Source organism: Lycium barbarum, chromosome 6, assembly GCF_019175385.1.
Source record: "Lycium barbarum isolate Lr01 chromosome 6, ASM1917538v2, whole genome shotgun sequence".
Lineage (NCBI taxonomy): Eukaryota > Viridiplantae > Streptophyta > Magnoliopsida > Solanales > Solanaceae > Lycium > Lycium barbarum.
The window spans coordinates 1362566-1434654 of record NC_083342.1 but is presented as its reverse complement, the minus strand read 5'-3'; the positions used below and the strand labels follow the sequence as shown (position 1 = coordinate 1434654).

The window sequence follows — 72089 nt, the reverse complement described above, 5'->3', positions numbered from 1 at the left end:
AATTGTGAATTTCATATAGTAGAAGAATAAACTCGGTATATTCCAAAGATTGCAGTGAACAGCACAGATAAACTGCACTTGACTTGATTCTTTAAAAAAACTCAAACACCTTAATTGAATTAAAAAATTGGACTGAGCAGAAATGGGAGTCAGCAGTCAGGGTCGTAATCATTGTAGAAATACATTTTTCCATTAAAAACACATAAAACGTGTTGGCTTTTACCACTTGAAAACTTGGCTGGAGCTTAAGCCATCTCTTCTTTATGGTGTGGTCATCTTTATCTTATCCACTCTTGCCATACGTACACTAACACGTATATTTGTACTCTTTGCTAAACATAACATCCTCTTTTGATAGAATCTTATGCTGCATGAATTTAAATTAGTCAGGCAAGTAAGTTTTTATTACTGAATCATTATAAAAAAAAATAAAAAAAATTAGGAATTCTCTGCTCGTTACTTTACCATATATACGAGCATACAATGGATAACTATGTTATTCATTCTCTTTAATTAAAAATATTGTTAGGTGTAATGAATGCATTTTTAGAGTATGAAACATAAGTGCTACGAAGTATAATATTCTTGGAAGGTCCGACCACATATATATATATATATATATATATATATATAAAGCTATGATATATTTTAAAAGGATCCTCAAACATAATTGTAAGAGTAGTTCAGTTGGTAGGAGTGTCCCTGAGTGCTCACTGGTCACCACCCGAGATCAAATCTAGGCTCCAACACAATTTTTTTCCACCTATATATTTGTATTTTCGCCACTGCTAGCTACGCTATTAGTGACCGGTCCGACACGTTATTATTCCTCAGTCGTCATTAAAAATTTTGTTGCCGTATATGTTAAGATAATGGTGCCCCCGCCGTCTTAAAATCCTGGATCCGCCTCCGCCGACATAGAAGGGCAGATCAAGAGTGTCTGCTATGAGTTCGGTCAAATCTAACATTTTTGGTTCAAACTCTGTATTTGTCTTAAAAATCAATTGAATATATAAATTATTAAACTTAAAATCTAATCATTTAAAAAGATTAACATCTAAAATTCATAAACTTAAAATTTTGATTTTGCCGCGGACATAGTTATTAGGGATGTTTGATCATTTGCTGGTCTTTTGGTCACCCCATCTCGTTGGTGTAAGTGAAAGAAGCCAAATTAGTGGCGGCTTTAATTTATACTAAGTTCTTTATAGTGGAATTGGGTACGATTGCCACTTAATTCCATAGTCATCAATCCCCTGCCAATTATTACTCAGTTGTAGACATAAAAGCATGGGATAAAGTAATGATTCCATTAATTAGTGTGCTTCTCTTGCCTGATAAGGAGAGTACAATGCCTCACTGACTAAATCAAATCATGTTCCTCACAAGGGTAGGTCCATAATATAGTCAATGAACACAACATATAAAACAAAGATATAGTAATAATTAGTGTTACTCAATTTATATTAGAGATGTATGATAGAATGTTTTATCTCTTTCTGGGTGTAAAAAGTACTTATGTTAATAGTAACTGGAAGTCGTTAAGACTTGCTTCAAAATAGAAGTTATAAAGATCTTTTCTTCTATCTTAAATCAAATGCAACATCGCCGCATAAATTGAGACACAGGAAATAGTTTCTATATGACTTGTGAAAAATACATGCACCAAGCGACATATAGTGTTCAATAATCCAGCTTGTAGGGGCCATTAATTTTGCAAATATGCTAGATAGCATGAATAAATTCCCTGGATTTTCTAAGGAGGCCCCCATGTTTTATGAATCATTCTATTTTTGTAGGCTCAGGTTGTATGATGTGAAAAAAAAAGAGAATTATAACAATTTGTTTTTGTGTGGTTATTTATGATGAGCTGGTTAAGAAAGAATTGGCCACTTGGTGTACTTACAATCTTTTTGTTCTTTCCTCAATTATATTTTTCACTTTTAGTCAACAACAAAAAAGAACACTGTCAGTTCGGTGCAAGAAGTATTTCGTGTTTATGCAGAGTCTTAAGAATATAAATCGCACTCCAAGAAAGTCTGATATAAATAGATTACTCTGATGCAAGTATCAACGGTTAATTTCATGGCTCAAACACGTAGCTATAAATAATACTATTAAGAGAACATTACCGTTACTTGGATTCCTCGTAGCTCCCTTCAAAAGCAAAAAAAAAAAAAAAAAAAAAAGATAGAAAGGATAAGACTAACACAAAATAACAAACTCGTCATGTGCACATTATTTTTCTATTTTTAGTTTAACTTCTTTAAAGTGTGGAAGGATTCTTTATGATAGAGGAGGAAATAACTTTTTAGAGAAGGTACAAGGAGAACCATTACCTTATAACGACCTTTAATTTTCTCACATTTATTACATTTGACAAACATGGTTCCTTCTATTTAATTTTTTTGTCTCTTTACTTTATTAGTGCTCAAATATGTCATTTAGTAGTGCGTCAAACACTATCCATTTAGAATTCAATTATATCTTATTTTTTCATAGTTATTTTAACTTAAAGAAATTGTTACTTTTGTTGCAAATGATTTAAGAAGATAACAGGTATGGCTTGTTGTTAAGGACGACAAATGTTGGAGAAGTATCACAATTGATGCGTAAGCAATTCAATGGAAAAAGAAAAAAAGAACTAAATCGGATTTTTAATTAAATTAGTCATTAATGCACCCTTAGACTCAAGTACTTTTTGTCTGGTCTGTTAAATAAATATCTTTTTTTTTTTTCTTGTTTGTGCAAAATATTAAATGCTCCATAGGAGTAAAATATTCAATTAGTTTCGTTACAAGTCAACATGCTAGACAAGTTTTAGATCTTACTAAGTAATGTAATTTACAGCTTATCAAATCGGTTTGTATAAAAGTTTCTAATGTATAATAATTATCTTGATATACTCTCCTATATATAGGCTTAAGTTTTAGAGTTAGATACTTAATTCTTTTTTTTTGTTTAGTTAGATGTTTAAATATATTCTTTCATACGATATTAAAACCAAATTTTTATATAACTGTTTTCTTAACTGATCAATTCTTGTGATCGTTCCTTTTCCTCTACTTCTGATCCGACTGTAGCTTCTTTTTTCCTTTTTGAACTATGTTTTCTCTCTCAACTTTGTTATGAGACAACGAGAATTTGAGCAACAATAACAAAAAGAAGAACACACAATTGTAACGTGAAAATCTTCAAAAGGAAGAAAACTATGATCTTTACCAACTATTCTTAATCTCAATGAAAGATGTATTTATAGGAATACATAATAATGGGAAAACCATGTACTACAAGCTATTCTCCAAGTAGAAAACAGACCACTTGCCGTGGCCTTCGGCTTCTTGCTTTTGCAGGGGGCTGCCACTCCCTGCAACCCCACTCCCCAAACAAGTGATCAGGCCCACAAACTTAACCCATTAAACACCAACATGTACGGGTTCATCCTATCACAATAGATTTGACTCAAATAGTTCTATGTGTTACAAATTTATTAAATAAGTCCGGATCATAAATTTCGAACCTAGTAAATTTAACAAATTGGGTAGAATTTCTAACTCGAAAATGATAAAGTTCAATTAATAATGAATTTGACTTCACCTGATTGGTTACCTTTCTTTAGTCCTACAACTCTTCCCTCTTCAAATTGAAGTGCAATCGGGGTTGAAACTATAGTCCTACTTAGGTACGACAGAATAAAATAGCTTTGTCAAAAACTTATATCTATGTTAAAATAAATTATTTAATATGTATAAATAATTTATTTAAAATTTAATTAATTCAATCTTGTGAATCTTGCAGTCTTGCTTGACTTAAGTATCAAGAACCCCACATGGACTGTTCCTTACTCCCATCCCGTACGGATATCCCAGTAGTACCAAACACCAACTTATAGCTAAACACAACTTGAAATGTTAAGTTCACTTATGTTTGTTTCTTTGCACCAAAGAGGTTTTTAGTTAAACTTATATGGAGTTCGAAGATCAGAAAAAAAGATCCAATTTATTTATTTATTTATTTTTGTTGTTGTTGCTGATAATGGGGCAAATTGAGCAATGCACTTAAGGGTAGAGGAGGAATAGATACTTGATAGCAATGTGAGTGGATGTGGAGATAAGCGTGTCGAGCTTTGTTTTGCCAACAGTCAATTTGGAAAGGCAAATTGTAGGCGCACGTGAAGAAAAATTTTCAACAATATAATCCTTTACTGAGTACTAGTAGTTGAAGCGTCGTCCCACATCCAAAGGTGAATAAATGGGCGGTCTTTTTATATGGTTTGGCCAAAAGCTACTTTCGAGGTTGAGTTAATAAGTCTAATATTAATTTCTTTAGATGATATTAGAGTAGCGTTAAGTTTGTAGGCCTGACTGGGAGGTTTGCAGCTGCGATGGATGAAGTAAGGGGCCACAGGCCACGGCTAGGAAAATAGCTTGGAGGACATCCTAAATAAACTGGGATTAGGGTTTTTTTCGCAGCATATATATACATGGCTTTTCCACATAATTATGTATCCTCAGAGGCGTAGCCAGGATTTGAAGCTTGTGGGTTCGGGTTCTAATTCTTTAAAGTTATTGGGTTCGAAACTAATAATTTATACATATTTGACAAAATTTTTAATGCAAATATATGATTCAGACGAAAGCTACTGGGTTCAACCGAACCCACACCCGAAGGGCTAGCTCCGCCCCTGTGTATCCTATAATCATCTTTCATTGAGAAATAAAGAGTTGGTGGCTGACCGTGAGTTTTCTTCCCACGTAAAGATATGTGTTGTTATTGCTTTCATATTTTATTGTCTCATAACAAGTAGGACCCATCCCGATTCTTGATTTCTCAATGTTGCACTCCCATATTATATTGTCCACGCTTCAGATATCTAATCGTGACGTTGCGAAAAAATTTATAGAATCCTTTACTAAGTAGTAATATTTGTCAAAGGCGGGTGGTAGTAGGGTATTTAATGTATTTGTCTTAATGGATGTTTGCATACCACCACCTTGGGCCCTACTACCGCTAGTGTGTGGGGTGTAGTGTTGAAGGTTGAGGTTTACTACAAAAAGGGCACCATCACTAACACCAATATATACACAAACAAGCAAGCAGTTAATCAACTAACACATACACACATATACAGAGAGTTAAAATGGAGATGGAGAAGATGGAGATGGAAATGAAGCAATCAAAGTTCAAGAAAATCTGTGTGTTTTGTGGGAGTAGTCCTGGCAAGAAGAGTAGCTATAAAGAGGCTGCAGTTGAGCTTGGGAAAGAACTGGTAAGAAAAAATGCTCTGTTTTTTTACTCTGTCTTCAACACTCTATGAACATAAACTAATTATTATTATTATACCTTCTTTTCTAATTTGGTATCTGTGGTTTAAATTTGCACTCAGAAGAATGGACTAATTGTTGCAGAAATAATTTTATTTCCTTAACCTCCTTTCCTTGTTTCTCTCTCTCACACACATATTGACCATGATGCATGTAATTTAGCTCAAGGGATACTCAATCTGTCCCAATTTATGTGACAATTTTTTTTTTTCTAGATTCATATAATTTAAAGTTTGACCGATATTTTAAAATGTGTCATTTCATCATATTAATATGAGATGATTTGCAACTTACAGTACTTTTTGTATAGTTTTGAATATATAAATTTAATTTTTAAAATATTGAGGCGACTAACCCAATTTAATTTCAAAGATTGATCAAGTTTACTTTCGGAAAGTGAAAAGTGCCACATAAATGGAGATAGGGAGGAGTACTTTCTTGCAAGAAAATAAGAGCCTTGTCGTGATTCACTAGGCTATAAATTCATTTCTGAAGGCTCTATACTTTAAAAAAACATTCTCGAAACTTTTTCAAATTGATGTTCTGTAACAAATGGTCATTAAGTTATTTTTTCAAACATAAGGGGCCAATTTTCTATATCCTCCCCACCGCACCACTAGTTTCTTGGTTAAGTTTCTAAAGACCTATGATGTGCAATTCAGCTTTATGACATACTCTTTTTGCCTGTATACAAGATATCAAGAAATATAGACCTAGTTTATGGAGGTGGAAGTATTGGTTTGATGGGCTTGGTCTCACAAGCAGTTTACAATGGTGGTCGTCATGTCCTTGGGTGAGTTATTTACACTATTAGATTTCTTAAAAGATAAGTATAAATATTCTTTATAAAAAGTTAAATTTGTAACATGAAAAATAAGATATGCTGTCTGCTCAAACTGGTTAAAATATACGATTGATATAGAATTTTTCACCGTCAATATATATTTCCTTTTTCTTTTAAACATGAAAGTACAAATGTGAACCCCTTAAGTTTAGTTTTGACATTGATTTGACTGATCACCTCTTTTAACCATAGTTAGTTATGATCACACCGCTTGACTAAACTTTTATCATGTTTCTTGTATTCAGTGTGATTCCAAGGACTCTCATGCCTAGAGAGGTATGCTTTTTGTCACATTACTAGCATATTAAAGTTTTTTTTTTCTTTCTTTCCGGATATTGTTTACATAAGAGTTATGTTACTCAGATTTTTCAAAAATGTTGCCGAGTCTCTGTCGAATCCTCCAAAAATAGTACATTTTTAGAGGATTTGATACGAGTGCGACAATATTGTTTAAGAGTTCGAACAACATAAAATGGATGGGGAAGGAGAAACATGAGATATTTAGTACTTTTGGTTCTTATTCTTTTTGAAAGGTTGTCTGTTTGATCTTGTGGTAGGCTATTAGTGGAATTTCAACCTCATCTTTATTATCTTTGGACACGGTCCTTGCCCTTGTCGGCATGGGACATACCTAAAGTGCAAGACGGAATTTTTGTTATTTTCTCCGTCTCAATTTATGTGATACATTTTTTTTTTAGTTTGTTCTAAAAAAATGATACATTTTCTTATTTGACAACAATTTAACTTTAAACTTTACCTTTTACGCTTAACAAGATGATCTATAACCACACAAATATCTTCGGCTTATTTTAGACTACAAGATTTAAAAATCTTCTTTTATTTCTTAAACTCCGTACTCAATCAAACTATATCACATAATGCGGGAAAGAGGAAAGTAGTATTTAGTTTGGTTGTTTGTGTAATTTGCTTCCCATCTTTTATCTTTAAAATCCATCTTTTTCTTTGTCCCCTTCCTTTCCCTTTCCTTTTTTGTGGTTCCCCCTTATTGTAAGAAGATGGGTCCTCATTGCTACTTTAGACATCAAAAGAAAGAGAAAAAAAATAGAGGTACTATGTTCTTGTACATGTATTTCTACTTCCTAATAAAAGTACTAAAATATGTTCATAAAGCACAACAACAACAGTAATAATTGCGCCTCAATCCCAAACAGTTGGAGTCAACTAAATATGAATTTTTTTTCTTCTGTTGTTCCCTTATTTAGCTAAGTCAGCAGCATTGATTCCAAGGATTTGTAGGTCTATCAATACAATTTCCTTCCGTGTGATTTTAGGTCTATCCCATCTCCTTTAAACACCTTTCCTTTCCAAGCTATGCACCTGTGCATTTGTAGGTCGACGAGGACATAATCAAACCATCTTAAGCGACCTTCTCTCATTTTTTCCTCATTACATGCTACTTGAACCTTCGAATATGGCCATCTTCAATCCTTAATTGCACCTGAATTCACAAGAAGCAAATAGTAAGTAATTGGAAAAAGGAAAAAATTTACTTCAGACATTGAAATTTTACTAGTTCTACAAAGCTTGACCACTCTGTTAGATACTGTCTTAGGATTTGGACCTTTTAAAAGACCATAAAGAGCATATACAATGTGGATCATGATCCATATTTTAAGTTCTCCAATCAAATGGTTGTTCAAATTAAACACTGTAATGATAGGTAATACAGTTATTGCCTTGCTCTCACATCAGTTCTTCAAGATGAGACCAAAATGAGGAGGCTACTCTACAATTTAGAACCCTCATCATCTCCTTTTGTACTCCTTCCCTTTGTCATGTACTTCGATTTATATTCTTCCAATTTTTGTCCAACTTTTGTCACATATATACAAAATCGCTACGATAATTTAAAGGTATACCCTAATGGTTAATGAACTGAACTGATAATAGTGAGGTCTTTAAAAAAAAACAAAAAAATAGTGAGGTCTAACGTTTAAATACAAAAGGAGGTAATTTCTTCCGATCTATTCAAGTCTTGGTGGATAAAGTTATCCGATACGTATGTTGGTGTGATGTTAGCAGGTGTCCTCTGAAATTAGTCGAGGTGCACGCAAGCTAATTCGTATATCGTGGTTATAAAAAACAAACTACAAATTTGCTATGATAATGTCCTTCCCCTGGTGGAAGGTAGCAGGTATCTTCTGCGATTTGTCTAGCTAGATACTCCCAAGCTAGTCTAAAGACTATAGTTATGAAAAAAAAGAGTACAAATTTGCGTTGCATCTCCCCTTGCTATTGGGGAAGTAATAGGTATCAGGTATCAAGTATCATGTGGAATTAGTTGAGGTGCGCACGAGCTGATTCAAACGACAACACAGTTATACAAAAAACAAGTACAAGTTTTATATGACTTTATTCTTGCTCTAGAAGGAGATAGCAGATATTCCGTGAAATTAATCGAGGAGCGCACAAACTGGTCCGAACCGTATAATTAAAAAAGAAAAGAGCAAATTTGCTATCACTGTGCCCTTGCCCTATCCTCTATGCCAAAGAAAAGACCCCCATCAATTCTTTATCTATTCACTTTATGAGTGGAGCTAAGTTTTTAGTGTTTTGGATTGACTTGGAATGTGGGTATAATTTTGCATTGACTTGATTCTTTCTGTTATGCAAAATGCCAATAATAGTGGTGTACGGCAATTGCAGATAACTGGTGAAACGGTGGGAGAGGTAAAGGCAGTTGCAGATATGCACCAGAGGAAAGCTGAAATGGCCAAACATTCTGATGCTTTTATAGCTTTACCTGGTTTGTTCTCATTATCCTTTCCAAGATTCTTGGTCCATTTTTCACCACATTATCTTTACTTTCTTTCTTTTACTTTAGCCAAGATAAATCCCTTCTTTTTACAGTATATTGTGCTCTATACTGGGAGTGGCAAAAGGAAATTTACTATGTGTTGGGGCGGAGCTTCAGCTTCACTTACGAGATCTGCACAATAGTTTTGGACCAAATTTTATATTTATATTTAAAAATTTACTTAATGTGTATAAATAATTTATCAAGAACCAAATAAGTTATATTTTCTAGAATCTAGAACCCACAAACTCAAACTTTTAGCTTCAACTTTATTCTATGCATAGACGGGGGCGGAGCTACCCTGGCCCGAGGGGTGTCAAGCGACACCCTTCGCCGGAAAAATACATTGTATAGATTGGTGAAATTTTTATTTTATATGAATGTATACTAGCGTTGACATCCTCAACACAAGTTGATGGTTTAGTATAGTGGTTAAGGGGTTGCAAAACTTTCCTAAGGTTGCGTGACCAAACTTGGGTAGCAACATATTTATATTTTTTGACACCCTTTAATATATATCCTGGCTCCGCCAGCATAGACTTGTATGACTAAAGGCAGATCCAAGATTTTTAAGTTTATGGAATTTGGACCATAATTTTTTTTCTTACTGTGTTTCTGATAGATTAAAATGAAAGTTTTAACATAAGTACAATTTGAGGTAAAACTATTGAATTCTGCCAAAGCTAGAATGGTGGCTCCCCTGCTTGTATCCTAATACTAAAGTACACTGGAAAGAGATATTATTCTAAATGGGGGACCATTAACAAATAATTAACCCAAAAGCATTAAGAGAATGTTGGTTTCAAGTTACTTGAAGGGGCCTAAATTGGATCCCATGAAGTGTACTTTCAACTGAATGTTATTTGCAAGGACAACCTGTGGTTTCTTAATTGCAAATTCATGAAACAGAAAGCCAAAAAAAAAAAAAAAATGTAGGTATTTCTTGCTTTTCTTTTGTAGGTTAACAAATACTGTACCGTTTTCTGTCGTTGGAAACATAATTAAGCAAATAAAAGTAATATTATAAACTTTTAGATTAGATGGTCACACAATTAAACACGGGCTAATGTTTATAGGTGGCTATGGAACTTTAGAAGAGCTTCTTGAAGTTATTGCTTGGGCTCAACTCGGAATTCATGACAAACCGGTAGGACTATTGAATGTGGATGGTTACTACAATTCCCTTTTGACATTCATTGACAAAGCAGTTGAGGAAGGTTTCATCTGTCCTAATGCACGCCAGATTTTTGTATCGGCTCCTACTGCCAAGGAGCTTATGAATAAACTCGAGGTAAATGCTCTTTCACTACTACTTTTATTCTCTTTTTCCCTTTCTACGAGAGTATTTAGCTAAGCTTATAAGCTAAGTTTATATAAGACAAAATCAATCAAAAAAGCCAGAAGTTGATCAAGACCAAACCTTTTACGATTTGATCGCTAATATCTTTTGTAATCTTTGAAATACTCTTCCTCAAACATAACTTTTAATTATGTCAAAATCAATCAAAAAAGCCACAAGTTGATCAAGACCAAACCTTTTACGATTTGATTGCTAATATCTTTTGTAATCCTTGAAATATTCTTTCTAAAACATAACTTTTAATATCTCTCTTTTCTACTTACATCCTTCGTTCTTTTTCATGTAAAAATGCTTTTGAAATTTATATTTCTTCAAGGAAATTTCAGTCATTTTAACGGAAAAAAGGAAATACATTATTTAAGCACTTCTATCAAAACATGTAACTGATTATTCATAAAATAAGCTTCTACACTTGAAAATGTTTTTCAGCACTTGATGCTTATCAACAATTTTTAATCGGCTAACATAAATGAGCTCTTTTTTTTTTTTTTTTTTGTTTTTTTTTGTTTTAGCAGGAGTATTCTCCCAGCCATGAAAATGTTGCTTCAAAACTTAATTGGGCAAAAGAGCAGCTAGAGTATATTCCTCTAACTGGTTATAGTCCTCCAACACGAAGTCAAGAAGACCAATTTTAGGAAAAATCAGCAGTTTATAAAGTAATTTAGACTGCAGAAACAAATGCTCAAACAATATTTCTTTCTGTTTGAGAATTGTCGATTGACATGAGATCATTCAGTGTATCGAGAATAGAAATAGAGTCATTTTCTTCCATGCAAATTGTGTTAGTACGTGCCTTTGGGCTATATGCTGGAAATCTTGATTTCGGACCTTTTATTCTCTCGAGCAAACTTTAGTTTGGTCCAGTCGTTCTTGCAGCTCTTATATACCAATTCAATCTTCATACAATTCTACTTATTCTAGTTAAATTCTTGTTAAATTGTAGTGTTGCAGGTAGAACTAGGGGTGTTCACGGTTTGGTTAAAAACCGATCCAATCCGAAATTCGAAACAAATTAATTAAATAAATCGATATTTATTTGGATTTGGTATGATTTGGTTTTAAACTATTTGAAACCGATAATGTTTGATTTGGTTTTGGATTTGGATTTGTTCAAAAAAAAAATCGAAAAAATAATCAAACCGAACCGACAAATTATATATACATAATATATTATTTTTATGAATAATTTTAAATATATTCCATATGTTTTCATCAAAATTTACTTATAATTCATAATATTTAAGTTACGAAATAGTAAAAGACTTTATTTGTTTCAAGTGACTAAGGTCCCTTTAGACCTCACATGTGTTATGGAATGGAAAAACCGAGAGGGAAAATAAAAGAGAGAAATAATGAGAACACTTTGTATTGATTCATTACATTGTTTCTTGCATTGAAAATAAGAGACTACATGACTATTTATAGAGAACTAAAAAAAACATAATAAAAGGAAATGTGCTATTTTCTTTATAGTTACTAAAATAAAAGGAAACTGTATATTATGTAATTAATATAAATCCTAGACTTAGAAGAAAAATAAATATTCTAGAATATTTATAGACTAAAAGTAAATTAAATATTGTACCATAAATGTAAATCATAATATAGAAGGAATGTAAATTTTAATAATATGCTCTTTTAGAGAAATGTATTAATAGTAATATGAAGAAACGGATTGCAATTCTCCAATACCTTAATACAAGTTAACTCTATTGTAACACTTAAACAGGTATAGTGCTCCAATAAAACAAACAAAGGTGATCATCTTGGATAAGGAAGAATACGTTTTTGGACTGCTGCTTTCACTAACCAAGACATGTGAATTGCAATTTAAATATTTTTTGTTAGAAAGAGACAGAGTTGTTGTGTCCTTTGAGCTTATTTTTGTGTATGGTTAATAACCGAACCAAAATAATCAAAACCGATAACAACCAAATCGATAAATGTATATTATATTTGGTTTGGTTTGATTTGATTTGATTTTAATAATTTTAAAACCGACTAAATTGATTTGGTTGTAATTTTAACTAAAATCCGACTCAAACCAACCCGTGAACACCGCGTAGAACTATCAAGAAGATATGCAGAAACAGCTGACAAACATAGGTGATTTTTCGATTACTTCATTCTACGTTTAAAAATTATTTACATAATCAAATTACTTAAATATCAATATTGACCTGCCACTCATTAATCCCTCTAGTGACTACTTGTTCATTGAGGAAAATTTAAGGGACATTTTCTTTCTTCTTTTTCATTTTGAATAGATTGAAAGTGACTTGACTAAGCCATGTTCATGGTATTTCGTTAATTAAAATATTTAACGGGTAGTAGCTTTACACGAAATAAGACAAAAGAGCAAGAATATAAAGTAAGATCAGTGACTAGAAAAGGGAAGCACGCATGTTTCAAATTGGCAAGACAACAAAATAATATGTTTATAAGTTCAATTGAATCAAGTAATTCCAACATATTATATAAATATATAGTGAAAAAAGTACTAAATCTTCAACAATTATTAAAATACGAATTCATATTTTTTATGTAAAATAAATTTAGTGTTAAAAATCTTAAGGATTGAACCTATTAAATTGAAGTTGAGTTAATGGTCAAAAACATATGTGAACTATCACTTTTTCATGAGTTTCACATCCCATATATAAGTTGTTCCCTTTTTCTACATGAACTATCGTCATTTATGTAATAAAACACACCTCAGAACTGACTAAGCCAACTATCAGTTATTCTTTTTTTCTATATGAACTATCACGATCTACTCAACTAGGTGTGTTTTAATATATAGATGGTGATAGTTCAGATAGAAAACGAGAACAAAGGTAGTTAGTGTGAAATTCACAAAAAAAGTGATGGTTATGATGTATTTTTTAACATTAACTCAATTTAAATTTTAAATTCTGACTTTAGCGACAAGTAAACGTTTATATGATGCATTGAAATCATCATAGATTTGCACAAACCTCAAAAAGGATAGAAAACAGAGGCCCCTTTCTTCTATTCGGCCACATGGAACTCTAACTCGAACGAATAATACAAACATAATCTTCATCTAATTATACATCAATAGTCATAGTGCACTATTTAATTTGTCTATATGGTTGTTGATATTTCTATAGACTCTAGATATGATTTGATCAGGTGAATCATGCGTGGATTGGAATTTAGCAATTTGCTATACGAAGAGGACAAGCAGAGTAGCACTAGGCTAGACGTATACTATCTTGTAAAATTTTCACAAATAGCTACCTTTTAGCTGCTTCTAACAAGCTATAACTATAAGTTCATTATTTACAATTCGTAGCTGGTTTTTTCTATATTTAGGTTTTGGACGCGTCACATAAATATAGCCAAAATATAGACTAAATACACGGAACTGTTGAGCAAATAATGTCTCTATTTAAGAAAAAAAAATCTTTTTCAAAACTAAACAGAAATCTGTTTTTAATGTTCCATAAATCACGCAAATCTCATTCTCTTTCATATCTAATCACATATCTCATTCAACATCTAATCATTCACATAAAATTTGAATTCAAAAACTCTCGTTTCACCGTGTAATTGCAACTTTTTTTTTTCCCTGAAATTTTTAGTTGTTTTTCATATATATTTTGGCTATATTTTTAATTGTATTTTGATTATTATGTTCAATATTACTTATTCTGGTTTCTGTTGACTATATTTAAGATATATTTTTCATATATTTTGACTATATTTAGAAAAATTTCAGAAAAAAAAAGTTGCAGTGAAAACGTTGCTACCTCAATTATGAACTCAATTATGACTATATTTTGGCTATATTTTTTAATTATATTTTGATTAATATGTTCAATATTATTTATTCTGGTTTCTGTTGACTATATTTCAGATATATTTTTCATATATTTTGACTATATTTTTCAAAATTTCAGAAAAATAAAAAAAATAAAAAAGTTGCAGTGAAAACGTTGTTACCTCAATTATGAACTCAACTTGAATTCGATATTTCAACAGATGAATTCAAATATATATATTCGTCGTTTAAAACGCAAAAATAACAGATAATCTTACATATTTTAGGAAATAGAGTTGAATTTTGGGGGTAAAAGGTTGAAATTAATGAGCAGTTAATACAGAGTAAAAAAAGGAAGTGAAAGAAATCAGAAACTGATTTGAAAAGCACGAAATTAGGGGAGATGGGGAGTTAGAAACGTGTATATTTAGGAAAAGGAGGGAGAGAGAAAGTGTGCAGCTAAAAACTAGGGGTGTGGGGAGTGGTAAATTAATTGGTAGAAAAGTGGGTAGCTATAAGTTGTAAAAATATAATATTATAGCTACTAAACTTAATTGTTAAAAAGTATAGTTATGTTCCATAAATATGTAACATAGTAAGTTATGCCAAGTAAAAATTACTACTATCTTTTAGGCAGAGGTGTCAAATGGACGGAGTTATTTGAACTAAAATGGATTAAAAAGTGGATCATAATTCAATTCGTCCAAGTCTTAATTTTTTCTTCTTCCTTTTTTTTTCTAATTATTTTTGTAGTATCTAATTAGTTTTGTCTTTATTAGTATTATGATATATGACATATCATGTAACACCCTAAATTTATTATTGGCATTTAAATAATCTTACTCTTGTAGTAAATACTTTTTATTATTTTTCTTGAGTTTAAAATTTTAGTTTTTATTTGAAAAAAATAAAAATTTAGACTTGTCATATTTTATTGGATCTTGAAGCCCATTAGTTGGACCCATTTGATAAAAAGGGGTACTACCTTTCTACCTCAAAGAGAAAAAGACCATTTCTTTAACCCCCACTCTCTACTTGTTCTTCTCCTAAGTCCTAACCCTCCCATTAGAAATCCCAATCCACCTAAGTTACTCTCCAACTATCATCAAGATCTTTGTAGTTGTTTCAATTTGTTTCTTCGACATTTTGTGGTACGCTCGAATACATATGTATTTATTATTTTGTTCTACTCGTGAACATGTTGTCAAATAAATTTTATCCTTAAATTTAGTTATTAGTCTATTTTGCAAAAATACTTTCGGGATGAATATTTAAATTAGTTAGTGTGGATAAATTTTGATTAGTAGCATCCTCCCTAGGGGGTTGCTACAAGTTTTGGCATCAGAGCCTTAGGTTTGTGGTTCTAGGACTTTTGTTGTGTCTTCTTTGTATACTTGCTTTCGTGAAGATTGTTTGAATAATAACATTTAATTGCATACTTATTTAAAATGTTTTGTAGTGTGTATTGTGCATATGCATCATGTACATGTCCCTAATGCAATGTGATCTTCTCTTCTATAGGAATTAAGATATGACCTCCTCTTCGAATAGAGTTATTGAAGATGTTGACGAAAGTTAAGCCCATTATAATGACCCACCTCACTTTTAAGAAGATGAGGAACGTTTGCCTAATATTAATCATCCTCGTGCTAGTGAATCTGAAGTGGGGAATAATCATAGAACAATGGGTCATAACACTCCTATTATGACACCTCCATTTCAGCAGATGGCTGAGTTCTTTTGTCACTTGGCTGGAGCAACGTGCGACCCTAATGAAATGAATTTTGAGAAGATGAGGGAAATGGGTGGAGTTGAGTTTGAAGGTACTACTGATCCCACGGAAGTTGAACAATGGATTGACCGTATGGAGAGAGTCTTTGATCAATTAAAGTGCTCAAATTCTGCCAAATTCAAGTATCTTGTCTCTCTTTTACAAAAAGATGCCTATGATTGGTGGATGACTGTGCCTAATGCAAAAGCAAGACCTCCAGTTCTTACTTGGAATGACTTTGTGGATGCATTCCGTTTGAAATATGTCCCTCCTTTCTATTGTGACGCAAAGAAGAAAGAGTTTCTGGATCTAGAGCAAAGGAGTATGTCTATTATAGAGTATCAACAAAAGTTTCTCAGGCTTTCTCGTTATGCTGGAGGTATGATCTCTGATGAAAAAGTATTTACTACAAGAGCAAGATTATTTAAATGCCAATAATAAATTTAGGGTGTTACATATCATATTAGTAAATCAAAAAATATTTTAACAAGGTTTCTCATGAGTTCTAGTTTTTAGATAGATTGAATTGGGTGGATCAAAATGAGTTGTGTTAATAAAATGACCTGTCCAAAATTTAAAAGTAAGATGGATCATGTTTTTATGGGCTAATTTTGCCACTCCTAATTTTTGGTGAAACAAACATGATTTGGAGATCAACGATTCAAGACGAAAAGGAAAATCACGTGGATAATAATATATGTATTATTTAAATTAATAATGATATTCTGAGATAAAATAGCCAAATGCACTCCTAATGTTTGGCCGAACTCCCAACTGAACACTCAACCTTTGCAGGGGTCCTATTACCTCCCCCCCCCCCCCAGATATTTTTTAACTATAATATTTACCCCCTAAATGCTGAGGTTGATACCTTAACCAATTTTGTCGATGTGTTTGATTACACGCGCTGGGCCCTAGTTTAATTTACTTTTCACGTAATTTTTACTTTTAATTCCCTTCACCCGACCCAAACCCATACCCATCTAAAAGTTACCCTTTTAATTCCTATTATGGTCAAAATCAATTGGACCTAACCCGAATTCAAAAGCTCATGCGATTTCAAACCCCAATCTCGCTCTAATCCAAAACAAATGGCGATTGTTAGTCTTTAAACCTGGTTCTTGGTGGTCTTTGGATTTGAAGGATCATAGTGCGTGGTCTTCTTCGTTGACTGAAGGTACTTTACTGTTTTTTCGTAAAAATGTAGGCTAGGGTTTTTGAAGATGTGATTTTTTTACGAACAATCAGTAAAAATGTGATTTTTGTAGAAGAAAACTGATGAAATCTTGTATGCTAGTATGTTTTGTATACTTGTTAGTCTTTAAACCTAGTTTTAGGGTTTGTTTGTGCATCCATTGCATCTTTAACGCTAGATTAGGGTTCTATTGTGCATATGTTACCATTTTAACCCTTGTTATGTAATGTAATGTATGTTAAATGTCTTGTTTTTGCTGTTTGTTCTCTTTGCATTTAGGTGTACATGGCATTTACACTGGTCACTTTAAGATGGTATCATGGTGGTGAATGAGATTTAAGTAGTGGGGTCCCAAATTATGTTGGTGGTCAAATTACTGAATTTTTGGATATAGATGTGGATATGATGTCATATTTTGAGCTAACAGATTATATAAAAGAATTCAGTACACTCCAACTTGCACTTTTAGTATTAAGCCTCCTGGGAGTGGCATTTTGGTAGATGTTCTGAGTGATATGGATTTTAGACATGTGTAATAATTTGAAAGATGGTGATATTGTGGAGGTTTATGTGCACTACATGGTAAATGAACCAGTTGCGGTCCCCCCTTTATTAGATATTGTTTGTCATGGGGATAGGGAGGAATCTGGTTCAGCTTTTAATATAAGGGATGATGAAATAGATATTGATGAGAGGGTTGGTGAGGAGCCTTTAAGTGGTCCTAATACCCCCTTTGTCTTTGCATCTCAAACTGCTGAAAATACAACCCCTCTCTCTCTTATTACTACTTTCAATACAACACCTTCCTCTCATTTCACTGCTCAAAATACATCACCTCCGTCTACTCAAGCTGCTCAAACTACATCACATCCCTCTACTCAAGCTCACCAAAATACAGTACCTACCTCTACTCAAGTTGATCAAATGCTCTCTCTTCTTCTAAAAAACCAGTTGCTACTAAAGGTGAAGATGAGGAGGATCTAGGTCCAGTTGGTTTTGATTTTGTAGAGGAGAAGGGATCTGATTACTCAATTGCTGATAGTGAAGAATCTTTAGAAGGATTAGTTGGGGATGATGAGGAGGAACCTGAAAGTGATGAACATGAGGAGGTTAGGGAATCGAGGGTTGAAAGAAGGACTTTTAAGAGACAGCAGAGAAGGGAAAACAGAAGAAATGATACTGATGATGTACTAGCAGGTGAAGCTGGTATAGATCTAGGTTTTGATGAAACTAAAACAAGAAAAATAAGTCTTGATGGTAGGTTAAGAGGTGATGAGCCTTATTATCCTAGTTCTGATGATGATAGTTTTGAATTAGATGAGGATGAATATTGGGATGAGGAAGAAGATATTGAATCTAGTAGGGTAAATTCTCCAAGAAAGTTATCAAGGAGTAGGACAAGAAATAAAACTAAAATCATTCATGATCCCACTGCAAAAAAAGTTGTTCGGCAGTTGGGAATGGTCTTTAAGGATGTGGATGAGTTTAGAAGTGGAGTGACAAGATATGCGGTTCAAAAGAGGGTGCAAGTGGACAAGTGGGTGAATGAGCCAAAAAGAGTTAGGGTTAAGTGCATGAATGGTTGTCCATGGCTACTATATGCAAAGCTTGACAACACCACATATGATTTTCAAATAAAAACTTACAACCTAAAGCATACTTGCTGTTGACACCCAATTTTGTCCCCCCTTTATTTAATTTACTCGGGCTTTCTAAATTTACTGACGAGCTAAATACTTTATTTTTACAATATTTTATTGCCATTTCTACTAATATCATTACTTTTATTTTCGACGTTACAAGTATTACTTTACTACAAATTTTAGATGATTCGTCATCATTTCATTTTTTCGGGTTTGGACTCGTTAAATTAATTACTAGACAACACTTTCTAAAAATCCTTATTTTTTCTACATATTAATTATTAATTATCTTGACGTAGTATATGTTGTGCTAGTTATTAAATTAGAAGCCCATAAAATAATTAAAATAGCGGAGGAAGGACCAACAATTTTCAGCCAATTAATGGCCCGAAATACCAATACAATATTATTCCCTATCCAAATAAATAACCTACATTTTAATACTCAACCCACATTTATATCAGCCCATATTTAAAATTAATAGGCCATCCCAAACGGACCAGCCCAATTTAATTTCGACCCGACCCAATTCCTTCAACCTAACCTTCACCCGCCTCCTCCTCTCTCTCTCTTTCTCTTTTACCTCATCTCCGCCGCTCCTCTGTCTCCTTTCTCCCTCGTCTCCGCCGCTCCTCCGCTCTCTTTCTCTCCTCTCATCGCCATCCCCTAGCCGCCTCTCTCTTTCTCCCTCAACCCCTACAGCACCCACGTTTCTCCTCTGACACCACCCCACACCACCTCCTTCTTCGTCTCTCTCCTCACGTTCTCCCCACACCCACGCCTCTGCCATCTTCCCTGACACCTCCACCACGCCTGTTCCCCGCTTACTCTCTCTCATACGCTCTTCTTCCATTTAAAAAATCCCAATTACAATCCTATAAAAAAGGGGGGATTCAGTGTTTAGAGAGGGGGCAGGAAACGAGGGTCAAGAGGGAAAAACAAAATCTTGAATCCCAAAACTCCTCCAACGTTCAAATCTCCCTAAGTCTTGATCAGATTTCTTTTTTATAACCTTGATTTTCCTTTTATTTTTTTTTCAAAAATCCGGTCCGAACCTTACTCACACTTGAAGTTCTGGAGACAAACAGAATTTCCCTTTCCTTTAACGAGTATATTATTTCCGTCGACATCGAAACTGTCGATTCGAAAGGTTTGTCGAATTTGAGTTCGTCGCGTTCGAGTAGATTCGACGACCTCGACATCCCAGTTCATTGCACACAAAAGAGGTAAACTTCGATACCTTATCACTCGTAAGCTTTAATTTCGTTTTTGGTTGAGATTTTAGTTTACTCTGCTGTTGTTCAGTAGTTATGTAATTTCGCTGTCGTCGTATTATTCCTTTGATGTTTGGGAGCCGTTAGGATAGAATTTTAGTCGCAAAAAATGAATTTGAAAGGTGTATACCGTAATTCGGATGTCTGGACTGATTTCCCAAAACTCAAAACCCATTTAGAACTAAATATACATATGGTATACAAGGAACTATTAAGATAAGGCGAAGGTATATACTCGCTATACGTTCGATATACACACTGGGTTGTGTATATCTTAAGTATATCATGTATATAATTAAAGCGGTCAACACTTACCCTCGTTTACTCTATTTGTTAAGGTAATATAACTGGATACAAATGCAATCTGTTCAGGATGAGGTATGATGAAGTGATTACATAACATGGGGATGTTGTTTGCTAGTTAATACTGCCTAGGCCTAGTTTTAACAGAAACACATTATTTCAGACCATAAGGTTGTAAATCTCCCCTCTCACTTGATCAATTAAACCACATAGAAGAAGTAGAATATGGCAATCCTGAAATCTGCCCCTGTTCTTCTCTTGCCTTCACAATCTAGTTCAGTTTCGTTTGTTCAATGGGGGTTGGTCTGATGATTAAGTTGGGATGAGACTAATGAATGTTGTTTTAAGAGGGTACATGGTTTGATATAGTCGCTAGCGGAGTTCAGTTACAGTTTAGGTTAGTTGGCTAATATAGATTGGTTACGAATCATATGCTTGGAATGCTCAAGTCCCCTGAACACATTTCCCCCTCTGTATCCCCTCAACCATGTGCACTGCATCCTTTTGTCTAGAGCTGTTAGTAGCCAGTTGGTTTATACGAAGACGTAATTTATCCCCTGTATTCACGATTGCAAAGAATAACCTGCATTCTGCCTGCTAACTTCGGCGAATAAGCAAACTGAAATACTAATACTATCGATGGCTATGAAATTGGCAGTTGCTTACTACATGAACAGGAAGTACTATGTGTATATTAGGGTGTATGTACGAGGGTGTCTCAGATATATGTATGAGTCATTTATGTTGGAAGTCGGAACTGTTCTTTTTTTTTTTTTTACTTGTTACTTCGATTGTTTGAATACGAGTTTGGGACCCGTGTTCATCTCCTTCTAATGGTTTGTTGGTATGGAGCTTTTTGCCTATTTTGTTTATTCTTGTATGTTTCCAGTTCGCCAGTGAGCTCTATTTGTGATGCCATTATTCACGTGACGTTTTCCTTGTTTCTCCTTCCATCTAAGTGTTACCGTTATATAATTTGAACGCATAAGACTTTGTAAGCTTGTGATCCCTATCATTATTCCCTCTCCCTGCACTTCAAAGTGATAACCATGCCACCTGCTTATTCATTTGTTGTGCTAAATTTCTTGCTCAAAATTGCCCATAATGACACTGTCAAATATGTGAAACATCAATACATGCCATGTTAGAAGCATAATAACATGATATAGTGCATTCTTAGCTCAATTGAAGTATTAAAGTTCAAAATAGAAATATAGTATAGCATCTTCTAAAATTAAGCTTTGGTTTATGTTTTGGCTGTTATATGTGGAGCGCATATCTAAGTATACCAGATGTATACAACCCTTATATATTCCCGATATATAAAGGTTGGTATATCAGGTATAGTTTGGTATATCAGTCCTCTAAATATTTCTTCATGTGCATTATGTAATATCTAATATGGGCCAGCTATGTTTGTCTAATCTCTTTTCTTATTGCTTGTTTGGGAAGTCATTAATACATTCATCTTAGCTTTATTTATGGGTTATATGCTAATCCTTTTCTTTTGTTTTTATGCATGACCATCGCATACGAGTCCGAGAGACTCGTTCTTCTTCCTCCGCACTTGGCGTTGGGCTAAAGCCCGACAAATCTCCCTTGAGTCAGCCTTATACAAACAGAGACAGGCCGCAGCAATAAAAAAAAATATAAAATTTGTTGGGCCGAAGCCCAACAGCCAACAGACCACAGCAGCAATATAAGTAGATTTGTCGGGCTTAAGCCCGATAACGTAAACAGTTTGCAGCGGCTTGAGTCCATTTAAACTATTTACTCTCCTGTTTTATTTTATTTTGTACATTTAATTTGTAATTGCATAACTAACACTTTACTTATTTTATTTGCTTAGATTAGGTGAACCTTAGCGAAATCAGTGGGGTTTGATTTTAGTAAAATAGGTAGGAAGAACCAATAATTAATTTCATAGTTTCATTTTCATATTAAATTAGTTACAATATCTACAATATTTATCTATATTAGAACAATCGGTTTTTTTAAGGACGTGAGGTCGTAAATATATATTTTGAATTAAGATCACGTTTCTAGTCTTACTTTATTAGAAATTTCAAACATCACGGATGCACAAAAAATATAAATTCAAGTACATTTTATGAACACACTTTTAATCATGCATATTTTAGCACAAATAATGTTAAATAAAGAGATAAAAATATAGAAAGAAATTCATGGACTTTTTATCATATTTAAGAACATAAGTCTAAGCGTTTTTATATTATCATATTCATGTAATATCATTTTTTACTTAAAGATCACTTTTGTCAAACTATCCTTTAAAAAGGCTATTATTCATAAGCAAATCATCCCATTTTTTTACAAATCTTATTTTTGAATGACATTATTATTATATTTTTAGCTAATGCCTTAGCAATATCTTACAGTCTCATTTAACATTTAAAATCTTCTTTTACGCAAATTATTATGTTTTTTTTTATATAAGTATTACTTTAAACAACACTATTATACTTTTATTTGAAACTTTAACAATATTTATAAATTGTATTTCAAAACAGTATAAAAAAAAATATTCTTTTATACAAATTATTATTATTTTTATAAGTTCTATTTTAAATAGCATTCTTACATATCTATCTTTGGCCATACTTACAAACTGCTTTCCTTTTCCTATAATACTATATTTACACTTAGCCTAACTAATTATAAGTCCGGTCGGTTAACCATTGTTAATGGATCTTAAAGGGTGCCTAATACCTTCCCTCTAGATTAATTGAACCCTTACCTAGAATCTTAAGTTTCGCAGACCTTAAACAGAGTTAACTTTAAACATAACTTTAATGAACTTTAGGTGTCCTAATTCACCATAAATAATTAGGTGGCGACTCCTTAACAAACCAACAAAAAACATGAATCTCCAATACGTCATACTTCTACTTTAACCTCCCGGGTAAAAAAAGGGGTGTGACACTTGCAACAAGAGCACCAGAAATTACTGTGTAATGCAAAGTTCATAGCTGAGGTGTATAGAAAGAAAATTACTGAGCAGCCAAACATAAGAGTTTTCAAGTTGCAAGAACTCATTAGGAAAAAGGTAACTTTCTGATTTTGAATTTATTCAACTTAATTGATCCTTTCTGATTTTGTATTTATGTGTAATATAGAAAACACCAGTACAAGTTGAGGTTGAGCTTACTGCAAAAAAGGGAAGGGGAAGACCTAGGAGAACACCTAGTTCAACTCCTAGACCTGCTGCCCCTCCATCACCTCCAAGACCTCCAGCACATCCTGAATTCAGTGCAGCATTTTCTGCCCCTAGTACTTCTAAGAGAAGGGGAAGAGGAAATGGTAGCACTGCCCCATATAAAAGGCCAAGAGTGATGGGAATGAGTGTTTTCTAGGCTAAAAGTGGCTTTAAAACTGTTAATGTAAGTATTCTCCCTCTATTTCATTGTCAATCTCAATGTCATTGCCTCTAATCAGTTGAATCTCAAACTAAAGTGTTGTCATTTTTTTGTGTACAGCCTGACATGTCAAGCAGCAAAGGTAAAGGAAAGGTGAATATATCATCTAATATAACTGGTGACATTGGTTACAAGCCTAGTGGCAAGAGTAAGCTCAAACAGAAAGGAAAAGAGGCAATCACACCAAAGAAACTCCAAGAAATCCAACACAAGATAAGGAAAAAGCCATGCAATTCCTAGTCCAAGGAGTTTTGAAGTTATTGACTTTTGTAGTTTATGGTGGTTATGTGTGTACTTAAAGACAATTACATTTGATGCTAGTATGATGTTGTTTGGGTTATGATTTATTGACAAACTTGACATTTTATGGTTTTGTATTAAGTTAATAGGTAGACTAGACCAAATTGATATTTGGTTGTTATGAAATATTCTGCATTATATTGCAACTTTTGTTAGTGTATTGTTCCCTTCGCTTATGCACTGTTTTTCTAGAATTGTCATTTATGCTCTGTCTTTGCAGAATTGGTATGACCATGTTTGTGCAAGAGAGGTATTGCTCCCTCCCTTATTTATGCACTGTTTTTCCAGAAATGGTATGACATCAGGGACTTGTGGTGACACAACCATTTGGTTTAATAATAAGCACTTGAAACAACCATTTGGTTCAATAATAAGCACTTGACACAACCATAAAATCAAATAGGTTCTTCATTCAAACATAAAATTTAAATAGGTCCATAAATTACATAGGGGATATACAAAATTTGCTATACATAAGGCAACAAAACATACCCAACACAGCCGACACACTACCACAATTATGCTACTATGGCAATTTCATTAGTTCAATGTTTGAATTGCCAATATGGAATAGGCTGCTTATGAACACAACAACAACACAAACCACAAAACACAAAATGACATTCCTATTGAACCCACACCCTTTCCTCTTCCTTATATCCTCTTTTGGTCCATCAAGCTCAACCAAATCCATGTCTACACTAACAGAATTGTTGTCGATAGTTGCAAGCTCATCCAATTCTATCTTGAGACTGTCATATTGCACTAAATCCTTCTCCAAATCTCTGATTTTGTTAACCAATATTGGGAGGATAAATTTTGATCTTGGATCAACTTTATCTTTTTCTCTCCACCGAAAAAACTTGCATTTTTTAGGCTGTAAATTATCAAAACAAGGCATAAATGAAGAAATTTAATTTGAAAAATAAAACACCATAGTAGGGGCAAGACCATATACCATAATAGGGGCAAGACCAATATCTTCTTCCAAGATTATTTTTCGACCAAGAAGTATGCATTTGCAACAAATTTCCATGTTTGCATTGCACTACGGCTTTGAGCATTGGATTAGCCTCATCCATACACAATCGACTCAAGTCGATTTTTTCCATTACAAACCCTAACGAGTGATAAACGATCACATATGAGCAAGAATTGGGACAGAAATTTGAGACCCTAAATTTGATATGAACAAAATTATACTAATAAACACTATGTTAAACTAACCTCTTTCCACTACAAGTAAATACGTCGCAAATAGGGGGGATTCCGTCCTTAAAAATGGCTGAAACGAATTTGTGGGAGCTTTTAACTTTTTGGGCAAAAATGGTGATTGGTCGGGTAAGAATAAAGGGAGGAAGAAGAAGTTACCGTTGGGATTTAATATTTTGATTGGGATTTAATTTTTTGCCCATGTGGACTGCCATGTGGCTATTTAATACATGTTGGCGTCGAAGTTTTTGAGTTGCAACGCGCCTCACTGCAGTGTAGTCACGCACTTGTCCAGCTCAGCATTTAGGGGTGTAAATATTATAGTTAAAAAATGTCTAGGGGGGTGATAGGACACCGCAAAGGTTGATTGTACAGTTGGGATTTCGGTCTAACCTCGGGGCTCTTTTGGCTATAATAAATAATAAGGAGATTGTTATACATAAATTACTTGCTTTAAAATGTCATTTTTATTTTCTAAATGGCTTAATCTTCGCATTGGTTAAAGCACCCATTTTTATTTCTTATTCTATCACACACAAAATAATAATTTAATACATATATTTTTTAATACCACCAATGAAACGCCTTTTTTTTTTCTCTCTCTTTTTTTTTTTTTGGGGGCTGGGTATCAAATCAAACGCCTTATTAGTTATGTGATGACTATTTTGTTTTTCTTATGTGATCAATTAAACAATGTATTATTTTATACAAAATTTCATATTGTAATAATCATTTCAAACCCCCTTCGGTATACAAAGTTAAAATTATTTTTTATGTATACATAATCCATGTTGAACTCTCTTGGCTTCTTTATGTGTTTACTTTTTTATATTTTGAACCCCTTAGATTTTTTTTTAGCTTAGTCACTGTCCTTGGGTGTTTATAAGGAATTGAATTTTATTAGAAAAAAAATATATATAAAAAAGGAAGCTACTGGGGAACCTTTTGCTGATGGGAGACAAGTTTTGAGCTGGGAGAGAAAATTTTCTAGCTAGGATATTTTTAATTGTTAAGAGTAAGTAGTAACACTACCAGTACTTCTCCACCCCACCCTGTCAGATAGACTTTTTTTGTTCTTATTTTGCCCGTGCTTTAAGTTTTATCTAGGATTGAAGTTCTATAATGTAAAAAGTTTTAATATTATATTTATAATTTAATTTGTAATAGTAGGTTAGTTGTCATTTTTACTAAGTTATCAATTAGAATTTAAATTATATACATTGACAGTGTCATATTTTAATACCATCAGTGCAATTTAAGTTGTTATTAGAGGCGATTTGATCGAGCTAATTTTGACAAAAATGATCATTTTACTATTTAATTTACAATTTCTGCTAAAATTGGTACGAAGTTTTAATCTTTCGATATATTAACTTTTGTGAAAAAAAATAGAGTACCAACATTAAGATGGTTTGTAAATAACTTACGTGAATGTCAATTTTAGCAATAAAAGAAAAGTAATAATGATTCAATTTGACATCCTTAAAGATGCAGAGATTCTCTAAATCCTATGCAAAAAAAAAAAAAAAAATCACGAAGTTGTACTCATCATGCGTCTGGCAAACTTTTTAGTAACAATATGTTAGTTCATCGTGATTGAAATTGTGGCTGGACATTAAAACGCATCTGTGATTAAGACAATAGAACAAATCATCTGGAGGACAAGATATGTTTGAAACAATCATCATTATTCGAGCACCGTATCACTGTTGTCTCCGACATTGAATCTACATTGAATCTGCATTCATGCATTTTAAAAACAATCTTACTAGGCGTTTGGCCATAGAAACCAAAAAAAAAAATAAAAAAAAAATCACTTTTTTTGGAATTTTGGAGTTGGAGTTGTGTTTGGCCATAGTTTTTGAAATTATATTTTTTGTTGAAATGTAGTTGTTTTGGTTGTGAATAAAGTGAAAAACTTGAAAAACAAGTTTTCGGAATACAACTTCAAGTTGTATTTGAAATTTTCAGGGCCAAACGCTGATTTCGGAAAAAAGTGAAAAACATTTCCGGAAAAAAGTGAATAATTCTTATGGCCAAACGAGCCCTAATATTTCTGCAATTTGAAGAAATAATTCAACAAAATTTATTTTATTATAACATTCATACTCATTCCTCTTTATATTTGAAACTTGAATGTAAAGCAAAATTTTAAAAATTAAATTATTTTTAAATATAGAAATGCTTGAAAAGCAAAGTGCCACATGAATTGGATAGAGGGAGTAATAGACGAGGTGGTTGTGGTACTTATAAGGAGATGGGCGGAGCCAGCCTTAAAGCTTTGGGTTCGGTGGCTCAAATATCGTAATTTATGTTAAAGACTTATATAATATGTATACATAATCTATCCAGAATTCATTAGATTAAAAAAAAATAGGTGATTTAGAATCAATAAACTAAAAATTCTAGTTTCGTCTATTAAGAGACAGAAAGGACAAATACTAGGAGGTAATATCTTTTGGCCTAGCAATAATAAGTAATTAATTTGGGATTTTTTGTGCTATAGCCTATGCTAAAAAAATAAATAAATAGAGGGACTTAAATAGAGCGGGGTGAACATATAGAATTCATATAAATGACTAACTAAAAGATTGAGGCCTAATGATTTGAATCGTAAGTTATTCACTTTAATAGAATTCTCGGTTACATCATTTAGGTATAGACTATAGTATTCAAATCTCACAAGGTGATTGAGCTTATCGACCAGAAAAAATTAAAGGAGTAAAGCAAAGAAGAAACGAATATTTCAACAAAAAAAAAATATGTATATATATATATATATATATATATATATATATATATATATATATATATATATATATATATATATATATATATATATATATATATATATATATAAAAGAAACAAAAAAATGAAATAGAAATGATAAAGTTTTTTTACGCGGATTTCCCTTCATTTGGGATGGTGTTTAATTTTTACCCTTCGAATTGGTGGTCTTTAGTTTTTCCCTTCGCCTAATATCCCGAAGTTGTGGGTTCGAACCCAGCTCAGTTAAAAAAAAATCGCAAGGTAGAATCCTGCCTTAGCGAAGGGCAAAAGTTAAAGACCACCAACCTGAGGGACAAAAATTAAAGAACACCCCAGCAAAGGTCAATCCTGCAAATAAGAAACAAGTTGATATAAGAAATAAAGCAAATAGAAAAATCATCTTTGACAATTGTCTCCCCATATTTTCTCTTTAGTTCTACCTGCAATTAACACTATAATTTAACAAGTTAATTGCTTTTTATCACTAATATACATAGTGAGAATGAGTAGAATTGGATGCAGATTGATGTAAGATCTGAAGTGCACTATATATTGAATGAATTCGGAAGAAAAAAGGAAAATGATAAATATGTTCAAACTATTTTATAGAATATAGTTTCATTCTTTTTATTGACTATCTATATTTGTCCCAAGATACATAATACACTTGTTTCAAGAATCTGGAGAATTTATTTATTTTCTCCTAATGACCTAATGTAATACAGTCAAACCTCTCTATAACAGCACTGAGGTTCAAAAAATTTCAGTTATTATAGAGAATGACTGTTATACACTTATAACAACATTGACATTTAAATAATACTTTGCTGTTATAGGAAAAATAGATGCATAAATAATTTTCATTTATTTAATTGCCAAATTCTAAGCTTAATCATACGTATATAACGAAGGAACACCGTTTAATGATGAAAATATATATATTCATATGATATTTTTTGTCATAAATAGTGTATTAAATTATCAAATATTTGGTCAAAATCTCTACTTTTATTATTGGTAATTATATATATTCTATTTTTATAAAGATGGTTAATTATTATATTACCAAAAAAAGAAGATACCTGTTATATGGGAGGTAATTTTACAAAGAGGTACTGGTATAGATTTGATTGTTGCTGTTATAGGTGAAATGCTATTATAGAGAATTAAAATATAACATAAAAATTGGTTCCGAAAAAACTTGGTTGTTATAGAGAGGTGTTGTTATATGCGAGTGCCGTTATAGAGAGGTCTCACTGTATTGGTAAGGAATCAGCTTAACGATTGCCAACAAAAGACAGTAAATTAAGGGCCCATTTGGCCATAAGAATTATTCACTTTTTTCCGAAATTTTTTTCACTTTTTTTCGGAATCAGCGTTTAGCCATGAGAATTCCAAAAACAACTTGAAGTTGTATTCCGGAATTTGAAAAACAAGAAAAACTTGTTTTTCACTTTTTTCACAACCAAAACAACTACATTTAAACAAAAAATATAATTTCAAAAACTATGGCTAAACACAACTCCAACTCCAAAATTTCAAGAAAATTGAAAAAGTTTTTGGTTTCTATGGTCAAACGCCTGCTAAATCTCCCTAATCACTTATATCTTCATGAGTCAACTTTACAAAAGTTTTCTTTTAAGTCGAAATAAAAGATAGATTCTAGATAATTAATGTTGTCATGAATGACTAGATAGATACTCTAATTATTCTTGTAACCAAATTAGACACCTCTCGAGTGCTTCATGAACACCTCACGCTGTCATGAAAAATTGTGTTTGTTTCACTACTTGAATTTGTGTGTGACCGTCTTAATAATTTAATTTCTCTTTGTTTAAATTAAATCTATTTTTAAGTGGGTCCTACAATTCCACAACCATCCTCCGCTGCCCATCCACCTAAAGGAAATAGAACTCCGGTTACTCATGTGGGTCAATCCGAATCTATGTCCAAATAAGTAGATTAATATATACATAATTTTTCTGGTTTAATAATCTAATAGGATATTGTTTATTTTTGGTTTGTGCTTCTAAAATCAAAAATAAATTCAGAATTTAGAATCAACAGGTTAAGAATTTATACTTAGATTCAAGCGAAAAAGCTGGATGTAGTTAAATCGGTTGAACTTGCTCCAGATCGGAAAAACTATCCATCTATGTATTTTTCCTTTATTTAATTTCTTAAACTTCATTCTCAATTAAATACATTGACGTAAAATGTACTTATTTATATGTGGCCATTAATAATCACTACTTTTATCAGTTAAGCATTCATCTTCCTAAGGCATGTCCAAAAGAGACGATCTTTCTTCTTCTTCATTCTCAAGTGAAATGCATCATAAATTTTTTGGGAGGCACCATTCTTTTAGATAAAATAACTATGCATGGTATAAAGAAATAAAAGCATTTGCAATAAGGATCCAAACAAACTGTTACATGTCGATATATTATTGATGCAATAATAAATAAATCAAAATACCCCCCTTGTGGATTGATATTATTACTCTCAATAATACAATGAACAATTAAATTCATGAAGCTTGGTGAAGGGCATGAGCATTTTGATTATTTTAGATATGTGTGTATATATATATCTATATAACATTAAAAGCAATAACTTCTAAATTTAAAAGTTAAATTACCTAAATATCCTTTTTAATAATCTAATTATCCTATTTATTAAATATTAATTATAAAAAAAAAAAAAAAAAAACTGGCGTACAGAAACAGTCCAAGCCGAACAGATATGTCCCTTTGACATTAATTCTTTTGCTTGTAGGCCTGAGCCAATATCATTCTGTTACAGTATATCTATGATTGTAACAAATAATAAAATAAATTTCGTTGAAATCATTGTGGAAAAGTTAGGCACCGTTTAACATTTGTCAAAACCATATTTGACTTACACATTTATAGTGTATTAATGTTTAAATTACGAGGCTGATTCTGATTTTGTTTGTGGTTAATCCGGCATTTTGTAGTTTCTTGATGATTTTCATCCAGACCAAATGGAAAATCTGAAATTCCATCTTATTGTCTCGCAGGGAGTAATATCTATGGAACATACTCCTGATCCTAACTGTTTTCATCTTCAAAAGAATAATTTAGTACTCCTGATCAAAACCCCTCATGAAACTACGCACGAATATTAAGAGACAACTTAGTAGTCACTAGCAACCCATATAAGGGAAATTCATGAATGGAGGAAAAGTTCACCATCAGTCCATCACGTACAGTCCTTGGGTCTATTTTGCAGCACATGTGATGCACAAAGTTTGGCTAATTTTGTACGGTAATAATGTTTTGAAAGGTGTGATTGAGAATATTAATGATTGGTCGTTGAATTAATTATTTGGGAATAATTTCTCTTTTGGTTAAACTATTTATCTCATATGTAAATAGTTAACACTACTAAAATTAAGAATTTGTTGTTGATAGATGTTGTCACCAAGGTTATCTACAGATGCTACGCATTGTACTTTGATTCCTGTTAAACATAATTTAAATAGCTATTGGCATTAAAACCATATGGACTACAAGCTCTTCGGAAGTTGGTTTCAATTTTTTGCACTTTTCTAATTTGCTTAAACGAGACTTGAACTATTGTCTATCAGAGAATGGAATTAAATTTAGGCTTTTACTTGTGAACTATAATTGATTGATTCTTTTGATAGTATGGAATGTCATCAAAGTCAAATCTAAATTTTTGTACCAAATTTTTTAGTGGCTTACATTTTTTGCTTCTCTTCTACTCATAGTGTAGTGGTTAAGAGCATGGATATTGTGGCCACGAGTCACGACAATTTAGGAAGGTATGAATGTTACAGGTAGTTGAAGCTCTCCAAAGATATATTGTTAAATCAACAGTACCGTTTGTCAGAGAAGTCCTTGTACATGACATTAATTGTCTTGATTCATAGTTGTCTTCTTATTTTGCCTATGATATGTTCATCTATAACCTGGATACTTAAAATACGTCTAGCTCTTTGGATAGTCACGTCTATGTCAGCCCCAAAATCAGATCCACCAAATTTGTTACTCTGTTCCATTTAATATGGAACTTATCATTAACCTTTAATAAAAGAATGAAATGGTTAAAAAAACTCCTACATTATTATTGTTTTGCAACTTTCATACTTAAACTATAGTGGATATAATAATTATTGAGGTAACAAGAACATATAATAGTTTAGGTGTGAAACTCGCAAAATGATGATAGTTTAGGGGAATTTTAACCTATTCACTCTTAATAAAATGATGTAAATATCTATTCAATGTTTTTCTCAAATTTTGTATTCAGTCATTCACTATCACCTAAATTGGATAGGAGAAGTAACATTATTTCCTAATAAATTCATGAGTTACATACCATCAGTGGTAATCTTATTTATATAGAGAGTTCTTGGATGAGATTACTTTTCTTATGTGTTTGAAGCAACTTTTCTGTTCAATTCCTTATAATTATCTCAAGCAAATCAAGATATCATTTTAGTCAATATTATTGATTATTTTACAATCATTTCCGGATGTTACCATGTTCCGATTATTTAAAATGTCTAATCTTGCTAATTTGGATGAGTTTAGGACCTAATTTTTTTATGAAGGTGCTAATCGCAGACAAGGTATAAATTTCAAAAACACTAACTGATATCAAATTCTAATCTGTTATTTAAGTATTCTTACTTTGTGAAATTTTACACTTTCATTAGTTGACGCTTGAAAGAGATCATGAAATTTATATAAATTTATAAAAAAAAAATATTAGTGGATTTGGGTTGATGGATTATGTTCCAATAATTTTGGACTTGATCTAACTATATCAATTGTGAAGTTACTTTGGTAATTGTATAGAAACTATCCCGTTTTTTGACACTAGATGTCATTGTGTTTAGATATTGTATAAATACTGCATGTTTAAACTGAAAAGTGATAGAAACTTGCAATTTATTTTTTTATATACTTTCACTATATCAATTTATGTGGCACCATTCGGATTACAAAAGTCAAACACATTTTTTCTTTGACCATAATTTTTCATGTCTTTTAAATATTTTTGAATTGTCAATTATTGTGATTTATAATACTTTACGTAGTTTTCAAATATTTAAACTTTATTTCAAAAATCTTCAAGATTCATGTCCGAATTCATGGTCAATTAAAAAGTTACTCTTGAAATTTAAAAGATACCACCACATAAATTTGGGACAGAGGAAGTATCATTATTTACTCAAAGCTTTATTTTTAATATAAGATTAATTAGTATTATTTTATATATAATAGTGTATTACGTAACTTAACATACACGTGCAATGCACGTACCTAGAAACTAGTGTGTGTCTATATATATATATATATATATATATATGATCTATGAAGTGAACTATTGGTTTGGTAAGAAAATAGATGCAAAAGGAAAAATATTAATTTTTCACCGTTTATGGAAAATATGGTTTCATTCCTTTTATTAGATGACCATGTTCAACTTAAAATGTATATAGGTCCTAAATCATAATTAGGCAACATGATAAGCTACTTATGATTGTAAAAAAAAATGTATTCTCCTGCGATAATGAACTAATGTGATTTTGATATGGATCCAGTTACCAAAACTAAAAAACTTATGTTGCTCGGACTCTTCACATGCACCGACGAATGTAGGTACAAAGGTGCTTAGAAAACTAGTTTCTTGGTCTCTTACTTAAAATTTTTGAACTACTTTAATTGTTTAGAGTCATCATGAAGTACTTATAGACAGGATCTGATTTAATAAACAAATAAGATTATTTTTTTTTGTCCCTTTAAAAATCATAAGTAAATTCAGAATTTAAAATTAATGGGTTAAAAATTGATGCAACCGATTTTATATTTAGATATTTTTCTTTAAAAGAAAATATACATATGTATAAGTGATTTGAGCGAAAAGTTGGATGTAGTTAAATCGGTTGAACTTGCTCTAGATTGGAGAAATTGTCTATCTATGTATGTTTCCTTTATTTAATTTCCTAAACTTCATTCTCAATTAAATACATTCAAGTAAAATATATATATTTACATGCGGCCATTAACCACCATTTTTATTAGTTAAACATTCATCTTCTTAGGGTATCTCCAGAAAGGTGATCTTTTATTCTTCTTCATTATCAAGAAGAATGCATCAACAAAACTTTGAGAATATCTGAAAAGACCAGCTTACTTGAAGGTACCGTTCTTTTAGAAAAATAAATTATGCATGATATAAAGAAATTTAAATAATAGAAAATGCTTATTAAGAAAATACTTGCAATAAGACCCAAACAAACGGTTACATGTCGGTATTATTGATGCAATAATAATGAATAATTACTCTCAATAATACAATTGAATAATTAAATTCATGAAACTTGGTGAAGGGTATGAGTATTTTCATTCATCATACGTCTTGTAAACTTGTTCTGTACGTGCACACAAATGCATTTGTGTTGAAGACAAACAGGCAACAAATTTGAACCACAAGTATTGAGACAATCAGGATTACTGTTACATGATTTGCCTGCTGCTTGCAAGATTGAACCTGTATTCATGTGTTTTAATATGTTATCAGCAGTGACAGAGCCAAAATTTTCACTAAAGGAGTTCAAAAATATAAAGGAGTAAACAAATGAAGATACCGACGGGATTCAACATCTACTCTATACATATAAAAAATAATTTTAACTTTACATATACAGGATAATGTTTTGCCGAAGGAGGTTCGGGTGAACCCCTAGCCACCACCTGCCTCAGCCCCTAGTTATCAGCAAAGTTTCTTTTATGGTGCTTTCGGGATTAATTCATGTATCATCACTGAACTTTACCAATTTATATATAAACAGTTTAGTCACACTATTATTTTTGCTATTATATTAATAAAAACTAGTGTGAGTAAAACGCAAATGATCGAAAGGTCAACTTTTGTGCATAGGGTTATGACACGTCACTCAGTTTTTGAGCTTATAAGTTCCACGTCAAAAAAATAGAAGAAAAGTCAACCGCGTAAAAATTATAATTAAACATTTAAATGACAAAAAAAACAAATAAAATGGTCACACCTTTTTTTTTTCTCATTCAGTTTCAGAAAATATGCAAATCCAGCCCAAATCGCTAAACGTTGTGAGTGACGTGTCATAACCTAGTGCCGGAAATTTATTTTTTCGGTCATTTGTATTTTTTGAGCAATTCAAACATAACTCGATTACTTTAATGTGACAATTAAAAATAATTATGTCTTACTGTTATAGTGAATGACTTAGTGATCATACATGAAATTAATTCGATGTGTGTTAGTATTTCAAAAGAGAGAAAAATAAAAGAACATGAAGAAGAGTAAGAATAACATTACCAGTTGAAATAAGAAATAAAGCAAATACAAAAACCATCATTTTTGAGAACTGTCTCTCCATTTTTTCTTGATAGTTCTACCTGTAACACTGCAATTTAGCAAGTTAATTGTTTATGTTTGATGTAACTATCAAGAATATATATAATGGCATTAAATTAGTTATAGATTGGTAGGATCTATGAAGTGAACTATTGATTTGGTAAGAAAATGGATGCAAAAGGAAAAAGATTAATTTTTTACTATTTTATGGAATATGGTTTCATTCGTTTTATTGAATGACTATATATGTTTGACTTTTAACATATATATAGATCCTAATTAGGCAACATAATAATTCACTTGTATAAGATTGTTTTAAGTCTGAATGGACTTGCACCAATGAAATTGGATCTTGACTTTAAATTTGTGCTTTGGACTTGAATGATTTATTTTCTTAGCCCACTAATTCTTAATTTAGGACTTAATCCAAATTTTATATGGATTTAAGCCCAGTAAAATTAAAATATCTACACTCACTTTGAGGCCACAATTCTTGTTTTTCCTCTTCTTTTTTTCTCTTTTCATTTTCCACTGGCCTGTTATAATTTACATAGCAGCTATGAGAGAGTTTCTATATCAACTCAACCTTTTAACAAATAAAACTAAAATCCCAATGTACATATAAAGCACCTCTTACATTTGTATACTTGTTTGACTTGTATAATAGTATCATCTTTTAGCTCTTTTAAGTTACTGTTCACCCACTTGTTTGGGACTGGAGCGCAGTTGTTTTCGTTGCAGTCGTCGTTGTAAGTTACTCTTCATCAACTGAGAAATCAGGCTCTGCAGGCTTCTGCAGTGAGCTAACTGCACTGGAATCTGAATCAGTGTGCTTGTGAAGAACCCTTCTACTTGCTGTCAAGCTTGTTGCATATGCCGAAAAGCCCGATACAGGTTCTGGTGCATTTTTATCCAATTGTCCGCTTACCGAGTCTGTTTCATTCATTAGATTCTCCATCGCTCTAAGCTCGGCTGCACCCTTTCGTTTTTTATGTCTTCGCCATGCTGCTTGAATGAAACACGCAGCCCAAGTACGCCATTGGTGCGAGTAGAACCTAAATTTGTGCCTTAGTCGTTTGCTATGTAGCCTCCGAAATTGTGCTGCAACAAACTTTAAGTCCTCTGCTACTAGGGCGAACGACTCTACTTCAGAAACCGCTTTTACTGTCCTAGTGGATGATGGTAGAATCACACCTGGACGTGGGTCGAGCGCCCATGTCAATAGTTCCTCACCGCAGAAGTCACCTGGACCAATACAACAAGAATTGAAGAAACCAGTACGACCACCATTCGTGGTGTAAGAATCAAGATTCCCTCGAATTATGAAGAGCATTTCGTTGACAGGGTCACCCTCGCGCACAAGACAAGTGCCTTGTGTGCATAAAGCGGGCTTGAGCCTCTCGCATATTGCATCCAGCATCCGTTCATCCATTTGATCAAACAGAGGAACCTATCAAATTTCAGTAATGGTTAAGTTGGATAGGTATAGGACAGTCAAACCTCTTAATAACATCTTTTGTTATGATATTTTTTGGTATTATAGAGAACATATAATATAACATAACATGAAAGATAGGTTCCACAGAAAATATGGCTGTTACAGTGAAATGTTGTTATAAAGGTGTTTGTTATACAGAGGCCTCATTGTGCTAGCATTTGCATACTGTTCTTTTCTTTCTCGTGCTACTTTGTAGTGTATCAGCACGAAAGATTTTTAGTTTCCTTGACTATATTCTAGTATTACGTCAACTACTCCAAGAACAAGTTCTGCTTACTTTCACGCGCACCAATTTTATAAAAGAAGACCAAAACAACTTTAGAACTCACCCTTCGAACTAAATCATAGCACAAATGACGCTTGATATCTCTACGGAGATCTAAAGGAAGTCCTTTGAGAAGAGCTTCCTCGTCGACTCCTCTTGTAGCCACCCATTTGTATTGATCATACTTCCGTACAGACTGCCTTAGTTCTTGAGGTAACTGCCTATGATGCATCCATTGTTCCGTATCAGTTCTCCTTATTCTCCATTCCTCTAATCTTACAGTTGTTGATTGGAGATACGTCTGCCAATAAAGTGCGTGAGTATATGTGTATTACCAGTAAACAAACTTAAGTCATGTTACAACTTAAAGGCTTTGAAGAACATCTCAACTGTGGCAATGTTTTCATGTAGGGTTGTGGACAACAAGCCTGAAATGCAGTAAAAGGTCGTTTGGTTGCTGGTTGAAGTGAATTATTCATGTATTAAAACCAGAATAATTAGTACCATTTTGGTAGCACTTTAGTTATTGTGTATAAAATTCAGCACACCACGTATGGTGTTTGGTTACCGGTTTACAATCCCGCATAACTAATACACGTATAAGTTGCGAGGGACACTATGTATTATTTTTATTTATGCAAGGTAGAAGATGGAATAACTAAACCCTGTATTACTAATCTCTGCATTACTAATACTTATATAACTCTAACCAGCAACCAAACGACCCCTTAAGGGTACATGAGCAAACTTACTTGCATATTTCCAATCAGCAATGCAAACAGAACTAGGCCAAGAGTTGCAATTATGATGGCAAAAACTATTTCTCCAATATAAGTACTTGTTGCGAGATCTTGCCCTAGAGAACTGCATATCAGACAACATAACACGACATTAAGATTCATTTATTAAAAAAAGAACTGGAGTCAATACCTCCTCTTCATAATCATCAGTTATCCACCAGTCCAGGGAATAGTTAGGCACAGTTGCTCATACAAATATAATAAACTATGTCAACCTGTCTCGAAAAATTTACATTTGTTATATTTTCTGGAACACAAAAGCCTTCTCATGTAAAGGACTGCAAAAAAAAATGTTTTTTCTAAAACAAAGCCAAATCCATATCACATACATTAATAGAAGAATTTCAAATTCTGTTTCACTTCGCTAAACAATTTAAATTGTCTTTACCTTAGGTTCTTCAAGCCCCACCACAGGCAGTAAAAGTATTTGTTGAAAAACAAAGCAGTTGTCACATTAGCTGTCACAGCGTCACTGTAAATACCGAACGGGTAATCACTAGTATTAGGATTACATTGCTTTGTAATATTGCTGGACAAGAACCAGGCGTTTCTTCCTGGATCTTTAACCCTCCGGCAATCAAAATATCCAAAATCACACGATTGCTCCTCAAAACTGCAGGCATGTCTCCAACAAGCTTCTTGTCTCTCAATTGATAGAAGGTACCAGCAAGCTCCTCCAACCTATATTATCAAATAAAAAAATATCCTTGATTTGTATACGAAAAACTACTATTACTACTTGTAATTGGAAGTGGCTTCGGAGAGCAAGCTAGGAATCCACTTACATGGCTGGCTAACATGTAAAGCATCAAGTTGTAAGCAGCCCCGGCCCATGCTGTTTCAGTAACAACACCGGTAGTCTTTACTATTTGTGACGAAAGCGGAAATATGAGATAAAGTCTGGGGAAGTACTGAAAAATGATAATGAATCTAAGCACATTCTTCGTGTTCGCCATTGTTGAGCCACTTAAATTAGGGATAATGCCCCAAATTAATACCTGAAACACATGGACATGAATAAATCCATTAACAACTTCAACTTTATTATATTGTACAGTCAGACCTCTTTATAACAGTAATCCGTTATAATAACATTTTACTATAACAGCCCATGTTATATGATATGTTCTCTATAACAGCATCTCGCTATAACAATCGAAAAATGTTGGAACAAATGACACTGTTATAGAGAGGTTTGATTGTACAAAGGATTATAGTTACCGAAATTTCCAGTTGACGAACCTGTGGTAAGGGCAGGGCAGCAACGACATCAATCCAGAAACCTTTTTTGTAGTATCTTTTAGCTATCTTTGAAGAATCTACAACAAGCTCTCCTCTCCCAAATACTCGAGAAGACGGAGCAACATAAGCGGTTCTAAACTGAACAAATATCTGAATCATATAAAAGACATCAGCTATTGATCTAATAACTGTAAGGGCAATTTCCAGATTAGTTCCTATATCTATGCAGACTTCATCTTGGACCACCGGCAAGTAAAAGAATAGAGGGTCCACGAATAAAGCGACTAAACACGCTACTAAGAGAATCTTGTTCCATCTACGGATTGAAGGTCCACGAGGATCCAGTATCTTTTTCTTCACTCTTTCATAATCTTCTGAGAAAACCCGCGACAATACTTTAGCCTTCAAGAATTTTCCGTTCCTGTCAGGCTCCTTTTCACTCTTTCTACTAGCTGGCTCAGGTAACAGTGATCCGTCAATCTTGTACTTCACTTTAATCACATTATCTCCGTTTATAGTTGCATATTTTGTCGATTCAACATCATCTTGGAATCTGAAATCCAGAGACAAACGTTATAACATAATTGATGAAAATGTCTCACCTAAAGTAAACAGATTCTCTGATACAAAAACATGAGCATAACAGCTAGCAAATGAAAGAGCAAACAGAAGATCTCTTTGCCAAAAGGGGAATTTTCATAAATAACACTATTTATGTCCCTAATAACAAATTGTGGCAATATTATTGAGTTTTCAAAACATAGCAACAGTTTTATTTTCAAAACATATCGTACATACACACATGCACTAGCGGACATACATACATCCATACACTGGCCTCATACATACATACAGTAAAAATCTGCTATAAATGAAAATCTAGCTACTTTTTGTAATAGTTTAAAAGTATTGCTAAAACGGGAAATCTAGTGGGATTAAGTCGTTATATCACGTAATTTTCCCTAAAATAAACAGATTCTCTGATACAAAAACATGAGCATAACAGCTAGCAAATGAAAGAGCAAACAGAAGAAGATCTCTTTGCCAAAAGGGGAATTTTCATAAATAACACTATTTATGTCCCTAATAACAAATTGTGGCAATATTATTGAGTTTTCAAAACATAGCAACAGTTTTATTTTCAAAACATATCGTACATACACACATGCACTAGCGGACATACATACATACATACACTGGCCTCATACATACATACAGTAAAAATCTGCTATAAATGAAAATCTAGCTACTTTTTGTAATAGTTTAAAAGTATTGCTAAAACGGGAAATCTAGTGGGGTTAAGTCATTATATCACGTAATTTTCCCTAAAATAAACAGATTCTCTTATACAAAAAGATGAGCATAACAGCCAGTGGCGGAGCCAGGATTTATGCCAAGGGGGTTCAAAAATATAAAGAAGCTATAAATGAAGAAGCTAAGGGGGTTCAACATCTATTATATATACATCAAAAATAATTTTCACCTTGTATATACAGTGCAATTTTTCGCCGAAGGGGGTTGAACCCCCTGGGCTCTTACTAGATCAGCTAGCAAATGAAAGAGAGCAAACAGAACAAGAACTCATACACAATAACATAATTTGAACAAATCAAAATGGACTAACCTTACGGATCTTGAATTACCATAAGCCATGACGCTGAACAAAAAACAATCTCCTCAGAGCTTCAGTTACAGGTTTTGATCTGTGAAACATAACAAAAAACAGAAGGCCTGTGAAATCACTAACGAATAACTCGAAAATGATTCAGTATGAATTATAAGCCAAACAAGACAGAGTACTAGCTGTTCTTTCTTTCTTTCTTTCAGTAGAAATCATGTGAAGATTCAAACATACAAATACACATAAAGTAGTTAAGACTCTATAATTATTACTCCTAACGTTTAGTGCTAAAAAATAGACTAACAATTCAAGTCAAACTTGTGACTAAGTCTTCAAATCTCATTATAAAATACCAAAACTTCAGGAAAAAAAAAATTCTTGATTTCTCAGTCCAATGGTGGAAGAATTAGTCAAACACTTAGAACCAGTTCTAAATGCACTAAATTTCTATTATAACAAACAAGAACCAAAGAATGCATCAACCCTTTAGAATATATATTATACTAAAAAAAAAAAATCAGTCATACATTCTACAATCAACAGAGCAAGGGAGAAAAAACAAAAAACAAAAGAGCAAAAAACAAGTGGTATATCAAGATAATAACTACACTAAACAAATTAAAATATAAAAACTGTGGGAAATATTTGATGGGAAAATAAAAAATCTTCTAGTACCCTGAATGCATTAAATTTCTATTATGACAAACAAAGAATGCATCAACCTTTTAGAGTATATATTATAACAAACAAACAAAAAAATAGTCATACATCCTTCAATGAACATATTGAGATAATAACTACATTAAAATTTTCAAACAAAGGGAAATTTTTTATGGAAAAAATACTCTACTAGTACCCTTTGATAGTTTGAGAGAAAGAAGTCACTAACCATCATATTTGAGGAACCAAATGCAGCATTGATATAAAGCTCAAAAAAGTCAAATCTTTTTATTTTCTTTTCAAGAACCCACTTTTTGCTTTGCTGATTCTTTTTATTTTTTATTTTTTATGATTCTTGCTAAGTTTCAGAGAAAAATCAGAAACCCAACACAGTAAGTAAAATCCAAAAAAGGAAAGGCACAAACTTTTTTATAAAGAAGAAAAAAGGAGAACTGAAATTAAGGAAATTGCTATATTTGGGTTACTAAAAACTGAAATAAAAACAAGTAGACAGTATTTTTCCTCTCCTTTTGCTATTTGCAGCAACCCAAGTTGCAGAAATTTGGGAGAGAAGGATTTTCAGTTACAAAATATGGGCATTTATATTAAAAAAAAAAAAAAAATTATTTTATTTTGTTTTTAGTGAGTATGGTACAACAGCGGATGACAATGCTCCTTTCTTAACTAGATGTCTTAAGTTCGAGATTTGGGTGAAGGAAATAGAAAATACTCAAAGGAATAATATAAGCACAAGCGGAAGACTCAACGATGGCTATATAGAAGAAATTTATCAAACTAGAGAGAGAAGGTAGGAGACTTTACTTGATAACTCAAAACTCTTGAATCTCACTACAATAAAATATGTGACATAACATCCCTATTTATAATATTAGAAACCAAAATAGACTAGGACTAGAAAACTCATTCCAATATGAACTAGACAAATAAATCCTAACTAAATATGAATTAAATAAATACCAAATACCAATCCTAAACAACTTTGGATTAGTAATCTTGGTTTAATTCCAACATTGGGTATGAAAAAAATCTTAATAAGGAGCGCTTACCAGGGGCGGAGCCAGAATTTCCACCGAGGGAGTTCAAAATATAAAAAAGTAAACATACGAAGAAGCCTAAGGGGGTTCAACATCTACTATATATACATAAAAAATAATTTTAACCTTGTAAAAATAGTATTTTTTTCCGCCGAGGGGGTTCGGATGAACACCCTCGGCATAGTGTGGCTTCGCCACTGGCGCTTACCCCAAATGAAACCCTACGCGACACAAATTTAGATATAATTGAACTCCAATGTTGATACCGGACACCAAGTGGGAACCGGGAAACCAAAAAAAAACTGTAGTACAGTATCACCAAGAAAAGGACAAGACACTGATAATTGTGTGAAATGAATACAAATATATATATATATATATATATATATATATATATATATATATATATATATATCCAGCTATTTAGGCTAGAAAAGAGTTCACAACTGGCTGGAGTGTTGATTTTGTGCTTTTAAAAACAAACCATCATTTGCTGAATTTTTTATTTTTTTTTTGGACTCAAGAAGTTGACTAACTGGATAGTGTCACGTGGCACTGTAGACATATATTGCTATTTAACACTTCTTTGCTAATTTTAAAATTGTTTGGTTGGAGAGTTCGCATTTAAGAAGAGAGATAGATGAGCGATTAAAAACAAACCTGAAGGCTGCATAGTGGTAATTGTTCTATTAGCTGCTTTAATTTTCTTTATAGCAATGGGGTTCGAATCTTTTTTTAAATTCATGTTGGTGTCTTGAAGATTTTGAAGATTAATTACTTTGGGTCTATTAATTAAAAGGGAAAATATTTTCTATTAGGATATTTTAATTTTTCAAGAGTTGAGTTCCTTAGATTTAGAATAGAGAGATCTTATTCATTCTAACACAATTTTGATGGTGTGTTCCTATTATAATGACTATTTTATAAGGTATTCTTCACTAATATAAGTATTGAATAACTTTATACATGATATCTCTAACTAACATTAGTATCAAATAATTCTATTTATCAATATTTAGGACAAGGTCCTTGATATCTCCAACCGACATAATTATCGGATTTGATAACCATCAACACAAATATAGATTAAAACTTTGTCTATTGAGATTTAGGAACACGGTATTTGATACCTCTCACTAACATAAGTATTTAATTACTCTTCTACTAAGATTTAGGTATATAAAAAAAATCTCTAAATATTCTCTGTCACTGCAATTTGAGCTATACGGTGTGTTCGCTATGAAGAAAAAAAAAAAAATTAAAGAAACCTATCTCATTGTCTATACTCCTAAAACTTAAAAACTGTTTCAAATGGACTTCCAGAAAAAAACATGAGAAAATATCGTTTTTTCCTTTTTTTGGTGTTTGGATGCTAAAGAAAAACATTTTATGGAAAATGTGTTTATTCATACATGGCAAACTCCTAGTCTTTCATGATTTTTACTCACTTAATTGACGTCTAAATCCCACCCTTAAATGCTCAGTATTAGTAAATCATGGTTTAATTCTCTTTCATTTATTTCTTAAGTACTTAGTTGTTTTCTTTTCCTTTTTAGGTTTTCTTAGTAGGCGTATGGCCATGAAAACCAAATATTTTTCACTTTATTTGGTATTTTAGGAGATGGAGTTGTGTTTGGTTATGATTTTTGCAAAGAATATTTGATTGTTTGAAAGTGAAAAAAGTGAAGAAAAAAAGTAAAAAAAGTAAAAAGTTGTATTTGGAATTTTATAACCAAACACCATAAAGTGAAAAAATATTTCGGAAAAAAATGAATAATTCTCGTGGACAAACGGGGCTTAATATATTTTTCTCCTCATTTGTTTTGACCTTTCATGCAATTGTACGGACAATTGGGGTTTGTACTTTGTAGAACACTCTATAGAGTCTCTCAGGGAAACACCATGTTGCTTAATTAGCAACAAATGGAATCTAACCCCGCACTAATTTTGCTTAGTCAATAAATTTTACTCTTTTTAAAAGTCAAATTGGATGAAGAAAAGGATTTAAAATTGTTCATTAAGAGTGAAGTTAGATTAGTGGATCACTGAAACTTAATATATTTAAAATATTAAGTTACTCCAAATAAATTTGTCACAGTTTATTGCCTCTTTAAATTACTACATGTGTAATTAAGGGTGCTAAATACTTTCAAATATCTAATATGTATATACCGTTTATTTTTTATGTATTTAAAATAATGTTTATTATCACGATCCAAACTCATAAAAGATATTGTCTGTTTGGCCCAACAGGTATCACGGTAGGTGATTTGCAAGAATAGCCTTGGAGGTTCGATTCTGCACTTTAAGTTTAACAAGTTTTGTCCCATGCAAAACTTTTGATTTTTGACCTTGAAGGTTTATTCGTGGGAACGCGGGGGTCAAAAGTTTATGACCAACCATTTCCAAAGGTCACGGGTGTACGTAATTTCCTGTGGATTTGTCCCTATTGTTGTGCCATCAGCGAGACCAAAAGCGCACGTATCATGTGAAATTGTATTATACCTTATAAAGCTCTTCACTTTCTTCTCTCATTTCAATGTGGATTTACCTGAGGTATCATTTGGCCCCTTTCTTCAAAAACTAGTTCTTCTGTGTGACTCGCCCTTGTTGGCCCACCCTCTATCATGAGCATCACATACACCCCTCTTCCTTTAGGACTTAGCCTCCTCGATGAGTTTTCCCCCACATACACCCCTCTTTCCTTGGGGACTTAGCTTCCTCGATGAGTTTTCCCCACTACCATCAATACTGAGGGAGCGTCTGACTCTGATACCATATTTGTTACAATCCAAGCCCATTGCACGTATTGTCCGATTTGGCCCTTCAAGGGTCACAAATTTATTGCTTAGGCTACACCATTATCAAGCCCAAAACCGCACGTACCATGTAAACTTGTGTGTTATACTATACATTCTTCAAAACCTTGCTCGTGAGCCGTTCTCGTCAGCTCCCCCTCCATCATGGGCGTCACATTGATAATATGTTTAGTATGAAAATATATCCACATAATTCTCAAAGTTGTTATTATATGAATAATTCAACATGCAAATCTTTAATTGAAGAATGTTAAAGAAAACAATAAAGAACCGATTCACTATTAAAGAAAGAAAACTATTCTTCACTAATTGTTCTACTTTATTATCATGATTCGGGAACCATATTGTGTATAACAGCTATTAAAGAAGGGTTGGGGGTATCTTTTTTGAAAATCAGTACAACCACAAGGAGAATATGTTCACCACAAATTGAACTTTTCAACTTTAAATGAGTACCAATAACATTAATAGATAAATTAGTGATTACATTAACCACCTTTATGCTTGAAAACTTGACTAATTAGTGCTAACAACAATAATTGCATTTCCCTTTTGTGATTTGTCCATGTTGGATGAATTAGTAAAGCTTCTAGAAGAATGTGAACTCCACATTCCATCACGATGTACGGTGTGGGTTTGACAAAATTCATTAGCTTTGATTTAAATTATGTATTTTTTTATAAGAAAATTACATAATATATATGTAAAAGTTATAAATTTAGAACTAAGTAACTTCAAAGGACTAAAGTTTAAAATCCATAAACTTTAAATTTTAAATCTGCCTCGGCACGCCCGACCCAAAATATTTTTAAATAATTTTTTGTTTTAAGCACAAACTATGTATGAATATAAAAGAAATTAAAGAAAAGCATCCAACTGGATAGTTTGACAATAGGGATAAAGGGACTTCAATCATTGTCCTAATTTTATTTGTCTTAGGTCACAATTGTCAAAGGGATGTTTAGGTAAGATTGAAGTTTGTTGAAGCTAGCTAAGAATGAGTAGAATTGAATTATAACTATGACTTTTGGAAAATTCACATGGGACTCATACACGTGTCTATATATATATATATATATATATACACATATACACACAAAAGTTAATCAGTGTTCAGGCTTATGCCTGTTACATGTTCCGACGAGTCCGCCATTTTTTGAACATTACAAAAATTTACTTTCTGTTCTTAGGTAGTTCCTAATATATCTGGCCAAAACACATTGTTTACAAACATTGAAGGAACTATAATGATCTTTGCCATATCAAAACACTTCTGCTTAGCTCCTTCCTTGGCCAGCATATAAACATTGTAGGTAATAATTATTAACAAATGAATAAATGTCTTGAAATTGTTTTGTGATTGGTTAAAAGGAGGTGAGATTAAAAAGGACTAACTAGTATATTGCTCGTATTAAAATAAGTAAAATGGCATCATGATGTCACTAGAAAATAAAGAAAACTATATATCTTGACGTCGAATAGAAGAGGAACAACATAATTTTTCGGTGGATGGAAAAAAAAGTTTATATATATGCGTATATATATATATATTCCTAAACACTCATCATAGCCTATATTTCCAAGCTAAATGGTATGTATTAATTTTCATTTCAAAAATATTAAAAAAAAAAATCTTCTTCTTTTTTCTCCTATGTCGCTGCCCCTGCTATTTTATTTTATTTTTGTGAAATGGTAATTTGTTTTCCTGATTCACTCTGATTTTCCTTTATCCCTTCACTTGGAAATGCCAGAGTGAGGAGACTTTTAAACAAATTGTTGCCTTCATTTACTCGTGTTTAATACTGAAAATAAACAAGGAAAATAAAAAACACACTAGCATTTAAATATGCAGCTCTTTGGCTAGTTAAATATATAGTTCAATCATATACATTGCAAACGGACAAATGGCTTCACAAATGTTGAGAGGCTTGTCACGGTTCACACATACATATACACCTATTCTTTGAAGGAAAATAATTTATTCAGAATCTTAATGAATCTCATAATTAAAAGTGGATATAATATGTGGTGGAGCCATGCATGATATTAATGTATTTTTATGTATAAAGCTGGAGCCAGATTAATCAGCATGGACGGCACATATCTATTAAGTTATAAATAAATCACTAGCTTAGCTAGCTCCCTAATATTAAATATTATCTTTGTTTGATGTCTTAATAATTAGATTTTGATTTACTTAAAAATATTATTGCACGCTTGTAATACGAAGGTCCAGATATTGCTGAGAATTATCTTATATAAAGTCTAAAATACCGCATAATCGTACTCTTCATCAGAAAGTCCCTTTTGTCCATCTATATATTGCGTTTAAAAAAATTTAGGATAAAATTTGGAAATTATTTCAAAGTGTTTGTTTATTGATCTAACCTATTATTTCAACTTCAAATTTGAATTAAAAAAAATGAAGTTTGAAAAACAGGTTTTAGAAGTTTTTCATTTTTTTTTTTTAACTTTTACTCACAAAATTTTAACTGAATTTTCATGTCCAAACATAACTTCAACTTCCAAACACTCTTTTTCAATTTGACTTCAAATACTACTCAAGAATTGGAGTTACATTGGGACTAAGTTTTTATTTTGTACTTTTAGGTCATCACTAAGCAACAAACTATATTATATATCATAAAGTTCTAGTTTTGGATACGTGGTGATAAAGATACCATGCAACTTGCAAGTACAATGAAAGATGGATTTGCATTAGTTTCTAATTACGTAAGAAATTAACCACCTATTAATTGTGTAGGGTTATCTTAGCTTGCAAGATAATGCACAAAACACTTAATGTGTGGCTTATTTAAAGCATTATGATTGATGCATTTTATGATTTTATAAATAAATAAAAGGTAACTTCAATGAATTGCTTGTATTTTGTTGGAGAAACAAGAATGGGTTAGCCTTGAATAAGAGGGATGGCAAAACATATATCATTTCCTAGGAGACCATAACTAGGCATCTTAGCTAGACGAAACACAAATTCATGAATTTGGTTGGTTTTCGTGTGTATTAGTACATGCTGATTTTTCTGAATTTGGTAGAAAGACTCTGATTGGCCAGAGTTTGGTGGGTCCATCAGAAACGGGCCGTCCACGTTGCTTATCACATTATTGCAAAACTGTGATAGAGCAGTAAGAGTTATCTTTCAATATCTCAATGTTACAAATGTACGATGATGTAGTTTCATAACACTATATCCATAAAGTTGTTAAATGTAAGAAGAAAATTTCATGTTGGAAAGTTGATTTATAAAATGTTACTCCATTTAAGAGTGATAGGATTTGGATACTCTAAATGGTTTGTAGCCTTTGTGGAATTATTCCTTATTAATTAGTTTTAAAATAATTGCATATTTTGATACTTAATAATAATTTAACTTATTTACCCTTAATGGTATACTTTTACAATCACATAAATCTCATATATATATATATACTAGTTTTATGAGGCCCGTGCTAAGCCCGAGCCCAAACATTTAACATTTTAACTAGGGTCATTTGCACAGGTTTGCCCTTTAAATGGACTGGTCTTTAATTTTTGCTCTTCAAATGGGCTGATCTTTAATTTTTACCTTTCAAAATCGAACTTATGTCATATGTAGAAGTTATGTGAGCGCCCTTAAAGAATTTATGCTCCGGTAGACATAAGTTCGATTTTGAAGGACAAAAATTAAAGATCAGCCCATTTCAAGAGCAAAAATTAAAGATTAGTCCATTTAAAGGGCAAACTGTGCAATTACTTGTTTTAACTTTCATTGTTAATTGTTAGTGAAATTATATACTTCAATTCAAATGCAGTGCCATGATTTGGAGTTTATGGGTGCTGAATTTTAATTTTTTAAAGTTATTTGGTACTAGTAATATATAGACAAATACAAAGTTTGTGAACCAAAGCTACCGGATTCGATCGAAACCATCACCGGCACTCTAGCTCCACCTTGCTTCAAATTCATTTTGCAAATATCTTGAATTCATTTAAGATTTTGATAATGTATTTTATTTTACCTGTATTAACACAACTCATGTTTTCATCTTTTAGAATCATCTAACACAAAAAAAAAAAAATCAATAACTTCAAATCTATACTACAATATTTATAACCTTAGTTTAGAATATTTATACAAATTAACCTATTGATCCTACAATTAGTAAATAATGTAATAAAGTAAAAGATTTTAAAATTATATTTTAAAATAATTTTAGAACAGATCTTTATAAGCATATATGAGCTCACTAAAAAGAAGCTAAGATATAGGAAGTTTAAGGATAAAAGATATTATAATACCTAATAAATTATTCAATTGTAAAAGAAAATTTGGCTCCAAAGTTATCAAAATTTACTAGAACGTATAAGGATAAATAATATATTCTCTTCATCCCAAAATATAAAAGCAATTTGATTAGTTTCGAGCTAAATTGAGTTAGATTAATTCAATATTTTAAAATTAAAGTTTAGATATTCGAAAAATATACAGAAAAAATTATAAATTGCAATTTTCCTATCAATACAATTTAGAGATTCTTAAAATATTTGTTAAAGCTTATATAGTTTGACTCTCAAAAAGTGAAATGTGATAAATATTTTGAAATAAAGGAGAAAAAATAATAATAAAAAGTTACTATAATAAAATTAATTACCAAAGCCCAAGTGGAAGAATGATGGTAAAACCAATAGAAACTACCACGTGAGACCAATTATAAAGGCCAGTGAAATGGTCTCAAAAAGTGAATGAGTGCAAATCAGAATAAGGGAAAAAGACAAAACCACGTGTAGAACCTTCATAGGCTCAAGTTGAATGTGAGGACGACAAATTTTGTTGATTCTCCCTTATTACAAATAGTAATATATATACACACAAAGTTCTAACGGTCTTTTGTTTTTCGTAAATTTCACATCCAATCAAATTACGCCATATAAAATGAAATTAAGTGTAGATCACTAATAGTTATAATGGGATTGATAAGATTGTACCAACCTTAACCAAAGCTCTAAAATTCGTATCTTAGGAATGAAATAAATCGCAATAAGGAGTACTCTCCCCCGCCTTCCCCCCCCCCCCCCTCGCCCCGCCCCCCTTTCTCTTCAATGAGCCACACATAATGCGAACCTATATTAAACGGGAGCTCAAAACAAATACCGAACATTAAATAGAAAATCAAAAAGAGATATGGATAAAGTTTAAATTGAAGTCGGCGTATAATATGATAGATCACTTAACAGAAGGTGACATTTGTATTAAATGAGCAGACCTATCAGTCATGTAATGTTGGTCTCCAATTCTTGCCGATTTAATTTGTGCCTTTGTAGAACCAACAATTATATACTTCCTACTGTATAATACTCCCTCCGTCGTAATTCATGTTTGTACCCAAAAAAATATCAAAATTTTCTATATATTTAGAAACAATTTAATTTTAAAATTTTCTTTTACCCTTAGTGAGATGATTTACATGTTTAAGACTTGTTTTAAATCGCACATTTCAAAAGTTTTACTATCTCCGTCCCAATTTAAATGTCTTACTTCTTACTTTCCTTTTTGGTATGTCCAAAAAAGAGTGTCTTTCTATGTTTAGTACGTTGACAATTCAAACATCCTACATGACAGTATCATAATATTAAAGGACATTTTAGTAATTATACACATCTTTAATTTAGGACCACAAGATTCAAAAGTCTCTTTTTATTTCTTAAACTTTGTGCTTAGTCAAACTAAGTCCTCGTTTGATTTCATTAAGATTAAGACATCTGAACCTGAATGCGCATCTGAATAATTAAGATGTTTTCTCTAGATCTGAACGATGATATTGCGGGTGGGTGGAGCTGGGCAAATTATCCATAAAAAATATTTCTTAATGATATTAAGACTTTGTTCAAATTCTGAATGATTAAGAAATTCTGACTAAATAAGTGTTTAGATCTTAATGTAAACAAATACACTTAATGATCTAATGTCTGAACCATCCAGATCTCTATTAAGTGCAAACAATTGAGGCCTAAGACACTTAATTGGGACGGAGGGAAGTCTTGCATGACGGTGGGGGTGTATTTGTAAATTCACACACACAGAACTGCCGGCTGAGAAATTTATGCAAGGTGTTGAGGGAATGGGTTGGGCCCGACATTGACAGCGAGATCTTTAACCAAAGCCCGGAAATATTGTATGGCCCACATGAAAATGCAAATGTTGGCATGGAGCCCATTGACGTTAGCTTAAAGAAGAAAATTTTCTAATAAACAATTTCCATAAAAACAGAATTCTAACCTTGTTTTTTCTCAAGTGGGAAATAGGAAACAATATTAAATTTTCTTTTGTTGTATTCGAGTTTATTAGACTTTAGAGATAGCTGGCTGGCAGGCACTCAGGCAGGTCGGTTGTTAATATGCGAGTTCTGTCTTACCTCGCAAACACTTCAACCCGCATCATCCCGTCCCATGTGGCAAAACTTTCTATTTTCAATCCGTCTCGCCTCGCTACGCTCTATTGGAAACAACCTTTCTGCCTATACAAAAGAAGAATAAGGTCCGCGCACACGCTATCTTTCCAAACTCCACTTGTGAAATTATACTGGATATGTTGTTGTTGCTGCTGCTCGCCTCACTACGCCCCACAAGCAATTTGTTTTTTCATTTTTATAAGTTCGTTCCTTTCTTAACATGTAATCCTAGTTTTGTATCTTTTTTTTTTTTTGTTTAACCACTTGGTACCTCGTTGGGGGCCGATTAATTTGAATTCGTCTGCGGATATAGCAACTACTTATTTAGGATTCAAACTCGAGATCTCTAATTACAGACAAAATATAGACTGTCGTCTAACGTTTGAATGACTTACAAATTTTAAACCGTGGTCTAAGTTTCTCATAAGATTTTCAGATTATTCAAATAAAATTTTAGACCGTGATCTAAAAGGTCCAGAAATTGCAAGAGAAAATCGATTTATTATATTAAAGCATGTGTCATCCGAATTTGCATCGTCTCGCTCCATTATCATCCCTATTTGAGTATGTAGAGCTTTTAATGACAACGGAATTATCAAAGTGTCGAATCAATTAATGCATGTGTTATTCGAATTTTATTTAAGATCTTTTAAATGTTAGAGAAGCAAGTAGGGTATAAACAACACCTGTTTATGTATGTTCAGTTAATGTAGAGAAGCAAGTAGAGTTAATATATGTTCCATTCTTATTTGTTTGAACGTAGTAACTCTTTGTCATGCTCAACAGGCTTTTACAACAAATATTAACTCTTTTTCTGGTCAACTTTTGTTTATGTTACTTAATCCATTTAGGATGCATGATTCATCTCCTTCTAATTAGTATTGTAATTCAAAAATCAAAAGTAAATAACTCATTTGGAAGTGACGGTGGTACCGTACATGATACGAGGTTGGAGCTATATACCTAACGTTTAAAGTACAGGGAATTTTTTTTTTATCCGTACCCGATATATATATCAAACAATAAATGCATGACGTGTATCATTGTGATTTAACTTGACCAACCAAAATTTGAATTTTTGGGAGAACAGTAAAACTACTCTAATACTTTTGAATAAGTGACAACATCTATCAAATATGATCTCACACCCATTTCTATGTTAGAAAAAGCATCAATCGTAGCGCCATTGCTTGCATAGAAAGAAAATAAACCAAAAACAAGATAAAATAAACTGGATAGTTTTTGCATGCATATATTATGAGTATTGTGCCCTATGATAGGTCTGCTTAATTTGAAGAAAAATTAGGGGGAATTTTTGGGCTTCTAGTGATAAGGAAAAGGAGTCCGGAGCCTAAAGGGTATAAAAATACACGGTATTTATCAAAAGGGGATGACCAAAAATTTATATACCAAAAGGGGTATATCGTGGGCTGATCCACGATATACCCCAAAAAAAAATTTCGCCTGTCAGAAACCAAATCAACGAAAAAAAATAAAAAATTTAATTGTATAACGTGGATCAGTCCACGTTATACAATTTATATTTTTTTCCCAGCCTTTTACAAAATAGGAATCCGGAACCAAAATGCCCGAAGTGTTTTTTCCATACTTTAACCAACGATTAGTCATGTGTCAAGACTCCGAAACGTCAATATTTTATCTAGAATCTGATATTTTTTTCTGCGTACAATAATGTAGGCCCAATACATCAAGGATACGTAGACGTTCGGATAGTCATTTTAAGGGTTGAAAAGGTGCCCGAAGTAAGTTTTGTTTGAAAAAACTTAGTGTTTTTTCCATACTTTGACCAACGATTAGTCGTGTGTCAAGACTCCGAAACGTCAATATTTTATATAGAACCTGATATTTGTTTCTGCGTACAATAATATAGGCTCAATACATCAAGAATACGTAGACGTTCGGATCGTCATTTTAGGGGTTGAAAGGTGCCCGAAGTAAGTTTTGTTCGAAAACTAGTTGTAAAGTGGTCAAACTTTAGATGGTCATAACTTTACGCTCGGACGTCCGTTTTACGCGTTTTTTTTTTAACTTGCGTATTTTTTCGAGATCTACGCGGACAAACAGCCATAAGGCAATTTGGCCGAGCCGATTTTTAAAAAAACACCTTTTATCCCATTCAATTTCAATTTTTCCCCAAATTGGCGTGAAATTTTCAGTTTTATTTACCTATAAGATGTCATACGCAATAGATTTCAACGTAAAAATTCCGGGGTAATGTAGCTGTGAATGTCAATTTCACTTCTGCGGTTTCAATTTTTTAAAATAAAGGTGACTAATTTTCTCGACATATAAAGTTGACTAAAATAACCTTACAGTCAAACACTAAGTTTTTTCAAACAAAACTTGTTTCGGGTTCAGGAGCGCGGACTACAACTAGAAGGAGGAATGAAATGGATACAGCTCCTGCTCGCATGGCTAGAAAGTGTAGTACGTGCAAGCAAACAGGTCATAAAAAGAATCGCTGCCCCGACAAAAATCAGTAGTTGTTGTTGCTTGTTGGTTTTTATGTTTTTTCTTAAGTTGTACGATCGTTGTTTCCTTATATAATCTTCCAAGAATATACAACATGTCTCGTGCCGTTTAATAGTTAGTATGTAATCTAACATTTACAACTCAGTTAATGTGTGACGTTTATTTAACTTATATTTTATTTTTTATTTCTGTTCGCATATATAACACAAATTTAATTATTGCATGTGTTAAAATATTTATTTGAGTTAATCACTGAAATTAACTATATGCTTTAAAAATTAAAAAAATCAATAATTTTTTTTTATTAAAAACACAGCCGAATATGATTTAAATAGAGGCAACGTCTTACCAAGTATTCGTAAAACGGGGAAAAAAATTAAATTGTATAACGTGGACTGATCCACGTTATACAATATATTTTGTATAATGTGGATCAGTCCACGTTTTACAAAATATATTTGTAAACGTGGACTGGTCCACGTTATACAAAATATATTGTATAACGTGGATCAGTCCATGTTATACAATTAATTATTATTTTTTTCGTTGATTTGGTTTCTGACAGGCGAAATTTTTTTTTGGGGTATATCGTGGATCAGCCCACGATATACCCCTTTTGGTATATAAATTTTTGGTCATCCCCTTTTGGTAAATACCGTGTATTTTTATACCCTTTAGGCTCCGGACTCTAAGGAAAAGACTGGTTTAGGTCACCATTTAGATTTTTTCTCTATTTTAAAAGTTGCGCAGATATAATCATTTGGAATTTACCCTTCCAGAAAATATTAGACTCGGATCTAATGTATGCTCATATATTTCTCAACCTTATAGACAAAACATTTGGCTATCGTCTAGCTTCTGCAGTAGTTTCCAAATTTTAGATCGTTGTCAAACGTTTTTCTCATTAGATTTTCAGTTTGCTCAAAAATGATCTTTAGACTGTGGTCTAAAGTTTCTCATAAGATTTTCAAATTGTTCAAAAGTAATCTTTAGACTATGGTCTAAAAGGTCCATAAATTATAAGAAAAATAAAGAATGTGTCATTTACTAAATAAAGACGGGCAATTCGCAGGAATGCCCCTATTCGGGTGGTCTTTAATTTTTCCCCCTCAAATTGATGGTCTTTAATTTTTTCCCCTCAAATTGATGGTCTTTAATTTTTGTCCTTCGCCTAGAATACCCTGAGGTTCTGGGTTCGAACCCCGGCCTAGTCATAAAAATAAAATAAAAAATCGCAAGACAAGACTTTGCAAAAAGTTTGCCTTATGCGGCAGACTTTGCCTTAAGACATAACTAGAAGTCTGCCGGAGACGACAGACTTTGCCTTATAAGGCAGATTTTTAATTATGCCTTAAGGCAAAATCTGCCGGTGACAGCAGATTTTTAGTTATGCCTAAGGCAAAGTCTGTCGCATAAGGCAGACTTTTTGCAGAGTCTTGCCTTGCGATTTTTTTATTTTTTTTGTTTTTTGATTGGGCGGGGATTCAAACCCAGAATCTCGAGGTATTTTCGACCATCTATTTAAGCGAAGGACAAAAATTAAAGACTAGTGACTTGAGGGACAAAAATTAAAGACCACCCCAAAAAAAAGACAATCCGCGCAAAAAAAATGATCTCATTTCTCAAACTTCCCCAAAGACTGTTGAGATTTTTAGTCAAGATGGTCAATAATGTCAAATTTTCCTTTAATCTTATGGCCCCTTTCAGCAACCGACTAATGACATGATTACTCTATTGATCACACTTGCATACATGATTACTCTATTAATCACACTTGCATACATGATTACTCTATTAGTTACACTTGCATACATGATTAGTCTATTAATTACACTTGCAGAGTATACGTCCATAATTTGTTGATTGCTCGTGTATGATAATAATCATGGAAATGTATGAAGTTCAAACACATTGAATTAAGCACTATTGCTATCATAAAAATCCCTATCTTAATTCAAGAACTAAAAGTTTCGTTCATATAATTAAACTTTCGTGAAAAATGTATTACCTGTGAAAATTACTTTCTTTGACCTCTGCTAATGTAAAGAAAATCAAAGATTGATTTTTTTTTCACTATGGCAAACTAAAGTTACTGTACTGGACAGTTCAACATTGATGGATCAATTGCAATTGTAAAATGAGTTCAAAGGTTTTACAAGTTCCAACTTGTTGCAATAAAGCATGTTTAAATTTGTATCTCTCTCTTCTTTTTTTTTTTTCTTTCTATACCTGCATATCTAACTAGGATCATTTACAAAAGAAAGAAGAGTAGGAAATTCCTCGTAAACTTGTTTACATCAACTGAAAAAATGAAATCAACTGCCTTGTATGTGTAATCATTTACCAACCCGTGATTCTCTAATTCTAAGACGTGAAAACATGAGTAAACAACCATCACTCCCTAACACCTTTTGATATGTCCTCAAGCAACCAAAGGTGAAAGAAATGAAATCAGCTATTTTCCTACAGCATCCATGTTGTTTCCTGGGGATCTAACAGTTGGCATATGAAATTTCTCAAACCGTGGTTCAGTTAAATCAACTGATTCATCATCATGTAAGCTCCAACTTTTGGAATTTGAGCTTGGGAGGAGCAGTTTCTCAACATATGCAGCTGGGATAACTTGTTCTCTCGCATCACTAATTTCGACACAATGACTGAACTCGCAATTTGGCAACGAGCAGTGAGCTGAGCGATTCTCAGATGTTATTTGCTTGATCTCCTCGACTTCAACAAAGCCAGAACTTTCTCCATAACTCTTGTTGTCATAACTGAATGATTCCTGTATAATGTACAGAGTTGTAGCAGGTCTCAGTGTGATCCAATATTTATTATATATCAAAATTCAAAACATCTACTGTATGGGATCTATTTGTTACTCTGGGGTGGGCGTTCGGTTCTTCGATTCGGCTATTTCGGTTTCGGTTTTTTGAAGGTGGACACCGAGTTCGGTTCTTTCGGTTTCGGTTTCGATTTTTTCAATTCGGTTTTTTTGATATGATATTAGAAGCGATTCCATTTACACTAATTCATATTCTCAAAAGCAATAAAACATAAAACTGATAAATTGAAATAAAAATCAAACAAATAGGATACACAAGAACAGAAAACCATAACCATGATATAGGATTACTAGGTGTTATATATATACCGTAAGAATAATTAAGAAAACACATAAAGGACATACATTAATTCTAAAGACACATCCTAGTCACCTTTCTTTGTTAAGGATATTTGATTTTCTCAATTAAAGTAGAAAATTAGGGATACAAAAGCAAAAGAGGGCTTGTTACAATTGGATTTTTTTTGGGCTTAAACTTAATGGGCCTGGACTATTTTAATTTTTTGGGCAATGTACTAAATTTCGGTGGGCATTCGGTTCTTCGGTTTGTTTTTATCAAACTTCGGTTCAGCTATTTCGGTTTCGATTTTTTGAAGGTGGACACCGAACGCCGAACCCAACTAGTTCGGTTCGGTTCTTTCGGTTTCGGTTTTTTGAAGTTCGGTTCGGTCCGATTTTTTGGTTTTTAGTATTTATGCCCAGCCCCTTACTTCTGCATAAAGTTGTCTCTACGTTTGTATGGATTACAACAAAAACTGGACTTGCAAGTAAACAACCATGTGATGCTCAAAGTGCCTAGCTAAAACAACCTATAATGACAAAGGAAATCAACCGCAGCAGAAAAGGAAATCTAGACTGGTGTCAAGTGTCACCTAAGTGATCTTCCTGGGGACAATAGTGTTCTCATTCCAAACTTTTTTTAATAACCGAGGAATCCTCGACGGCCAGTGGCACATGGTTTGAAACTCGGTGAATAATGGCCCCGCCCCTCTATCCTTTTCCACTAAAATACCAGATTATTGCCTATGGTGCGTTTGAACCTATGAAGCATTCCTAACATTTCATAAAGCATGATAATATTATAGCATTTTAACATCTCATGTGGAGCTTCAATTTTCATGTCCAGAAAGCATAATTTTCAGCTACATGTAGTTTCTTCTAAATCCAAACGTATATGTACATTGGATATAAGCACCTAATATTTTTACCCCTTTTAGAAATCTATAATATAGGTATACAAATAATTGGTAATGTTTATCTGTCTGTGAAATCAACACAGATCAATCAAACATCTATGCGAACATAAAATGGCAAATAAAAAGCATGTTAATTCCATTGGCAACAGAAAAGCAGAATAAGTTTGCTCAGATACCTTGAAGTCATCTCTTGAAAAGTGTTTCCTTTTAGATGTTTCGGGTGCAATAGTTGACAAGATTTGAACAACCTCACTCATAGTTGGCCGAGAATCTGGGTCCAATAGAAGACACTCCTTAGCCAAGTAAGCCATTACCTGCAATTCTTCCTCTTCAAATTCCCCTTTCAGATTTGGATCTGGCAATTCTGAGACTACACGTTTACTGTCTAGCAGACGAGGGGTGGCCTGTATTTAGATGAAAATTAGTAATCACCATTATCTTTTTGTTATTACGTGAGATTAAGGGTTGAGAGACGACGAAGCTTTGCAAAGGAATCTGAGAACATAAACTTTCCAATTCAATGCTCCTCTTCTTCCCATAAAAAATAAGTAGAAAGTCTAAGCAAAATGGAGAAAGGGGGAAAAATGTTTCATTAACTTTCCATACCCATATCACGAGGCTCTCTTCTGCTTTGTTGGCTGACTTATGGATTGGTTGCCGTCCAGTAATTAGTTCAAGGAGCACAACCCCAAAACTAAAAACATCCGACTTCAGAGAAGCTCTTCCAACAATTGCATATTCAGGTGCAAAATAGCCAAATGTCCCCTGCATCCGAGCAGGAGAATTGGAACAGCTAGGAATACCATCATTTTGGAGGTGCTTTGCCATGCCAAGATCAGTAATCTGCACACGTATATTCAGGTAGTCAAAGACAAAGTGGGATATTACATGAGGGAAGTAATAACGGAAAATGAGATGATTTGCAATTTGAAGTAGTTATTAAATCTGGCACTCATAAAAAGATTGTAGTCTAAACGGCGTTAAAGTGTGTGACCATCTCATCTAATGGGTGGCGGTGTAACTTGAACCCGAGACCTCTGCATGATCTGATGACCTAATGAGAAATGGATCTCGGGCGTAATTCAACCCTAAGATCAAGAAGTGAGGATTGCCTAAGATCATAAGGAGATAACAGCTCATTTCTTCCACCAATGTGAATCAGCATTGGAAGCAACCAATTATAATGGCTAAACAAAAGCACAATCAATTAAACTCAAATGCTGCATTCCAAAAAGAATTGAAGCTGACCATTTCCTCAGTATCTACTTGGTAAGTAGAAACTGTCTAGCATGTTGCCCACTTATTGTTCAACATACAAATTTTCCTATTTATTAAATTTTGGGGGATGCACCTCATTTAAGACTTTCTATTTACCTTTGCTGTATAGTTATCATCCAATAGAACATTAGTGGATTTAACATCTCGGTGTAAAATTCTTGGTGCAGCTGCTTCATGGAGATACTCCAAGCCACGTGCAGCTCCAAAAGCAACTGCGACCCGTGTGCTCCAATCCAGATGTCTCCCTGAAGCCCCATCCAGACAATCTCTCAGATTGCCATTTTCCATGAATTCGAAAACTAGCAGCCTCTCCGCATGTTTCCCATGGTGCTCAGAGCAGTAGCCAAGCAACAGAACAACATGACGATGATGAAGTCTTGATATGAGTTCTATCTGGAAAATCAAAAGAATATTTAAATAACCTTTTCATTATGTATCTAGATGTGTTAAGGCTCCCAACTAACATATAAAGTGAATGATACTTGTAGGTATTACCTCTGTCAAGAAAGCAGAGTCAGCGTCCCGCCCTGCCTGAGTTTTAATCCGCTTAATTGCCACAGTTTTTCCATCTTTGAAATAACCACGGTATACACGGCTGCTTGCTCCCGCCCCAATCAAATTAGAATCAGAGAACTTATTGGTTGCACTCTCTAAGTCAGCATAAGAAAATTGAATAATCGTTCCGTAAAACACTTCCTGTTTTCTTTTGAAAAAACTGGATGCTTTGGGAACACAACCTACAGGATAAAAATTTCAGAGAGAAGTTAAGCCAATTCTTGATATCAGGAAGCTAATACTACATAACAAAAGCCCTCTTAAGGATTCTAAGAGTAAATCCCTTGAAAATTAATCCTAAGCACAACGTAATAACATTAAAACATCTGTAATTTCAATTGAAGATCCTACTCAAATCATTTAAGGAAACCCAGGTTTACCTGCAACACAGTTGGAGGAACCTGTGTATCCTCCATGTTCTCCAATTGAAGTTCCTGGGCTTAGTATTAAGTTCGTAGCACTGTTGCAACTTGTTTCTTTGTCGGATGAAAATAGAGGTCGTTGAATAGAATATTTATCCTTTCTATAGGCATAGCACAACATCGAAGCAGCAACAAAACCAAGAGTTATGACGGTAGCACATAATAAGAGAATGACCAAAATAACTTTGCTGGATATCTTCTTCTTTGCAGACTGCATTTCAAGCTGAGTTCCTATCAGAAGCAAACACATAATTAATCAATTGTTTAAACCTGTTAGCTAAGCTGAATTCAATGGACGGCTTTAAACAGATTCACTATCAAGGACAAAGAATCAGCAAAAAATATTGGTCTGCAGTTTTTATAGCAACAGTTTATGCAATAAATCACTCATTTGATTGAATTGTTTCAGAGATCAGACATGTAGAAAAATACCATAACGACAATCACAGGCTGTAAAACAGCTGCTATCATTACGATCAGCAGCCACTCTAGGCAACCCATCAGCTGCACATATACATATCCATCTGTTCTTGCTTGATTTGTCTGCAAAAATGCATAAGACGAAATCAGTGCCGAGTTAACCTTTTTACATTGTATGATCCTGCATTTGACAAAATCAACATGTAAGAAAAAAAGAGTTAAGTCAAGTTTTCAAAAGAAAATCATACAACATACAGTTGAAGACTGTTGATTCTTAGAGGAGAGTTTATTCACAAAATCTGTTAGAAACAACTATTTAAACCAAAATCTCCTTGCATATTTGGAACTGAATTCTTCCGATCAAATTCGAAGTACCAATGCAGTTCTATCATATTTTAGAAGTTGCAGCTGGCAGTTAGTTTGGAAAGGAGAACAATTATCGAGAATACAACCACAGAACAAATAGCAAAGCATGTGTGAAGATCAGCATTACTGTTATATGAGCAGTAAGCTTCCTATACTATTCCTATCTTACGACACTGTTTACAACATCCAGAAGCAATTGGCTCCATCTCAGTTCATGAGGATGACATCACATGAAACTTGCTTCAAATAAGTATTACCAGTCCAAACAATACAGCAACTGTGACACAGCACTGCAGCAAAAAACTTTCAAAAACAGGAGAAAGGAAATCATACCAATAGTGCAATCACAGGATGAAGAACAGTTTACTGGAACAGCAAAACTCGGGTTGGCGTGACAGCTGCAGGTCCATTTACTTGTTACTGATGCATTACGCCCTTCTTCATCTGATAAAGAGATAGACAAAGTTTCAATTTTCTGCATGTACATTTAAAAGGGAATTTACATTGTTTCATTCTGTGAAACAAACTCTAATACAAATTTAGAGTGTCAATAATAGAACTCTAAACTCTTTACTGCTAAACCAATTGGATTCAGCTAGAAGTGAAGTACATATCCTGAAAAGGGAAAGGCTACTCTAATATGCAGTCTGTAGACTCTCAAAGAAGGAACTGGAAGGAGGCGATCGTAATGCTCCCAACAAAAATACTCACCGCCAACAATTTGCTGTATCCAGACCAAGCTAATGATGAAAGCAATTGCAGCTTCCTTTCCAACCCTCATTTCGTGTGGTTAAATCACTGAATTAAAATTCCAAGAATGAAAGATAAAAGAGGGGAAAAAGTGATAGAAGCCATGAACGTATTATAATTCAGAGTAAGGACCATTGAAGTATTACAACCAACTGTAAGACTGACAACAGCATAAGTAGAAGAATGAAATTCGCAAATGAAATAACAGAAGTGAGTTCTGGGAGAACCAACAACTACTTTTGAATGGAATAGAAAGTCTAAACCATTCCATCACAATATTTATTTAACATATAGTTGAATGTAAAAGATTAATTTGTCCCTTTGCAGACATCCGATAAAATTAAAAAAAAGATTAATTTAGAACGTGTAAAACTTAAATCTCGGTAAACTATATCTTTTTACTGATCCTTCAAACCATCAAGTCTTAGTGAGATGCTACGAACTAAGCAAAGGATATAGATCATACAAATTAAAAAAAAAAAAAAAATCCAAGTCTTCCATGTTAGTTGTGCATGTTCTTTGAGGTTCAAACCATCAAGTCTTGAGATGTTTGAAAGCATATTCTACCTACTAAGTAAACTTGAACTAATTCAACATAAATCCTCGAGAACGTTGTAAAAGCTGTTGGTAACAATTTAAATATTTCAAAATAATGAATAAAGAGATATCTTACCAAAGAGTAGTGCATTCATGAAAGCTTCATCTCAAGGACCATTCTGCAGGAAGGCAATGCCAAATCATTACATTGTATATCAATTACACAACATAAATCCAATTAAAATTATTATAAGTGCACCAAATGACATATATAATGTCATCCATAAATCAATATTCTGGTATAAAGAGAAAAGACAGGGGAATGAGAAGATTTCATATTATCCACAAATTGTCTTTCAGTGCAAGAGAAAAAGACAAAGAGAACAGCCTGGAAACAATTTTTAGATTTTTGCTCTCCAAGTTTTAAGCAAGTGGCGTTGTTCTATTGGTCTAACATGACAATTAGACTCAAATGGAGTAGGAACAAAAGCTGAAATTATACTAATCATAAATAATGGAGCAGGAAGAGTGTCATGGATGATTTGTACTATATGATAGTTAGGATTTAATAGACGGTAGGCCAACAAATGTAAGTAGGTTTGAACTTCAAATTATAACCCATTATAGAAACTTGTAAATTATCATCAATGAAGCCTGAATAGATAGTCTTCTGAGAGAAAGTGATGCTCAACTAACAGGTGTAAATACTGTGTTCAAAGAGCTTGCACGTGCAAACCATCTAACATTTTGACACTGCAGTTACATCAGACAATTAAGATGACACCAAGTCCTAACATTTGGCAGGAAAAATACAATTCCGTATGCACAAAGGTAGAAGCATAAGCCTAGACAATCTCAGTTAAGAACAAAAATCAATTCAACTTCCACCTAAGGCAGCAATCAGCAACATGTATATCCTACCAAGTTTCTTGAATTGTACACCAGCCACGTGCTCCGTATCAGATGAGTCAAATTTTGTGATCAAAGCAAGAATTTAGACCGAGAGAGCAAGAAAATCTTATCCTCACAACTTACTCACATTAGCTGAAAACTGCATTACACTCAAAGGGTATCACAGCTATGCTTATTCACCATATATGTTAGACCCATCACACATTAAGAATAGAAAGGCCAAAAAGATAACAAAAACCAGTCATCGGACAGCAGACACGTAAGACAAGTACATTTGGTTTTCTATAACATACATCCAAGAAAAAGAAAAACTCACTTTTAAAAGAAAAAGGTCCGTTAGATAGAAAAATATTAAATTATATAAAGCTAAAAACCAAACTCCATGAAAGCAACTCAATTTCAAATCAGAAAGAGACTTGTCAACAATCAAAGCAGTATAAAACTAACTAGTACTACAAATACATTGTTAATACAATAACAAACTAATTATTGAGTGTATCTAACCAGCTTCACAGGTCATTAATTTTGTACATTTCAACCATATATGTATACTAGAAATAGTAAAGCAACCCAATCTCAAATCAGAAAGAGACTTGTCTAACAATCAAAGCGGTATAATACTAACCAGTAACAAATACATTGTTAATATAGTAACAAACTAATTATTGGGTGTATCTTATCAGCTTCACAAGTCATTAATTTAATGAGTTAAGGGTCAAAAACACACCTCAAACATCACTTCTTATTTTTTTTTAATTTCCTCTAAGAGTTTTCTATCTAAAGTATTACAAACTAATTAACAAAACACACCTCAACATCAATTGTTCACTTTTTCTACCTCAAATATAGAAAGAGACGCGCTATTTGGGACAGATAAAACGAAAAAAATAAGACACTTAAATTGGACCGGATGAATGGAGTACATTTTAGACACAAATGGTATACTAGAAATAGTAATGTCTACCAATTTCTTGAAAAGTCCAATTATGGTATGCCGGACGAAAAAAATAAGACACTTAAATTGGACGAAATTGAGGGAGTACAATTTTAGACACAAATGGTATGCTAGAAATAGTAAAGTCTACCAATATTTGGGAAAGTCCAACCATGGTACATGTATACCAACGGTTAGAAAAGACTTTGCTTCCAAGGCATTTTATGGGGTTGATAGAAACTACTTAAAAAGCTGTTGTGGCCTGGCCTGCAACATCAACCAACAGCAGAGTTCTTTGTATTTGTATTACTCCATTGTGGACTTTCTTGATAGTGATGTTTCTTGAAAAACAAAGACGTGCATATAACAATTTTTTTATTCAAGGGAGACCCACAACATCAGTGTTTTGTCGGTAAAGGCTAAAGAGATATAGAAATTAGCAAAAAGTGACATTAATCTATGATGCCTTTCTTGTCCAGATTACCAATTTTTTGATTCTTAGAAGAGGGAAAAATTACAAATTTAGCTTTATTTTTTTTGAAGTTATTCTTTTTTTGGATTTTGAACTGATTTTGCTTTGCAAAAGCTGTGACACTTTATGCTTTCAGTTATCAGAGTGGTTAGACTGACTCCAAATCCTCAGTGCATTAAAAAAGCAAAAAAAAGTTTTAAATATTCAAATATTATACTTTAATAAATTTAATTACAATAAATTTTGCTCCAAACTTAATCAAATAAAAATTAAGAAGAAATAAGCATATAAAATTACAGACAAGAATTTTTTTTTTCTTTTTCATAAATAAGTGTTTATTTGGTCATGGATAGTTTTCACTTTTTCCGAAATATTATTCTGGTAAACTGTTTAGATATAGAATTGTTACGGTGATTTTGAAAAAACTCTAAAAAGCTGTTTTAACAATTTTTCACTTCAAATCACCCACAAAAATTAAAAACACCTCCAGTTTATATAATTGTCCAAACACAACTACAATTTCCAAATATCATTTTCAACTCGAAAACAATGCTTTTTTTCCAAATTTTACAATTCTTATGTCCAAACGCCCACGAAGAAAAATAAAACAAAATTTCACAATTCTTATGTCAATGACTTGAATTTATGCACTTTATTATAAACATGAACATTGGCTCCCTGAGTGATAAAGAATTGAATATTTACTAACAACATAATGATTTTTCATTTGATTTTTAAAATGCAGAGAGTGATACATTATATCAAAACTCAAAAGTCACGTATATTGTCAAAATAGCATTTAATTTGAGTAATTTGACATGCCTTTTAGATAGGTCCACAGTAAACAAACTCAAAATCTTCTATTTTCAAACACTCATTGAAAGTGAATATATATCACTAATTTAACATATCCATGATTAAATCTAAACACACCAATAATGCAACAAATATACAAAATTGTCATTATTTTTCTCCTTTATTCGTGTACCGACACAATTCAATCAATCACTGGAAACATAATCACTAGAAAATTCTAGTGTTAATGACACTTTTGGTTCTTTAATTATTGGTAAATTTTAATTTTAATCTTATGATATCTGACTAAACACATTTAACCTTCAACTAATTAAAATATACATTTTCTATCCCTCCCTCTATCCCGATTTATGTGATATTTTTCGTCTCCCGAGATTCAAACAGCATGAACTTTGACCGACATTATAAGATAGTACTCCCTCCGTCCCACAATAAGTGTCACCTTAGCCAAAACAATTTGTCCCATAATAAGTGTCACCTTAGGAAATTAATGCATATATTGACAAGTTTTTTCCAACTTTGCCTTTAGACAAAAAATGACAAATTTATGTATTCAAGACAAAAAGCATATAGAAACTTGGTATTATTGGAGTCTCAATGTCAAAAGGCTTACTTTTCATGCATTCTCTAATCAAAAGAGAAAAGTAATTTATTTTTATTATATAGGGGTAGTTTAGTATAATTTACATTGCATGATTGATTTCTTAATATGCGCGTTTTTGGCTAAAGTGACGCTTATTATGGGACGGAGGGAGTACTTTTTTCATTAAATTGATATGAGAGTACTTTTCGTGTAGTTTTCTAATATATAAATTTTAATCTTAAGTTAATCTAATCCCAGTTTATCTATAAAGTTTAATCAAATAAATTATCAAAAAGAGAAAAGTGTCACATAAATAGGTACGGAAAGTAGTTCTTACAAAAAAAGGACTAAAAACATACTCCGCCTGTCTCAATTTATGTGACACTTTTCGCTTCCAAACATCTAAACTGCATGAACTTTGACCAATATTTTAAGGTAGTATTTTTTTCATCAAATTGATATGATAGTACTTTTCATGTAGTTTTCAAATATATAAATTTGAATCTTAAAATATTAAGTTAATCTAATCCCAGTTTATCTTTAAAGTTTAATCAAATAAATTATCAAAAAGCAAAAAGTGTCACATAAATTGGTACGGAAAGTACTTCTTACATAAAAGGACTAAAAACATACTTCTTACATAAAAGGACTAAAAACATACTGTTGGAATTAAACCAAGATTACTAATCCAAAGTTGTTTAGGATTGGTATTTGGTATTTATTTAATTCATACTTAGTTATGATTTATTTGTCTAGTTCATATTGGAATGAATTTTCTAGTCCTAGTATATGTTGGTTTTCTAGTATTATAAATAGGGATGCTATGTCACATATTTTCATTGTAGTGAGATTCAACAGTTTTGAGTTATTAAGTAAAGTTTCCTACCTTCTCTCTCTAATTTAATAAATTTCTTCTATATAGTCATTGTTGAGTCTTTCGCTTGTGCTTATATTATTCCTTTGAGTATTTTTATTTCCTTCAAATTGGTATCAGAGCCTGTGTGAGACCCAATCAAAGCCTCGTGTGAGATCCGACATATAAAACAATATGAATATTCCATATTTACCAGATTGTCCCGTTTTTGTGTTTGATGGCAAAAATAATTTTGAGAGTTGGTATCAACAGATGAAGAATTTCTTCAATGTTGTTGGGCTATGGTCCATTATTGATGAAGGGTTCGTGGAAACCCCAAAAGACACAACATTGACTGGTGAAGCAGCTACACAAGTGGAGAAAAATATGCAATTGAATTATAAGGCATTCTACTACCTCAATAGCAAAGTTCAATTGCATGTATATAACAAATATTTGCATGCAAAACCAGCAAAAGAGGCTTGGACAATATTGGTGAAATCATATAGGCGTGCTGCAGATGTGAAGAGAGAGAAACTTCAAGAGTTTGGAGACAGTATAGGATGGCCCAGATGAAAACCAACAGAATCTATCAAAGGATTTTTTACAAGAATTATAAAAATAGTTAATGATATGGAAGCCAATGGAGAAATATTGGAAGAAGTTAAAGTTGTTGAAAAGATATTGCACTCTCTAAGATTAGAATTTCACATTAAGAAAACAGATATTGAGGCAACCTAAGATCTTAATACGTTGAGAGTTGATGATCTAGAAGATGAATTGGTGGCATATGAGATGTCATTGAATCGGCAAACACATGAGATAGTGGATGAGGCATTGCAAACAAAGGATGAACCAAAAGATACAGAAGAGTCATCGAATCTGGCAAAAATAAATGAAGAAGGCCAGAATTCAGAAATTATGAAGAAAAGAAGAGAAGGTAGAGGTAATTTTTGTTGTGGTATAGATGTCTTTGATTGCAACGCAGAATCCAATAATGTTCAAATTGATTTATCAATGATTTCTGGGATAGCTAAAAAGGATAATTTGATTGGGACTGATGCTCTTTCGGTAGAGGCTACTAGTGTTTTAAGTAATGAAATATGTAATAGACATGATTGGTCTATACAATGTGGGGCTATTGAAAAAGGAATAGAAGTACCCGCCATTATCACACAAGAAAAATTGTTTGAAGGTATTGAAGATGAATCTAGTGATGAAAGAAGCAAAAGAGTTCATCAAGAGCAAGTTTTTGATGATTTACCCAAAATTGAAGCAGAAAGAATTAAGGGTCCAGATCGACAATTGACGTGCATGATTCTGGATATTGAAAACACAATCAATTTTGAACCATTATATGAGATTGTATATTTTGAGGAGCTTGAAGAAAAATTATTTGTTGATGATACTGCTCTACCACCTATTGAAAGGTCAACTAGAGTCGGATGGGCACACAAGACCAAGTACAAATCAAGTGAAGAAGCAGATGATTTTAAATCAAGACGAGTTATTGAAGGATACAAAAAGAAGAACAAATATGCTCATGATATTTTGAAGACGGAGAAAGTCAAATTAACTTTGAATCTTGTTGAAGAGAAACTGAATCTGACTAAAGATGGCACTCGCAAGTTTGTTGATACTACATACTTCAGGAAATTGTTCGAGAGTCTGAAGTGGTTGACTTCTACAAGATATAATATTGTTAATGGCACGCTCAAGGTTGAAGATCTTGGTTTAAGGGAGGCTATGTTGGAATTAAACCAAGATTACTAATCCAAAGTTGTTTAGGATTGGTATTTGGTATTTATTTAATTCATACTTAGTTAGGATTTAATTGTCTAGTTCATATTGGAATGGGTTTTCTAGTCCTAGTATATGTTGGTTTTCTAGTATTATAAATAGGGATGTTGTGTCACATATTTTCATTGTAGTGAGATTCAATAGTTTTGAGTTATTAAGTAAAGTCTCCTACCTTCTCTCTAGTTTGATAAATTTCTTCTATATAGACATTGTTGAGTCTTCCGCTTGTGCTTATATTATTCCTTCGAGTATTTTTATTTCCTTCACATACTCCGACTGTCCCAATTTATGCGATACTTTTCGCTTTCCAACATCTAAATTGCATGAACTTTGATTAACATTTTAAGATAGCATTTTTTGATATGAAAGTACTTTTCACATAAGTTTCAAATATATAAATTTTAAGCTAAAAATATTGAGTTAATCTAATCCAGTTTATCTTTAAAATTTAATCAAATAAATTATCAAAAAACGTAAAGTGTCACATAAATTAGTATGAGAAGTACTTCTTACGTAAAAGGACTAATTAAAAAACGTACGATTCAACTAATTGAATATTAAATATGCTTCGTAAGATACTATATACCTATTATAATTTAAGGACCAAAAAAGCTAGTACTATACAAAATTCAAAGATCGCCGGCAGACCTATGAAATCCTCCGGCAACTGCTGACTTTGAACTCTAATGAAACGACACTAGTAGCAGCAGTAGTAACAGTAACAGTATAACTAATTTAATATATCCACATGATTAAATCTAAACATACCAATAATGCAACAAATATACAAAAATTGTCATTATTCAACGACACAGTTCAATCACTGGAAATGAATAAAATTCAAGTTTCAAAGGCATACCTATGAAACACTCCGTTGAACGGCGACTTTGAACTCTAACGAAACAATGCTAGTATGCCACGTGTCGTGCACAAAGTGAAAGCCACGGCGACTTTTTGAACTCTAATGAAACGACACTAGTAGTAGTAATGTAATTCTTTGTTAGCTTAACGACTGCACAGACTTCAATGAACGTTTTAATTCTTGTGTTCCCTTGAGATTGAAATTTTTTAGTATGTGCCTCACATGTCAAAGTCATATTTGTGTGAGGCACCTCTTTAGTTGACAAATGGATAAATTTGGGTCCCACTTCAAAAACTTCTCTCTTCTGCCAAACTCTCATATTACCTTCGTTTCTTTTTACTGGAGGGCGTTCAGTTTTTCGGTTCGGTTTGGCTATTTCGGGTTCGATTTTTTGAAGGTGGACACCGAACCAAACTAGTTCGGTTCGGTTCTTTCGGTTTTGGTTTTTTAAAGTTCAGTTCGGTTCGGTTTCGGTTTTTTTAATATAATATTAGAAGCGATTCCATTGACACTAATTCATATTCTCAAAAGCAATAAAACATAAAACTGATAAATTGAAATCAAAATCAAACAAACAGAATACACAAGAACAGAAAACTATAATCATGACATAGGATTACTAGGTGATACATACTGTAAGAATAATTAAGAAAACAATAAAGGACATACATTAATCCTAAAGAGACATCCTAGTTACCTTTCTTTGTTAAGGATATTTGATTTTTTCAATTGAAGTGAAAAATTAGGGATATAGATGTAAAAGAGGACTTATTACAATTGGGTTTTTTTTTCTTTAAACTTAATGAGCTTGGACTATTTTGATTTTTTTGGATAATGTATTAAATTTCGGTGCGCGTTCGGTTTTTCGGTTCGGTTTTATCAAATTTCGGTTCGGCTATTTCGATTTCGGTTTTTTTATGATGGACACCAAGTACCGAACCAAACTAGTTCGGTTCAGTTCGGTTTGTTGAAGTTTCGATTCGGTTCGATTTTTCGGTTTTCGATATTAATGCCTAGTCCTATTTCTTTTCCCATATAGAGGAGTTTGATAGAGGAGATAAAGAGGAGTTTGACAGAGGAGAGAACAAGTCTTAAAAAGTGGGACCCAAATTTGTCCATTTGTCACGTAAAGAGGTGCCTCACACAAGTATGACTTGACATGTGAGGCACATAGTAAAAATTTTCCTTGAGATTGATGAAATTGCACTAATTGTCCTTCAAATGCGCCGGTCTTCAATTTTTGCCCCTCAAATGTGATGGTTTTTCATTTTTATTCTTTAACAATCGAACTTATGTTCAGTGAGGCATAGTTCTTTTAAGGATAAAAATTGTGGGGGTATAACTTGTACTCTATGTCTCATTTTATATAATGGAGTTTGACTGGACACGAAATTTAAAATAAAAGAAGGTTTTTTAAATTTGTGATTTAAAACAAATCATAGAAATTTATGTGGTTAGAAATTAATCTAAAATTGAATTGTTACTAAATATATAAAGTTGTCATTCTTTTTTAGACTTAAATATATAAAGTTGTCATTCTTTTTTAGACTGATTAAAAAGAAAAAATGTCACATAAATTGAGACTAAGAGAGTGTAATTATTAACTATTTCACCACTTAATTGCCTGTATTTTATGTTAAATTTATACTGTAACTCTATATTCAATAATAATATAATTTTAAAAATAGTCCAAATATAACATACGTCCTACATAAAAGGATTAAGAATACACATTCAAGTAATTAACGTTCTGATATTATAAGAACTAAACTCAGACTAGTAATCGGGGTACCAAAAGTGCTATTATTCCAACTTCAATGAACGTAATAATTCTTGTGATCCCTTGAGATAAGCCACGTGTACAAATGGGCCCCAGTTGTGAGTTTAAAATAGAGAAGGATGGCAAAAGATTTTTCATCTTTTATCGCTTCGGTTTGGCTTATTTAAGGTAAGTGGGGCCCACGGAACCATGTGGGAATGGCTAGTAGCAGTTGCCACGTGGCTTCTACTACGTATTCGTTTCACCTTACGGTTTAACTGACGGAAAGAAATTTTTGTATTAATAATTTTCTTGTTAATTATTATCAGAATATATAACTCCTGCAACTTAGTGAAATATAAATTAGTATTCACATTTGACATGACGATTAGAAAAA

General features: G+C 32.7%; 3 protein-coding genes across 11 annotated transcripts; 1 reads left to right on the top strand and 2 right to left on the bottom strand.

Annotated features, from left to right (window-relative positions):
* The first annotated feature begins 4979 nt into the window (after positions 1 to 4979).
* On the top strand, positions 4980 to 11252 carry LOC132600399 (cytokinin riboside 5'-monophosphate phosphoribohydrolase LOG1-like). 2 transcript variants are annotated; one of them, XM_060313538.1, is made up of 6 exons: positions 4980 to 5269; positions 6020 to 6117; positions 6414 to 6444; positions 8836 to 8935; positions 10063 to 10277; positions 10859 to 11252. In XM_060313538.1, exons 1-6 carry the CDS (start codon positions 5141 to 5143, stop codon positions 10979 to 10981), a joined length of 696 nt encoding a protein of 231 aa, XP_060169521.1. In that variant the 5' UTR covers positions 4980 to 5140; the 3' UTR covers positions 10982 to 11252. The 2 variants fall into 2 exon arrangements, with proteins under 2 accessions (XP_060169521.1, XP_060169522.1); XM_060313539.1 differs by having other exon boundaries at positions 4994 to 5269; positions 10862 to 11252.
* A 24658-nt stretch (positions 11253 to 35910) lies between these two features.
* On the bottom strand, positions 35911 to 42077 carry LOC132600398 (protein CNGC15b-like). Of its 2 annotated transcripts, none has more exons than XM_060313536.1 (8): positions 41716 to 42077; positions 40863 to 40941; positions 39239 to 39791; positions 38782 to 38994; positions 38385 to 38677; positions 37949 to 38060; positions 37261 to 37497; positions 35911 to 36883 (listed from the first exon to the last, which is right to left on the bottom strand). In XM_060313536.1, the coding sequence occupies exons 2-8, from the start codon at positions 40889 to 40891 to the stop codon at positions 36188 to 36190; spliced, it is 2133 nt and encodes a 710-aa protein (XP_060169519.1). In that variant the 5' UTR covers positions 40892 to 40941; positions 41716 to 42077; the 3' UTR covers positions 35911 to 36187. The 2 variants fall into 2 exon arrangements, with proteins under 2 accessions (XP_060169519.1, XP_060169520.1); XM_060313537.1 differs by having other exon boundaries at positions 41749 to 42077.
* Positions 42078 to 56539: 14462 nt separating this feature from the next.
* On the bottom strand, positions 56540 to 70045 carry LOC132600397 (receptor-like serine/threonine-protein kinase NCRK). 7 transcript variants are annotated; one of them, XM_060313531.1, is made up of 11 exons: positions 69931 to 70045; positions 62838 to 62880; positions 62126 to 62212; positions 61748 to 61858; positions 61061 to 61171; positions 60587 to 60859; positions 60147 to 60388; positions 59748 to 60044; positions 58980 to 59216; positions 58550 to 58777; positions 56540 to 57117 (listed from the first exon to the last, which is right to left on the bottom strand). In XM_060313531.1, the coding sequence occupies exons 3-11, from the start codon at positions 62193 to 62195 to the stop codon at positions 56791 to 56793; spliced, it is 1896 nt and encodes a 631-aa protein (XP_060169514.1). In that variant the 5' UTR covers positions 62196 to 62212; positions 62838 to 62880; positions 69931 to 70045; the 3' UTR covers positions 56540 to 56790. The 7 variants fall into 7 exon arrangements, with proteins under 7 accessions (XP_060169514.1, XP_060169515.1, XP_060169513.1 ...); XM_060313532.1 differs by lacking the exon at positions 69931 to 70045 and adding an exon at positions 64699 to 64836; XM_060313530.1 differs by lacking the exon at positions 69931 to 70045 and adding an exon at positions 63623 to 64608.
* Positions 70046 to 72089: the final 2044 nt, after the last annotated feature.

Excerpts from the sequence above, each read along its gene's own strand:
- LOC132600399 (XM_060313538.1), top strand. The coding sequence starts at position 5,141 with ATGGAGATGGAGAAGATGGAGATGGAAATGAAGCAATCAAAGTTCAAG. Across the intron at positions 6,118-6,413 it reads GGTGGTCGTCATGTCCTTGG|TGTGATTCCAAGGACTCTCA; the intron begins GTGAGTTATTTA and ends TCTTGTATTCAG. Across the intron at positions 6,445-8,835 it reads GGACTCTCATGCCTAGAGAG|ATAACTGGTGAAACGGTGGG; the intron begins GTATGCTTTTTG and ends CGGCAATTGCAG.
- LOC132600398 (XM_060313536.1), bottom strand. The coding sequence starts at position 40,891 with ATGGCTTATGGTAATTCAAGATCCGTAAG. Across the intron at positions 38,061-38,384 it reads TGGGGCTTGAAGAACCTAAG|TTCTCTAGGGCAAGATCTCG; the intron begins GTAAAGACAATT and ends TCTGATATGCAG. Across the intron at positions 36,884-37,260 it reads GCTATGATTTAGTTCGAAGG|GTTCCTCTGTTTGATCAAAT; the intron begins GTGAGTTCTAAA and ends GAAATTTGATAG.
- LOC132600397 (XM_060313531.1), bottom strand. The coding sequence starts at position 62,195 with ATGAGGGTTGGAAAGGAAGCTGCAATTGCTTTCATCATTAGCTTGGTC. Across the intron at positions 61,859-62,125 it reads GATACAGCAAATTGTTGGCG|ATGAAGAAGGGCGTAATGCA; the intron begins GTGAGTATTTTT and ends TCTCTTTATCAG. Across the intron at positions 61,172-61,747 it reads ATCCTGTGATTGCACTATTG|ACAAATCAAGCAAGAACAGA; the intron begins GTATGATTTCCT and ends GCATTTTTGCAG.